This window comes from Alligator mississippiensis, chromosome 4 (genome assembly GCF_030867095.1).
Source record: "Alligator mississippiensis isolate rAllMis1 chromosome 4, rAllMis1, whole genome shotgun sequence".
Classification (NCBI taxonomy): domain Eukaryota; kingdom Metazoa; phylum Chordata; order Crocodylia; family Alligatoridae; genus Alligator; species Alligator mississippiensis.
Window position 1 is genome coordinate 163,916,432 of NC_081827.1, and position 71,871 is coordinate 163,988,302.

The window sequence follows — 71,871 nt, forward strand, 5'->3', positions numbered from 1 at the left end:
GAGTACACCCATTACTCCCTGGTATTGATGTGGTGTCCCAACCCCTGTCCCCCATCATTAAATGCTATATTATTAAGACCTAACGGACATTCTGGCTCTTCTTTATAGGGAGTATGAGGAGTGCTGCGCACCTCAGGCAGCTACATCTCCCACAGTGCTCTGGCACCTACTCTGATCCCTTCAATTGGAGAGGGGGTACACCTCTGGGTACCACCCAGGTTACACCTGCAATGACAGAAATAGCTACATTGCAAACTAAACTACATATGGATGTGATTTAGTTCGCAACATAGAAAACTCATTTCAATCATAAACCCCCGCCCCCAACCATGTGTACAGGATGATGCAATTAAACCACAAGCACCCAAAGACATCTGATATACACTTTGTGTATATCACAATTTGTGATACTGGGAACTTTGCCCCACTGTTATAGGTACACTGATACATCGTCCTATATTGGATCGGCACCAACATAAGGAAAATTGACAGTATCGGCAATCAGCTTTTTTTGCCTGATGTGGCTGATAATATTGCTGATAAATGCCCCATGCATGCGTGCAGCCACAGGCACCGCCCAGCCAGGGTGGAGTGGGGCATGGGACGGAGCCACGAGAGGCTTATCTTGGGGGTGGGAGGGGGGGGAGAAGGGCAGCTCCTGCTGCTACATTCAACCCAAGAGGGCATGGGGGGGCATGTGCCCCCAGATCTGTGCATGGGGCAAGGGCGGATTGCCACTGCAGGTTGGGACTGGGGATGTGCCGTGCTCTTCCCGGTGGGGGGTTGGGCCAGGCTGTGCTCAAGGCAGGCACCAGTGACATTGGAAGTGGCGGCTATGGTGAATTTTGGGGTGGTTGCAACTCCACCCCCATAGCTGCCCTCCCAGCACTGCCACCACCTGTCCTGAGCACAGCCTGAACCACTCCCACTGCCAGGAAGAGCTCAGTGCAGCCCCGACCCCAGCCCACAGCAGCAGCCCACCCTCGCTCCATGCACAGATCCAAGGGCACATCCCCCCCATGCCTTCCCAGGGTGCGCGTAGTGGCAGAAGCCACCTCCCCCATGCCCCCCAGAAAACCACTGGCAGCTCCATCCCGCACACCGCTACGCCCTGGCTGGGCAGCACCTGCCCCAGCCCCAGTCCCACTCTTTTCCTCACCATGGGGGCCTCAATCTCCCCTCCCCACCCCTTTCCCCCAACAGCCTTGCCAGCCTGATGCTGCTGGGCTGCATATCGGCAATTGAATCGGTATCGGCCAATATGACTTGTTAAAATTCAGCCATCAGTATTGGCTCAAAAAATCTCTGTTGGTGCACCCCTACCCACAATGGTTAGCCACAGCAGACTGCGTGCTCTTTTTTAATTGGCACACACCAAGCGCTGATTGACTGCTCAGGTATCACACTTTTTCTTCAGAAACATTACTTTTTTTTCCTTTTGAAGTTTTCTTCATGTTCCCTTTTGCTGACTATTTGTGCTTGTTTCTCTGAACAATTCTGTACACCCAGTGCAGAATTCTTTTTCATTTTATATGCCCAAATGGTAGTTTCCAGCCACATTAATGGCATTTCTGGTACTTGCACATGGCATGTAATTCTATTTACATGCGTGTCACAGGGCACTAAGGTATGCCTACTCCTTCAAGAGCAGAGGCAACTTAGCTAGGGAGCCCTGAGAGCTAAGCAGGGCTCCACAGCTTCAGGTAGCCTTGGCAGCAGGCTAATCAGCATGTTATCTGGACCCTCCACCTGGTCAGCTGACCAGAAGGAAACAGGGCCCTGGGCACATATAAGCCCCAGGGCTGGGGCTGACAGGGAATTAGTTCTCTGTCAGCAGCTAGGGGGAAGGAGCTCTTGCAGAAATGCTACTCAGAGATGCTTGGTTGCCTATTCTGCTGCTGGTAAGATTAATGGGCTCTAGGAGCTCCTAAAGCATCTGGGGCTAGGAGGCACACATTGTTGAGGGAGAAGCTTGCCTCCTTAAAGGGTCAGAAAGCAACCTCCAGTGTTATTGTTGTTGTTATATTATAGCCCAGGGGCTTGTATTTACATTGTTATTAGAGTCCAGTGGACTGGGATGAGGCCATTTGGGGAGGAGAGCGCAGAGACAGGGCTGCAGGGAGCCCAGTGGCAGAGGAGCAAAGGGTCCAATGACGACAGGAAGCTGAGCTGAATGGTGGCCTCATCAAAAGAGACAACATTTAAGTACAATCTGTGAGGCATGGGGCACGGTAAAAGGGTGGGTTTGGAGCCATGCATCTAGCCCATAAGGCTTAGGGTGTCATGAGAGGCACTGACTTTGAGTGAGACCCAGCAAAGGATCCAAGATCAGCAGGGTCTAGAGGGACTCAGCAGGACTGTGACCACACAAACTCGTGGGCAGGCTCCCAACTTATTATTTCAACCAACAAGATGTGGCAGATAAGATTAGAAGGTGCCCACAGGGCAGAGCAGGCACGGTCACAGAGCCCTAGGGTCATCACGGCCATCCCTGGAGACCCCATGCCATGACAACATGCAGTATGAATATCTAAGCATCCACACATCCACTGAGCATATACAGTAAGCAATGCACTGGTCAGCCAGGTACATGACTATGCCCATATGTATATTAGGGATACATAAATCACAAAATCCTACCCAGCCAAAACATATATGACTGACCAAGATTAGATGCTGGGCAGAGGAGGAGGATCCTCCCATAGTTTAGTCCCAATAGTAGAGTAGCTAAGCAGAAAACTTAGATCCCAGCCCACTCCACCTCCCCTTCATTCAGAGAGAATTGACACTGTCTCTCTCTGACTTCCCAATACAGTGCTCTAATTACCATGTTGTCCAATCTTCTACAGATGTATGTTGCAGATCATAATTCTCTCTCAGTTCATGCATGTAAATAAATAGTTTTACTTTCCTTTCAGATACAAAAAGTAGTTTCATACTATCCATACCTCAGTTAAATGACAGAGCCTTATTTGCTGAACCATTGTTGAATCATCATATCTTTCTTTTCAATTCTTAACAATGTAAAGGCAAACAATTAAAAGTATAAAACAACAAGTTTTGGTTACTGATCACCATTTATTGCACCACATCAAAACAGTCAAAGAAATAAGAGAATGTTTTCTAAAGCTCTACATAGCTAGAGAAGCATGTAAAAATATATTTTAAAAAAACAACTCTCCAGAGACAACAGAAACTGAACAACTATTACTGTATCACCCTGGCTGAAGAAATACGACAAACAAAAACCAGTCCAAAAGAAAGCTGTTTTCACACCCTCCAATCATATAGGTGTGTATATGAGAAATCAAAGAAAGAGTAGGAATGCCCCCATAAAAGTTCAAAGCGGGGGTGGGGCAGAGAGAGAAAATTACACAATCTTGTTGAAAAGATGAAGAATATAATGTGGTCTAGTATATTTTGGTCCACCCATTTTCCACATTGACATCATAAATGATTTGAGGGAAAGCAAGCAAACAGGAATATTTGGGTTAGCTATTAATAACTATTAGTTGCATAGGTATGATATACTGCCAAACAGAACAATAGGGTTAAGAAAAATACGTTCCAAAAGAACACTCCCTTATAAATCTAAATATAAAAGCTGGATCCTGTCTTTATACTGCAGTCTGTCCTTGAGCTACATTTCTGCCTTTGCAAACTTACCCTGTACTTTACTATAATGTCTTTCTTTGGTTGTGGGTCTAGGCAAATTTCCTCCTGCCATACTGGTGGTGCATCTATGAAAATACCCTGTTGGGGAGTGTATGGTTTAGGTGGAGGTTCTGGTCTGGGAATGTATGAGACTGGGGGAAACTGGTGTGGTGGCTTGGGCTGGGGTGGTATTGGAGGTGGTACAGCTGGATCTTTTCATAACTTTAGCTATGGTGCTGTTGGTAATAATAGTAGTGATGGCAGACTTCTTTTTGGTGGTGAAAAAGAAACCATGCAGAATCTTAATGACCGTTTGGCATCTTACTTGGGCAAAGTGCAAGCTCTGGAGGAAGCAAATGCAGAGCTTGAGCACAAAATCAAGGACTGGTATGAGACATTAGGGTCATATACTGAGGGAGGATCCCGTGACTACAGTAAATACTATACCACCATTGAGGACCTTAGGAATCAGGTAAGAATACATCATTTTGAAACCATTTATTTTTGTTGGATAACTTATATGCTTAATTAGTATCCATTCTAAAAAGTAGCTATTCAAAGCATTTGCTTATTTTAACTGTAATGTTAATATAAAATATATCTACCTACATTATGCATATATTAACAAGTCAGTAGCTCTCACATCGGACTCCAGGAACCAATATGTACTTGATATGTTCATAATGAAGACAGTTAAAGCCACCTGACATTCACTTTTCACTTATCTTAATGTGACTTTTGTGAAGTATGTGAAGTAAGCCTACAAGGTGTTCATGAAGCAGTAAGAATGAAAAGACAGTATTAGAAAATGATATGGAAAAAGAAAAATAAGGGTCATACTGAATGGACAAAGGGAGAAACTGAACAAACTGAAGAAAAATATTCTTAAAAACAGAACCGCATGAGCAAATATTTTTTTCATTTTAGTTCCTCATATAAGTACAATATATCAGCTCTTAAACTGCTTAACATTAACTGTTCCACTGACTGTAACTACTTTCACCCAAAGAATGGGACCCAGGCGAAGTGAAAGAAAACTTTAAAAAATCCAATAAATACTTTTTTTCCTCAGTAATCTCCTTCCATTTTTTAGATTATTGCTGCAACTGTTGAAAATGCCAGTATCATTCTGCAGACTGACAGTGCCAGGCTGGCTGTTGATGACTTCAAAGTGAAGTAAGCGGAATTAATTATATGGCAAATGAGCTATTAAATAAATGCAACATTAAAACGCTATCAAATAATTTTATAAGAATCTTTCATTGCCTGCTTTAATCAACCTGAAAAGCAATATTTCTCTTAAATCTTCACAGATTTCTTCAATGATTAAACTTCGCAGTAAAATGTTATATTGCTAAAACATTTTATAATTACATTTTCCATAATGCAACCTATTCCTTATTTCTTCACGCATAACATGCTTGACCAAATCTTCGGACTTTCAAATTAAAAGACAAAAAATGAAACATCACAAAGAGAAATATTTATATGGATATGACCTCTATGGTGCATATAAAAGCTTCCTTTCCTTTTTTATTTGAATTTAAGATGCAGAAAATATTTATAAGAAATACACAATTTTAAAAGGTATGTCTTATATGTGAAAGAATATGATGACTCAGATTAGTGAAGTTTTATGAAACATGTAAAAGGGATAGAAAGGTAAGAACTATCTATTTGCTGTAGGCCAGATCTTGGCCTACAGTTGTGGTGGGAGAAACTTTTTTAAGGTTTGTTGTCTAGCTGTAATTTGATTGACAGACAACGCGGGTAAAGAAAGACAGCTGTTTATTTGCTCTAGCAAAGACCATAAAGCCAGCAAAAGGCAAAAAGGCCCCCCCTCAAGGGTGAGGCGATCTTTTATATTTTTTATAACAAAGCACGACTATATGGTTAACAAAAAGCAATACTTGGGGCGGTGCTTTATAAATCTTTGTAACAGCATATTTTTATTAAGCTGAACTAGCATTTATAAAAGCTAAAAGTTAAGTAACAGTAACATTAGCAAAACCTTACACAGTAGAAGATATTTTTTAAGGACGCAACTAGTATGATCAGAACAATGGTTTCTCTATCTTATCTTATTTTTTGTTGTAGCTGATTTTTTTTAGCACACAGACACAGATTTATTTTTTAACTCAGAAAATGCTTGGTATAGTTAAAATGATTACATGACACAAGCAAAGGCCTAGCTATCATTCTGCCTTGTGGTCAGCTGCATTGCTAGGCCACAGGTCATGTCTTGTATTTAGCTGTAAAGCTAATACTTTTTAATAATCCAAATTATTGTAAACTTAACAGTATACTATCAGAAAACTATTTTATTTCAGGGTAATAACAAACCTGCGCACTACACAGTCAATGCAAATTCTGACTGAGTCTGTTTTCCAGAATTTACAAATGAGTTAAAAGGGTAAAAACAGATACATTTTTATTCATATGCCAGACCCATTTTTATTCATAGAATTAAAAGCTAGAGTCTGTAATTCTCAGTCATGGTTAGTAGTGTATCATTCAGTAATTAAATTGTTTAATTTTTTTCTGGAATTTTATGGAGTATTATGCAGCAATAATAATGGGTATGGCAATCTGACCATAGTTTTCTAAACAATTCTTTTTAGATACGAGAATGAGCTATACCTTTGGCAGAATGTTGAAGCTGACATCCGTGATCTGCGAAAAGTCCTAGATGAGCAAACCCTTGCCAAAAGTAACCTGGAGATTCAGATTGAAAGCCTGGCTGATGAGGTGGCTTACCTCAAGAAGAATCATGAAGCGGTATTGTAGGATCTATGCAGAGGTGTAACTGGGTGGAAGTGGCTCATGAGGCACTAAAAATTGGAGAATCGTAGAAAATTAGGGTTGGAAGGGACCTTAGGAGGTCATCTAGTTCAGTGGTACTCAACCTTTTTTGTACCAGGACCCATTTGTAAACATCAGTGATCAGTCCCAACCCACTGCCCCACACCCCCAACACTGCCTCCCATCCCCAGGCCCCAGTCCCCCAGGGTGTGGGGTAGGGGGGACCCTGAGCAGCCCCTCACGGGCTAGAACTCTGCCAGCCTGCAAGGAAAAAGCCACCATTTCCCACATTTTTCTCCTTTAAAGTTTGTTGATCCATTTTTAAAGTTTGTTCATGACCCTTTCACATATTCTTGTGACCTTGGGTCGTGACCCACAGGTTGAGAAATGCTGATCTAGTCCAACCTCCTGCTCAAAGCAGGACCATCTCCAACTAGATCATCCCAGCCAAGGCTTTGTTTAGCCAGGGCTTAAAAACCTCCAAGGATGGAGAGTCCACAACTTCTCTAGGTAACCTGTTATAATGCTTTACTACCCTCCTAGGAGAAAGCTTTTCCTAATATCTAACCTCAATTTCCCATGCTGCAACTTGAGACCGTTGTTCTTTGTTTTGTCATTTGCCATCACTGATAACAGTGTAGCTCCATCATGTCTAGAACTGCCCTTCAGGTAGTTGAAGGCTACTATTGAATTCCCTCTCAGTCTTCTCTTTTCCAGACTAAATAAGCCCACCTCCCTCAGCCTCTCTTCATAAGTCACGTGCCCTACACCCCTAACCATTTTTGTTGCCCTCCGATGGACTCTCTCCAATCTGTCCACATCCTATCTGTAGTGGGAGGCACAAAACTGGATACAATACTCCAGATGTGGTCTCACCAGTGCTGAACAGAGAGGAATAATCACTTGCCTCGATCTGCTGGCAACACTCCTAATGCAGCCCAGTATGCCATTAGCTTTCCAGGGAACAAGGGCACATTGTTGGCTCACATTCAGCTTATTGTCCACTGTAAGCCACAGGTCCCAGGTTGCCACAACTGGGCTACCAGCAGCAGCCTAACAGTTAGGAGAGTGAGAGTGGCAGTGGCAGTGGCAGCTGCTTTTTTTTTTTTTTTGGATCTTCTAACTCAGCACTCAGGGCTGGTACCCTGGTCACCTCTCCCCTCAGTTGCACTGCTGATCGATCTATGCACAGCTAAAGTCAAAGAGACAGTTCGGGGGCAATTGGTGTATCTATTGCAATCAGTGAAGGTTGCTGATTTAAACCAGTTAAGGATCCAGCCTGGAATGTTTATTAATAACACCGAAAATCTTTGTAAATTCTTCTTCTGAAGGATTAGCTATTTTAGCCTTTGGGGTTTACATTATAAGGGAGTCTGTTTTTCAAAAAAATATAGAGAGGAAATTAATGAAATCTGGCTAAGAATGTCACTGTTTATTTGATCATATCAAGTGAGATAGACACTCATCTTGCACTTCTGCAGAAGAAAAAGGTGGTGTCTTGGTTCTATTTTTTTAGTCCCTCTGTGAGCTATATAGACTTCAGGGATTAACACTGAAGGAAATCATACCTGCAGTGTCACTGCTCCTCACTCAAAGAAAATAGCAGCAGGGGAAGTAAATGTAGGTTTGGCTTCCTAACACTGCCACTCATGCACTAGTCAACACAGCTGTAATAGCATGAAGTAAGTAATCAATACCAGGTACAAATCTTGTGCACATATAATTCCATCCAAAACAAATAGGGAAGCAAGCACCATGTGTGTGTCATAGTAAGGTCTCTGGCCTGCTCATAGGAGAGCACAACTATGCACTGACCCTTAATCAAAGCTTGTGGAATGTTTAATTGAATTGCTGCAATTACACCAGTTGGATATTTGTTAGGATTTCTAATTGGCAATGAGGGGGACATTTACTGCAATTTTACAAGTATTTATATTTGAAAGCAATAAACTTTGATAATTCATATTTCTTGGCAAATGAAGAGAAGTGCCTTAGGATGTCTCAAGGTTTAAAAACTTGGAAAACGATGGACATCTGTGCCATTGTAAGGATGTGCAATCAGAAAATGCGAGAGCAAATTTCTTTCCATGATTAAGAGACAAGTGGCAACTTTTACTGACAGCTAGTAATCTTTATTTAAAGTGTTTTTAATTTTTTCCCTGCCCTACTCTGTGAGTGTGAAGACTCTTGTCCAAAATAGCACAGAACCATTTAACAGGCTCTGATTTATCTTTCCAAACAGATCTATTAGCTACTAGCTATCTTCAGAACAAAATTTTGGGCTTATGTCCAGAAAAAAACACATTTTGGTACATGTTTTAAAATACCAAGGTATTTATAATAAAATTTTAAAAGCATAATGCTGTGTCTCTTTTTAAATTAAGCATTTAATTGTTCAGGTGCAAAATTAATAGTAAAATTACAGCTGTTTTTATAAAATACTATGTAGGCCATTTTTTAGAAGTAGAGTTTACTCTTCACTATTGTTCATTGTTATTCATACTCTTTTGTAAGGTAAACCTTGTCCCCATTAATTTCCACAAATGTACAAGACACAAGAAGGAACAGAATTACACAAGTCACTTAAGCTACTCTGTAACCTAAACACATATCTAGAGTACATAGGATCATATATTTAAAGGTATTTTAGGTGCCTAACTCCCATTGATATCAGTGGGAATTAGACACCTAAATATCTTTAAAAATCTGTTCCTTGGTTCCTTGTTAGATCAAGCCCAAAGTCTTCATTTGTCCTCTTCATTTAGGAAATGAACGATCTGAGAAGCTCAGCCTCTCCTGATGTTACTGTAGAAATTAACACTGCTCCAGGAATTGATCTTACTACACGTCTGAATAAAATGAGAACAGAATATGAGGCCCTTGCAGAGCAGAATCGCAAGGATGTTGAAACCTGGTTTAATGAAAAGGTAAGAATGTTTCAGGTAACAAGTTTCTGAAAGTTGATTCCGTGTTCTGAAGCATTCTGAACAAAGGCTTCATAACTTCAGTCTTTTTTTCACTAAACTACATTTTTTGTTATTGCAATACAGAGCAAAGAACTGAATGTTCAGATCAACTTCAGTGCTGAGGAGACCAATACCAATAAGAGTCAGATTACTGAACTAAAACACACTTTTCAAGGTCTGGAGATAGAGATGAAATCCCAACTTGCTCTGGTATGGGAATGTTTACCTTTTTGATTACCTTCTAAAGATCATGGGTAACATTTTCAGAAGGCTAAGTCCCATTTGAAAATGAGTCTTAGGCTCTTAACTCAGGTATGTATCTTTGAAAATGTAAACTCTCAAATATTTTTGGTTAAAATTCTGTCTTCAGTAAAATCACTGGTGATTTTGTCTTTGGCTTCAATGATACAGGGTACCATCCTGTATGTTACATATTTTATTTAACTAATAATTGTGTGTCTGTCTGATAACTTTTCCTTGTATTTTATCTTGTCAACAGCTTCTGTACTAAAAGATAAAATGCTCAATAGCTAGTGGTAACATTACAGAAGATATGAAGGGCCAGATTCTAATTAAATTTGTAGGTGCCTAAACAGGATTAGGGCAGAATTTAGGTGGTACATTACAAAAAGGGATCGTAATCAACCCTGCTCAATAGTTTCTTTGGTGCCTCCATTTTGGCCTAAAAAGATCCATAGTTATTTCAATTTAAGGCACTGCACATGCCCAGAAGTGAGTGAGATTGACCACTTAGGTCTCTATCTCCTCCCTCAGTCTCTTACAGTACAAATCAGTGCTGGGAAGCAGCCAAGCTGACCATCAGCCCCCAGTTCCTTTGGTTAGGACAGAGCATGCTGAGCATCTATTTGATGCTGAGAGTATCCGTAGAGCTCAATAGGAAGAGGAAGACAGTGTAAACTCCTACAAGCAGATCAGTGATTCCAAAAGGTTGTGCCATGGCACAATAGTGTGCCACAGGAGTGGCAAAAGTGTGCCACATAAAACAATACTTTATTAGCATTAGATCTGGCCTGCAGAGCTCCCCATGGGTCCAGAAATTTGGTGGTGAGGGAACGATGGCAATTAACACTGCTATCTCGCTCCTGCCAATGAATATCCAAGCTCTGTGCAGTGGAATCAGGCCCCAGCCTTGCCAGCCTCGCTTTGGGGGGGGGATCGGGCCCACAAATCAAATCTGGCCTGTGTATTGACACAAGACTGTTCATCTGGTCCCTGGGGCCAAAATGTTGAGGACCACTGTGTGAGTCTTGCACGCATGCACACAAACTCACACGCACACATGCACCTTTTTAGGTGTAAGAGTTCAGTGTACCACCAAGATAAAACGCGTGCCCCAGATATCAAATGTTTGGGAAACACTAACGTAGCCTGACTGTGGCATTCTCCTGGGGGGGGAGTGGGGGGAAATAAATACAGCCACCCTCCCCCACTGCTAAATTCCCAAGCCCCATACAACAGATTGGGGCCAGATCATACCCTCTGCCCCCACCCCTGCGGCTGGATGAGTTCAGGCCACACACCCTTTCCCCTGTGGAGCCAGGCCGGGTCCAGCTCAAGCCCCCTCCCCACCCCCATGGGGTCAGATCAAGCATCCTTCCCTTGTTGGGCTGGGGAAGAGGCTGGGCCACACCCCCTTTCCACTGCCAGCCTGGGCTATGCCTCCTCCCTTCCCCGCCACAGGGCCAAGCTGGAGCCAGGATGCCTCCTGTCCCTCTCCAGGTTGCTGAATGGGGCCCTGTCATGAACGCCCTATGCTGAATCAGGACCACCAGCTGGATTTGACCTGCAGATGCCCTGGGCACTGCCCATCTGGCCTGCTGGCCAAAACAGTTGAGCACCACTGCATTATGCTATTACAAACACCACTAATTGAACTTAAAATAATATATAAACAATGAAACTAATCTTCTGAGACAAATGCAGACAGCGGAAACCATCAACAATTAAGTGTCAAGTCAGGTGTTATATCGAGTGTTAAAAGGTGCTATTTTAACCTTAATATCACACATGGTTAAAACACAAACTTCTACTTTGACTCTCACAAATTAGAATCAAGCACCTCTCTTTTCTGTCAGAAACAATCTCTTGAAGCTACTTTGGCAGAGACAGAAGCTCGCTATTGTGCTCAACTTTCACAAATACAAGTGGTGATAAGCAGCGCGGAGACCCAAATACAGCAGATCAGGGATGACATGGAGTGGCAGAATGCAGAGTATGAACAACTCCTAGATATCAAGATTCATCTGGAAAACGAGATTGAAACATACCGCCACCTCATAGATCGAGAGGAAAGGTAAGAAAATGAAGTGTACCGATGAAAAAATGTCTTACCCACTCTCCAGGTTCTACATAAATCATTGGTGGGTTCTTTGGGTAAAATTAGGCTAAGTGACTGAAGCCTAAATCCCATTTTTAAAGCATCTGAATCACCCCTGAGCCTGTCCCATTTATTTTGAATGAGATTTGAGCTCCCAAATGACTTAGGCACTTTTGAAAATGAGACTTCTCCTACTAAGTGGGAGTGTCTACACAAGACTGTAACTGCGCAGTAGCCTAAAAACACTGCGCAGTAGTGCATCACAGTATGGACTGATGGACTGCGCAGTATTAGGCTATCACGACCGCGCAGTATTATCACTAAAAAGGCATCACAAAAGTTCTTAATTATACAAGTACTAAATTAAATGTGCAGTAACCACTGTGCATTAATGAATGTGTAGATGTACCCAGTGACTTGGATTTTTTTTTACCCTTTCAGTACTGTTTTCATTTACCAGGTTGATTTGCCCAAAGAACTCTGGCTGGAGGTGATATCTGATGTTTTGTATAATCTACACTGCACAAAGGACATAAACCATCTCTTTCCACTAACACTTTTGTCTAACTCAGGGGTTTTCAACCTTTTTGGGTCAGTGTACCCCCAGTGGCTAGTCGAGAAGGCAGGAGTCCCCCGGTGGCCAGATGAGCCAGAGGGAAAGAGGGAGTCCCCCGTGGCCGATTGGCGAGTGTGCCAGCAGCACAGCAGCAGAAGTGCTGGCGGTGCAGCAGTGCCCACTGCCAAGTACTCCCTGAGGCCATCCTGGTTGAAAACCCCTGGTCTAACTTATCTTAAGACAATGGTTATAACAAAAGCTATGGATCCAGATCCAAAACACCACTTCAGCCACTAAAGTGAAAGTTAAGACGAATTTAAGCATCCAAATCCAAGTGAGCAATCAACAAAAACCTTGTCTAACTACTGTAGGCACCTGACACTCTGGTCCACCTACATTTTCCCAAGTAAAGTTGCTTAGATGTCTAACACCCTGCTCTTGACCATGCTGAGAGGAGCCATCATCCTGGCTGAGATGAGTATCTTGGTACCATTTGGGATTCTCAACAAGGAACCCCTGTACTTTAGTTCCCATAGGCCCTATAGCATATGAAACTGATCTGATAGGCAGGCTCATAACACATACATACAGCAATGAGTTCAGCACAAAATACCATGCCACAGCTACTTTCATTCAGAAATATGATCAGATGAGCATTGGTGGTGGTACTCCTGCCCACTTCTTCTGCAACAGCCTAGCAGTTATTCAGAAAATAGGAGACCGACATGCAAGGTTGTCCTCAGCCTAAAGGGGGTCAAAACCAACAACTCTTACCTCTGAGGAAAGCAACTTAACCTGTAGGACAAAGTCAAGGTTGGAATAATGGCTTCTGTGAACCTCTTCATGTGAAGCTGTACCACTGATCAAAAAGTTATGAAAGATTCACTGCATCAAGAAAATAGGCAAGAGGGAGCATGACTAAGCAGCCTAGTAATAAGGGAATTTGTTGGGGTAGTCCTTGATACTCTCCCTGCTCCCAACAGGGAACATACCTCATCTAAAGCAAAATGCATAAGCAGTTTCCAAAAATACAATATTAATATATTACAGTGATTCTGGATATGACACTGCTGGAACAGGCTCAGGATTAAGAGAAACAGGATCTGCTACAACTTCAGGATCTCAAGGCTCTGTCTCTGCTGCAGATTTGGGGTCTAGAGGTTCTGGATCTGCAAGGTCGGAATCAAGATCAAGCAGTAGCAGCAAAAGTAATGAGCTTTATTTGCTTTTTCTGTTCATACTATTATGAGCTATTCAGCTGTAGTGATCTTGGAATATGCAACTTTAGAAAAAAAATTGCTTCCTTTTGCTATTATTTTTTACTGCAACCTTTGCTCTTAATATGCTTTAATTGTTATTAATGTAATTAACTTTTATTAAATCTAATTAATATTTTAGTCAAATTCATGAGTCAAAATAGCAGAGTGGAATTTCTTATGCAACCTGAGTGAAGACAAAAGGATTTATCTTAAGTTAATATGCACTATAATCTATCTAAAACAGTCTCTAAAGTTATCTTTTGCAAGAAAAGGTGTCAGTGAACGAAGAACTATGGTTTTATATATTTTAATGGTGACATTTACAGAATCAAGTACTAACACACTATCTTTTTTACATTCAGAACCAACAAAAACCAGAGTGATTAAAACAATAATTGAGGAGCTTGATCAGCATGGGAGAGTCACATCCTCTAAGGTCCAATCAGTTGAAAAGAAGCCAATAATATAAACAACATCAATATTTGGAACAGAGGGTCCTTTTACAAATGCCATTAAAAAGCAGCAAAAATGAGAAAGCTTCTTTTGGTGTGGCCAAAATAAACATTTTCTTCTAGGGGTGCACCGATAGAGATTTTTTGGGCAGATACTGATGGCCGATTTTTAGCAAGCCATATCACCAGATACTGATCCGATTCTGATATGAAGCTGGGCAGCTTGGAGAGTGGCATCTAGCTAGTAAGTCTGTTGTGGGGGAAGGGGCAAGGGGAGAAGGAAGGGGCATGGGGGGCGCAGATTGAGGTCCTTGAAGTGAGGGAAGTAGTGAGGCTGGGGCAGGAGCAGGGGCAGGCGCTGCCCAGACAGGGCAAGGTACAGGACACAGTCAAGAATAGCTCATCTAGACGACACGGGGGAGCAGCTCCCATTCCTGCATGCACCCCGGGAGGGCATGGGGGGCATGTGCCCCCAGATATGTGCGCAGGGCAAGGGCGGACTGCCACTGTGTGTTGGGGTGGAGGGTGGCACTGGGCTTTTGCCGGCAGTGGGGCTGGGCCAGGCTGGACTCAGGGCAGATGGTGGTGACGCTGGGAAGAGGGTTATAAGGGGGGGCTGCAGCCACCCCAAAATTCGCCATAGCCCCCCTTCTCCCAGCATCGCCACCATCCACCCTGAGCGCAGGCCGGCCCAGCCCCTGCAACAGGAAGAGCCCGGCACCGCCCCCAGCCCCAGCCCTAGCCCACAGCAGCAGCATACCATCACCCCACATGCAGATCTGGGAGCACATGCCCCCCATGCCCTCCTGGGGTGTGTGTAATGGTAGAAACCACCACCACCCCTCCCCAGGCAAGCTGCTTGTGGCTCCATCCCATGCTCCACTCTGGCTGTGCTGCACCTGCCCCTGCCCCAGGCCCTGCCCCACTCCCTCTGTCACTGCTGCGGCCTCGATCTGCCCCCCCTGCCCCATGCTCCTTCCCTCACAACAAACTTGCCAGCCAGACCTGGCTGCTCTCCACACTGCCGAGCTGTGCTCCTGGAAGCCTGTGTGCTGCACTGTGGAACAGGGCATTTATCAGCAACATTATCGGCCACATCAGCCAAAAAAAGCCAATTAACAATACTGTCAATTTTCCTTATATCAGTGCCAATCCGGTATGGGACTGATGTATCAGTGCACCTCTATTTTCTTCTCTTAAAAGAAAAAAGGAAGCCTAAAATGTCTCTTTTTTCCACTTTAATGAATTGTATAGTGGTATGAAAATTAAAAATCTCTTACTATGTTCTTGTGTATTTCAATAAACATTCTTACTGTTGCAAATTACATAAATTATTCCTAATTCTTCAAATAAAAAATATCTTGATAGAATGATGCCAGTGATGAGCAAACCTCAAATATTTTGGTAGTTGGTTTGGTTTAATGAGGCCATAGACAGAAAGAGAATGTAAGTATACAGTGTAGCTTGAATGTATTGATGAGGAAGAAGAAATGCTGTCATATGCCTTCTGCTGCCATTATTTGAACCAGCGCTACCTGGAAACCTAGTTCCTAACCTTTCTTTCATTTTTGTTAAAGGCAAAATCTAAAGTTTGTACTCCACACATATACTCCACACATCCAACCACAAACCCAATAAGGGATGGAGTTTTTGCTGCTGTTTTTATACAAGTACAGATGACAGGAATTCTGCCACCATTTTTTCTTAAGAACTGACTATAAAAAGCACCTGCTAGAAATGACCTGCTCTTTTGAAAAAGAGGACTCTTGAGCATCTGTTCCATAATGCATTTGGAAAATTTCTTACAAACTGAGTCTCCACTTTACTGCCTACATTTCAATTTCAGAATGACCATATAATTTTTATCTGAGGAAAACATTTCGTTTTCTTAGGAAAAAAAATTCTGTGAAAGTGCACCAGGCATTCTTCAGCTCTTTAAAAACTGTCAAAAAGCCAAAAGAGATGGGATTTTTTTACATGCAGAATTTTTGCTACAATACTAGGAATTTCTCTTATGGCAAGTTCAAAATCTGTGAGCAATCTGCTACACAAAAGCATTACATACGAGTTCAAAAGTAATAGAAAGAAATCCACTGTTATCATCAGGACATAATAATGTACATGATTTATTCCACCTACCAGAAGCAGATTGCATTTTTACAGTTAGTATTTGCTTAAGAATTCCAGTAAGCACTGGTTATAAAACTAATTTACCAAGAAATCTCTCAACCTCATATAAATCACTAACAAAAACATCTGTTTTTTTGTTCATTGTCCCCTGCTTTCTACCAGAACTGGACCAACAGATATTCTTTTCTGTGGGAAAAATGCAGAACTCAGGTTTTACACCATGCGTTTTAAGAGATAACTTAATAAGCAATCAATAAATCAGATAAATTGTGCCCTGGGTTCAAACGATAACAGTGGAACTGAGGTCTCTTTCTCAAAAGAAAGAAAAAATCCATAGAACTGCTAGTTCTGATAAAAGTGCTATTCATACATGTCACTCCAAGGACATGTTGATCTGTTTCCTACTGAAATTCTGAGGGTCATGGCTGAGGTCTGCAATGCTGCAGAGAGTGTAATTGAGGTAAACTTAAAAGGAGATAAAGCGATCACTCATTAAAATTTAAAAGATTAAAAGTATAATAATGTAAAGTCTGTCTCTACTTCACCCACTTCAATAGCAATTCTTGGCACAACAAATATCCTAGGGATGCATATTTCTATCAAAACAGATTAAACAAATTAAATAGGAATATATCCAATTATAGATGATACGCATTATCTTGGCAAACTATATTTGCTATCAAGCAATGGAATTCAAGAATGAATCCCCCTGTTAATTCTGCACAGAAAGGCTAAAAATCTGCCTGTTACATATTCTGCTATCATGTGTTAAGTCATACTTCTGTTTGAACACCATGACCTAGATCCTATTTCACTCTGCATCCCCAAATGGCATTTGCTCAGTGTCATGTAACTATACTTTTTGGCACTTATACAAAGTTTGAGATCCTATTCCATGTCAAGTGTGGATAAATCAGGATCTACACATCCACTGAGCATGCTCGGTAGGGCTGTACTCTTGCTGGGCAAAGACATAGTATTTGTATGCTTGCCCAGGGACACATAGATAAACTCCAAAATTGTAGACTGGCAAAAAGTCATGACTAGAGTATGTGAAACTTTGAAGGGGAGTTTAGGTGCTTTAGAGCTCCAATTTACATTGCAACAGAGGTTAGGCAGAAATAAAGTACCTAAATGATTGTTTGGGATTTGTAGTCCAGTCCCAGCACACACTAAGTAAGCCAGCAGAGCAGGGCAGCTCTGTACTCAGGGGAAGCTGAGTTTAACCCCACTCCCTGGTCCCAGATCCCAGCTGGGGTTTGTCTGGAGGGGCCAGTGAGCCAGCCCACACTGCTCCAGCTAGGGAGCAGAGGGGTGGGGCCAGCCCTGCTCTCTACAGCAGACAGCACAGCCCAGCCCAGCCCAGCCCAGCCCAGTGTGTGAGGGAGTGAAAGAGGAGCCCGAACTAGCAAGAGAAGCAGCAGGCTGAGAGTCTCCCTTACCTGCAAGTGTCAATCCACCACGACTGGAAGCTGTCACAAAGCAATGTTTTTCTAATCAGTGCTTCCTCCAGATTGGAGGAGGCAGTCCAGTGCCGACATTTAAATCTCTTATCACAGAAGCTTGGGGAGAGAAGAGAACCTGGAAGCTAGAAGCTGTTCTAGCAGAGGAGGTAGACTGGGCAGACAGAGCAGATTCAGCCATCTGGCAGGAAACGGCTGGTCGGGATTAGATGTGGGGCCAAGAAGACAGATTGGGACTGGTCCCCTGCAAGTCAATCTAGCCCTATAGCTAAGGGCTGCATTAGGAGCCTGGACTTTCCAGCTCCATAACCAGGGAGAATCTTCAGAGAGAGAAAGGATGGCAGAGACACAAGTTGCTTATCTGCTTTGAGTGAGTGAAGTTCTTTCATTTGAAATTTCTTTCTCCAGTTGTTGTTTTTTCTGGAGCTCAGTTGGCCTCACTCTGAGCTGAAGGGCCCAGCCATGGGGCATAGTAAAAGGGTAAAAAGGACTGTGCTTTGAAAGACCACAGACTCCAAAAACCCTCAATGTCAGCAGTCTTGGCTGTCTTCTACTGGGTGTATATAAACCTTGTGATAATTGGGACTAGTCTTTTAAGCTGCTTGGGGAAAGTGAGCTATACAGAACCTGGCCTGGATTCAGGATGGACTGTGTGGAATTTTGTTTCTTTTGTTCTGCTGGAACACATTTAGATAGTTGCCTAGAATGGCTTGGCACCAGCCCAGGAGAATATGGGACTGGGACTACAACCAGTGATACTTGAACGAGGCAGCTTATGCAAGGGGGAGGCAAAGTTATTATAATTTGAGAGCTTTAGTCTTCGACCAAGACAACAAACTGACTATGGTGTGAAATGGGTAAGGGGTATAGGGAAAGGCAGACCCCTTTCCCCTCCCCTTCCACCCTCCCCCACCCCAAAGATCAAATCGAGATCCTCAGGATTGTACCTATCTGCATACTCTTCCTCCCAGTTCAATTAGGTGTACCACCAAGTCGTGGCAGGAAAGAGCGCAGGAGTTTATTCTAACAGCAAATACAAACTTCCCAAGGACTCATGCTGATGATCTGGCCAACAGATTCCATTAGAAGCACAGATCCCAAACATACCTGCTGAAGCCCTGACACAGGGCTAAAAAGTATGCTGGGATGATGGGAAACTCAGATTTAACTTGAACCAGGAAGGGGTCTGGAACAGAAGTACCATATACCAGTTTGACCTAAATCAGTTAAGTCTGATACTACATTCAACCAACGTCATCTTTAACCAGTTTCAGCCATTTTGAAACTGGTTTATGTGCATTGAACTTCTGCTCTGTTACAGGTTTAAACCAGTTTCTGACCACTTAAACCAGTTTATGTGTAACTTCTGTCTCTAGCTCTAAGGATCTTTTCAGGTCTAAACAAACAATAGATATAATGAAACTAGATACCTAAGTTGCATTGCAGCTGCTGAACAAGCTTGATTTTGATTTCTTTTTGTGATAGGTGCTTAAACTCCACCTAAGTCCTGTTTTGGCACCTCAGATGACATAGACTTTATATTTTCTCAAATTCCCATTAGGTTTAATGGGAGTTAGCCTGAGCAGTTTGTCTAAGAAAGGACAAAAGAGATATCATGGGGCATGCCCAACAAGGAGGGTGCTTGCCCAAGACCACTGCAGCCTTATCTGGTCTCTGAGAGTCTTCCCTGATGCTAACGGAGGCATGGTTTCTAGGCTAGGGACAGAAGTTACACATAAACCAGTTTAAGTCTTTAGAAACTGGTTTAAATCTATAATGGAACAGAAGTTCAGTGCACATAAACCAGTTTCAAAATTGCTGAAACTGATTTAAGATAAACCTGGTTGAATGTAGTATTAAACGTAACTGATTTAAGTCAAACCAGTTTATGAAACTTCTGTCCCAGACCCCTTCCTCGTTCAAGTTAAATCACAGTCCCCCAGTATCTCAGGATGCTTTGCAGCCCAGGGGCTAAGCTGTGCTATCTGGTCCAGAGAGCACGGTTGGCCCTGCCCCTCTACTCCCTAACTAGAGAAGTGATGGTTGGCTGACAAGGGGAGGCGGGGAACCTGGCGGGGGATCACAGCCAGGTCGGCAGGGAGGAGTGGAGGAAGAGAGGGACTTCCCCCACCCAGACAAATCCCAGCTGGGTTAAAACCCCCTTCCCCCAGCTCAATGTGTTCACCACATCCCCTGCTCTCGGCTCCAGCATCCTGCTAGGTACAGCTGTCAACTACAAATCCCAGAAGCATCTGGAAGCAGGAAGAGGAAGTGATGACAAACCCTGCAGAGTCCTGCTTCTCTGATTCTGGACGGCAAATACCAGAGACCTCAGGGGCAGCAGGAAGAGGAAGCAAACACACTGTGTGCTTGAGGTTACAAACAACCCTAGATTCAATACACACTCACTTCAGAGAAAGGACTTTTCTTGTTCAAGCTTTTATGAATTGAATCACTACCTTTTCCCCCACCCACCCCCTCCTTTTGGCAGTGGCTGGCAGGCAGGGAGGCATGCCCTAGTGCGCCCCAGCTTCTGGCCTGGGCCACTGCAGGCATATGGCTGCATTTCCTGAGTCAAAAGTGAATGTCTGTTCACTTGCTTCTCAGTTTAATCACTGCAGCTTAGACTAATCAACAAAGATTGAATTGATTCAGCCTTGAGCTTTCTGACTGTCTGTACTTAGCCCTAGAGTAAAGGGGGAGCCTGGGCCCCTTCCCACTCTGAGACCCTAGCCTTTCAGTCCCTCATACTCTGTAGTTCTTCATGGCTGATTCAAGGAGATAGCATCCTGAAACAGGGATTTTACCTCTCATCAGGGAGATCTAGACCAACCCAAAGCTTCAAGCAGCAAGTAAAAGCACTTGTTGGGGCAAAGGCTACCCAGCCAGAGGTTCTGTGCCAAACTTCAAAGGGTTAAGTAGTTCCTCTGTCCCCAGTCCAGTCCACACAGCCCAAAGTACTTCCAAAGCAATCTCTACTGATGTTTTTAGTCTCTCCAGGCTCTTGAGTCCAAAAAACTCCCCTCTCAGTCTCTCCTCCAAGGTGTTAACACCCTTTTGTTCACACTCCCCTCACCATTATTATGTTTCTCTCCTTCAGCTTTCCTTCAGCCTCCTGGGTGTTGTGCATTCATAGAATCATAGAAAGTTAGGGTTGGAAGGGACCTCAAGAGGTCATCTAGGTCAATCCCCTGTTCAAAGCAAAACCATCCACAACTAGAGCATTGCTTCAGGTAGTTAAAGGCTCCTATCAAATCCCCCCTCAGTCTTCTCTGCTCCAAACTAAATAAGCCCAGGTCCCTCAGCGTCTCCTCATGTGCCCATGTCATGTGCCCCAGCCCTGGAGCCATTTTTGTAGCTCTCCTCTGGACTCTGTCCAACTTGGCCACATCCTTTCTATAGTGGGAGTCCCAAAACTGAACACAGTACTCCAGATGTGGCCTCACTAGTGCTGAATAGAGGGGAATAATCACTTCCCTTAATCTGCTGGCAATGCTCCTACTAATGCAGCCCAAGATGCTGTTAGCCTTCTTGGCAACAAGGGCACACTGCTGACTCATATCCATCTTACTGTCCACTGTAATTTCAAGGTCCTTTTCTGCAGAGCTGCTGCTTAGCCAGTTTGTCCCCATGCTGTAGAAGTGCATGGGATTCTTCTGTTCATAGTGCAGGACTTTGCACTTGTCCTTATTGAACTTAATGACATTTCTTTTGACCCAAGCATGCAATTTGTCTAGGTCACTCTGAATCCTAGCCCTCCAGTGTATCTACTAGACTCTCCAACTTGGTGTCATCCAAGACATATCAACTTTCTTGATGTGTCAGCAAAGCTATTCAAGTCTCTGTGGATGCTATAGGTCTATCTTGGCTTTCCCACACGTAGGCAGATCTCTTGCATTATTGTGTCTGTAACCCATTCTTTTCCTCAAATACATTAGCCGGGGGAAAATGAGGTACACAACATTATCGCAACATAAACAGTTTACACAGAAATATTACAACAAAGCCTATAATCTGTCCTAGTAGAAAACTCAAAAACAGAAAGACCTATCTAAGATGAATGTGATGGCCAGAACCAAAGGGGTTAATGAGAAAATTATAGCAAAAAAGATCTGCTTCTTGAGAGCATCTATCAATGGCATAATGGTTAATATTAGCTAAGGCAAAGCTTGCAAGATTGTTCCCCGCAAACGTACCCTGTCTGTCACAAGTGTAACGGCGATGTTAAAATGAACTTTCTGTACCAATCCTAAAACTAACATGGGCCCCAAGAAGCAGAACCAGAAAACAGAACTGCAAACTTTAGCTGACCTAACAGTTTTTGCTTAAAGGTCAGTCAAAATGACAAACCTGACCACAAGGTATAATTAACACACTCCAAAAAAATTCCAAAAGGAAGTAACCAAGTAGGTTGAACTTAGGCGGAGAAAATGCTAATCTCAGACCCCAAAGTGATGTGGTGTGATTTGCTTATTGGGCAAACCCAAGTTCAGGCAGTAACCTATTATGATAATTTCTAACACCTTTTAACCCCATAGGATAACAGCTGTAGAGTAAGATTGTGAGTGGCTCTGAAGTCAACAGATTAGCATAGGACAAGATATAAAGGAACACGCACGTCAGGTGACCAGTAGGAAGGATGGAACAGAATGGTCACTGCTGTTCCAAGCCTGGACTCCAGACTCCCAGTGTGAGCAAGAACCAGATCCTGACTAAGGGAACTTCCCCGGTGCTCCCTCCAACAGCGTTGATCGGGGATGCCTGACTTCGCTGGATCAACTTGGCATGTACCTGGCACTGAGGGACTATTGATAAGTTGCCAACCAAGTGGGAACTCTTTATCAATTTGTCTGTCTGTTGTTATTATCACTGCCAACTCTTAACTCTTATTGTTGTATTATCTGTTTATTAGATTAACCTTTCTGTTAATTGTTATACATGTAAACCATATTTTGCTGCTAAACATATTTTTGCCGCTAAACATATTTTTGCTGCTATTTTGCTGCTATAAGTAAAATTTATCTTTACTGTTATAAGTGAAACTTGTCTTTGCTTCACTCCTAACTCCGCCTCCTTGATCCCAAACCAAACAGCCTGATACAGTTGCAGCACCCAGTTGGCCTGCAACCAAATTGATACACTCACAGTGCCCAGTTGGCCTGTGACAGATGAACTTTGACTTTCATTGGTTCAAATGATTATGGCTATTTCAGTCACAAAAGAAATATTCCACCTTGCCACTTCCTGTTAAAACATTTCTCCTGCTTTTACCGATCCATACAATGTGCTTCTCTATCAATTCTGACCCTGTTACCAATTCCCTTCTTTTTTGTGAAGATCTGTAGCAAAGCTAAAGATCAAGTCTTTGCCAGTGGAGTTGCTTCCACTGCTGATTGTCTCCTTTCTGTCCTTTCCTACCCATCTATTTGGAGGCTAAATCTGTTTTCCTACCTACCCAATGGCTATAGTGCTGCTTTGTAATTTGCCTGGATTATGGGGTAATTCATGTCTGTACCATGCTACAACCATAAAAGAGAATGAATTGTGACTCAGAGGAAGGACACACATAACATACAATGCTTTAAATGAAGTTTCAACCTAAAACAGGCAAAAAGCCTGTTAAACTGGTTTAAAGTCACCTGGAATGGTTAAAAAGTATACCCAAAAAAACAAGTACTATTTTGAATCAGTTGAGTGTTAGGTGGGGACACCAAACATTGTGATACAGATTGGATCTGTCCTTCAGGCATCCCACACCGCATCTCTCCTCACCACTACCCCCCACCCTGCTGCAACTGACTGCTCTAGCATGCAGTCAGAATTCTGCTGCCCCATTTTTGCCCCCATTGATTGGCACTTTTTATCACTTGCATAATTTGTTCAACAAAAGCTATCTTTCTAACAACCAGCTGTGTCCTCATTCCCTGCTCAATCACAGCCCCTCATCATGCCCTCTCTAGCCCCAGGGAATGAAAAAACACAGGTCCAAACACTCCACTGACACCCTGTCTGCTGAATAAGGCAAGCACACTGCAAACTTCAACCAAATGCAGGCTACTGAACTTCACCAAACTTCTCCATATTTAGGAGAAAGGAAAGCAGAAAAATGAAAATGCCCCCAGCCACAAGTCACTCACCCTCTGGACAATGGGAAGTTAATTGCAAATACTTCCCCCACACTTGCCCACCATGAGGCATGCTGAGCTGGGTGTTTGCTCCCAACCCTTGGTGTCAGAGCTACATCACTTCGCACAATTGTGCTCCAAATCCCCAAAAGTGACATTTGCGAATGGTTTGATTGTTGTGCATGGAAGTGTACAGGCATTCATTCCCATGTGAAAAATTCATGCAGGTAGAATCTTCCTCATTGAAAGAAGATCTTTCCCCTGGATCCAGCATGTTTCCTATGGGAGAAATTTCATAAATGCCTGCACTTCCCTGGTTTTTAGCAGAAGAAAGACATTTCTCCTGCTAGAAATGGAACATCTGTCCATACCGTGCCTCTACACCCAGTCCTGCAACAGTTGGGAAGTAGCATCCAATCGGTGATATGTTGGAACAGTTTAGTTTAGTTTAGTTGTTATGTATGTCTGCACCTAAAGAGTTACACTCTGTTCCTTCATTCCTTTAGAGGGCAAGTAAATTGCTTTGATTTTCATAAAGCAGTTGACTTTGTATCCAGCCAGTTACCCTGACTGGCAGGCTGGGTGGGGAGGAGCAGAACTAAGACTCCTCACATCTTCCATCTCTGTTTCTTTGTGAATTTGTTCACATTAGGGATGTTCTATGAAGTTACCCCATTCTCTTCACCAAAGTCAAATTACTGACAATGGGCCACGTAAGAAAATAGGAGAGAGCCTTATTCCCCCTTCCTTTGTTGTGGCTAATTAAAGCCTATGACAATTAATTTGAAAAACTACATAATCCACTCTGCAAACCACTTGGCTCCAAAAGACCCAGCCTGCAAGTTCACTAGTGAATATCAGTCTTACTTTGTTCTTCATAATACAGTAAACGAATCCTCTGCCTTCTGCATAACTGTTCTCTGCCCTCTAAACATGGTTGAGTGTTTCTCATACTGTCTATCTGAAGTATTATCAATGCCCTTTGGTGGCTGAAAAAAAGAAAGATTGCTAATGGGAAAGTAATGGGCAGATCTAGGATTTTGAAAAGTGGGGTGCAGATGGTGAGGTGCATCATCACATATAACACAACACCTATTTTTCTACGGTTAAAAATAAACTAGAAGCTGTACTAATATGCTAGGGGCCTAGGCCTGTATTATTCAGATTACGGTTGAAGCAAAAATAAATGTAACTTTGCTGAAATTAGTTAAAAACAATCTGTAAGACTAGGAAATAGGACCTGCATGACAAGGAGCAGCTAACAGACAGCAGAATGGCAGAACAAAGGATAGCCTGGCTGGTGGAACATCAAGACCATTAAAAAGAAGAGAGGATCAGTAACAGCACTGGAATTAAGTTTTTAGAAGGGATCAGATAAATTATAATGAGGCATGAAGTTAAATGACTCCCTCAGCACTGTTTGACTAGAAAAGCTGCTGCCATTGTCAGCAGTTGGTTTTAAACTTTGGGTGGAACAGGAATCAAAGTGGGGTGCAAGTGTACCAGTGCACCCCTCACCCCCACCCTAGGTAAACACCTTTAGGGCAACTTTAACACAGGATGACATGCCTAGTTGAGGACTTTTCTTCTTGCACACCTGAGATGCAAGTGTTAGTCTAAATTATTTTCAGTCCCTCAGAACTATCATTTTAGAAGGTAGTAAAGAAAGATGATCTAAGCCATAATGTAAAATAGTAGTGAGAAAAGGCAAAATATTTAAACTACAGATTTGATAAAAAATGTTCTTCATTAATGAAAAAAATGTAGGAAAACTTACATCAGTTCAAATTTCCACAATCGAGATTGCTCCCTTCCAGACAGCGTTCCAGAAGAAGAGGGAAAGAGATGGAAACATGCCCAGCACAGCAAGCTAAAAACAAACCATTTTGCTCAACCAACCAGAATAAACTAAAGATTCACTAGGTGCCATTGACACACCACAATCCTGTCTTGTGCTGTATATGTAAGATCCTTAAGAAAAAGAATAGTTAGAAGGAGTATTAGATACCCAAGTAATAGGTGCCTCAGACAGAAACCCTCTTCCCTTACATGCAGCAGAAAGGTCATTTTGAAGAGTCTATAAAAGTTTCACTCTTTTGTTAAATGTATTAAATATGTCAATCTTGCTCCCTAGTGAATTTGTGAAGATGCTGTTACTATAATTTGTTTCCTCCTTGGCTTTAGGCTCGCTGATGAAACAACCTGTTCTCAGGATTCAGTGCTGGTGACTTTCCAAGTATTTGGCCTCCTCTATCAAAAGTACAGCTACTCTTTACTTAACATTGTAGTTATGTTCTTGAAAAATATGACTTTAAGCAAAACAATGTTAAGCAAATCCAATTTCCCCATAAGAATTAATGTAAATAAGGTGGGGGGGGGGGGGGAGGGACAAGCCAGCAGGTATTCACTGTGTCACGTGGGCAGGGAAGGGGAGCGGGGGAAACAGCCCCTTTGAAGGGTCCCCATGTAAACTGTTCCAAGCCTTGGCAGTTTGGGAATGTTAGGAAATGTAGTCCTAAAAGCCAGAAAACTAACAGCTGTCAGATTTGGTACCACCCACCCCTCCACCCCCATCCCCACACACCATACTATTAGTACACCATTAATTTTCTTTAATAGTATTCATGGCAGACATCTGCTTTGGCAACACAACACGAAACATCCACATACCAGTCCGCCTCACCACCACCATCAGTTCCAATCGCCAAGCACCCAGGGCAGCACCCGCTACTCTCACCCCCATATATTTCTGATAAGATATATACAGTTAAAAAAAATCATATATACATTTTCATTACTTTATAACATGAGGGGAAGGGAAAGAGAAGGGAGGGGATGATTCATGGCTTGTCATCGGGATCACCACGGGATCACCTACTGGGAGACCGGACCAAGCCTAGGTAAGTGCAAGTGCTGGGGTTTTGAGGTTACCACGGCCTGGAATGGGGGGTGGGAGGGAGCCTAGTGTGAGATTCCTGGCAGGGGACATGGAGGAGGGAACTGGGGGGGGGGGGGGAACTGTACAGCGAACATGAGCCTCCCACTGTAATTCATTAGGAAAGACGTTACTGAGGGTAGATTGGTATTTGGCTTCCCCTGCTGGAATCTGCAATGGATTACACACAGGACTTAATTCGTTCGAAAGACCGTGGCATGAAAACACAAACGCGACACACCAAAATAACCCAGGTTAAAAATTTTTAAACTCGTTAAATTAACAAGGAGTAAATGCTGTGGCATGTACAACCACTAATTTTGTTTAGCAAAATGTTAAGATAGAATAAAAACTTCCCTCATGGTAATTAAGTATAAAGTAGAAAATGTCACTTCTGTGTTACAGAGGATTGAAGTTAGAGCAGTGATCCTTAACCAGGGTGCCAGGGCATCCTCTGGTACTGCCAGATCCTTTGAAGGTTGCCACAAGGTTTCATAGTTTCATAGTTGTTAGGGGCTGGAAGGGACCTTACAGATCATCAGGACAAGCCCCCGCTGCACTTCGACAGGAAAGACTGCTGGGGTCAGATGACCCCAGCAAGATCAGCATCATGACACTTTTTGAAGATCACCACCTCTGGGCAGATTAAGGTGCATTGTGGCCCTGGGCAAGCACAAAATTGGAGGCCCCCTCCCCCCATGGGAGCTGGGCTGCAGGGGGTGAGAGAGGCCTCTTCCCCGACTAGTAGTGGTGGGGGAGTGTGGTAGCCAGAACCAGAGGGGTTACTATCATAAGCAATAAATATATGCTCTTGGAGACACCCAGGCAATTGTTTATCAGTTAAGATTAGCTAATGCAAAGCTTGCAAGTTTGCAACCTGCAAGTGAAATTTGTCTGTCACAATTTAACCAAAGTGTTGAATCTGTTTGCACTGATCATGAGACTGACTAGGCCCCAAAAATAAGCCAAACTACAAGATTAGCTGATCTAACAGGTTTTTTAAAGGTCAGCCATAACAAGATCTGACCACCTAATATAATTAGCAGATTCCTAGGAATCCAAGGAATAAAAAAACCACGGGGTTGAGATTGGGCAGGTAATGCTAATTTCAAACCTCAAATTAATGTGGTCTAATTTGCTTATTGGGTGAACCCAAGTTCAGACAGTAACCTTTCATGATAATTTCTAACACCTTTTGATCCCATAGGGTAACAGCTATAGGGCAAGACTGTGAGTGGTTCTAAAGACAACAGATTAGCATAAAATAAAGCATAAAGGAACGTGCATGTCAAGTGACCAGTTAGAAGGACAGGACAGAAGGACCATCGCTGTACCAAGCCTGGACCCCAGACTCCCAGTGTGAGTGAGGACTGGATCCTCACCAAGGCATCTTCCCAGTGACCCCTCAGACAGAGTTGATCAGGGACGCCTGACTTTGCTGGAACAACTTGGCATGCACCTGACATAGAGGGACTGCCGTTAAGTTGCCAACCCCATGTAGGAACTCTTTGTCATTCTGTTTATCTGAGGTTACTATTCACTATTAGCTCTTCATTACTGTACTATCTGTTTGTCACATTAACCTTTCTGTTAACTGTTGTATGCTAAGCTATAAATTAGCCTTTACTTCACTCCTGACTCATCTCCTCAATCCCAAACACAGCAGCCTAACGGCTGATACACTCACAGCGCCTAGCTGGCCTGTGACAGGGGAGGCTGGGTGGACCCAGCCGGGCTGAGGGGCACATGCCCACCTCTTCTCCCTGCTTCCGGCCCCCACTACGGCCCAATGTGCATACGCACAGGCGTGCACAGACACAGGTGCATGAGCTCTATTCTCACTCTCTGCACATGGACACAGACCCACATACGTAGACCCATGCACACACAGGCGCACACACAGATAGACAAACACAGACCAACACACAGGCGCACACAGACCAACACGCAAACAGACACAGACCGACACATTCCCCTCAGAGGACCTCCTCCCTCCCCCACTCTCAATCACATGGAGGTAGCCCTCCGCCCCCCATCCCCTCCCCTGCCGTGAACCACCTACAGCTCAGACTCACTCCCTATCTGGCCCCTGTTACACTGACCTGCAGGGAGATGCTGCACAGCTGTCCCATGCAGCCAGGCAGATACAGAGGGCCCACTGGGCAAGGCCAGGGTGGCAGCATCATGCCGTGTCTCTGCGGGTGGGTGGTGGCACTGGAAGGGGTGGCTGTGGCAGGGCTAAAATGAATTTGGGGGGGCTATAGCCCCCAAGGCCCTCCCAGCACTGCTGCCCGCAAAGGCGCAGCACAGCACAGCACTCCTGGCCCAGCCAGCCCCAACCAGAAGCCAGGTAGGGCGTGGCTCTCCCAGCCCGGCTCAGCCCCCTTCCCCCCCCCCACCTCAGATGTGGCACCACCTGGCCTGTCCCACTCCCCCAGACACGGCATGGCTCTTACAGCCTGACCCCAGCCCTGTGGGCCCCTTCCCACAGCCCCATTGGTGGAGGGGTCCCGCTTCCATATCCCAGGGAAGGAAATGTGAAAGCTGCAGTTTTAAACTTGGCACCAAAGATGGGCACTGAGTTTCAAACTGTGGCTTTCACTTCCCTGCTGATGAGGATCCCAGGGCTGGGGCCCTGAATTGCTAGGTGCCTCATGGCTTGTGCCCAGCTGGCCCATGCATTAATCTGCCTATACCTCTGGAAGGAGCCTGTTCCAAACCCTCAGTACTTGGCTTGTAAAGAAGTTATTACTTATGTCTAGTCTGAAATGATATTCTATCAGCTTGCACCCATTATTTCTAGTCCCCCTTTGGGGGGGCTCTAGTGAATAGATGATCCCCCAGGCCCTGATGTACTTATAGGCTGCCACCAAGTCCCATCTGAGTCTTTTCTCCAGGCTGAACAGTCCCAAGTCTTTCAGCCTCTCCTCATATGACCTGGTCTCTAGACGCGATACTGTAGTTGCGGTCTCACCAAGGCCAAGTAGAGCGGGAGGATGACATCTTTAGCCTTGCTTGAGATGCCTCAGTAGATGCACACCAGTGTTTGATTAGCCTGTAACAAAGCCATGTTGGCTATCCTTCAGAATACTACCATCTGTTAGCCTGTTAGTGATGGACTCTGATAATTTTTTCCAGGATTTTACCCAGGTTTGAGGTCAAACTGATTGGCCTGCAATTCCCAGAGTCCTCCTTTTTCCCTTTCTTAAAGATAGGCACCACACTGGCCTTCTCCCAGTCTTCTGGGACCTCTCCCAAGTGCCACGAAACTTCAAATAACTTGGCCACAGGTTGCACGATGACATTGACCAGTTCTTTTATCACTTTTGGGTGTAGTTCATCTGGTCCTGCTGACTTGAAAATATTTAGTCTTTGTAGGTGGTCCCCCATAAGATCTATGCCACCTATGGGAGGGTAGTCACCTCCACCATGATCATCCAGTATTCTGTCAAGAAGGCTAACACCCTTGGATTGGTGGAAAACCAACGTGAAGTATTAATTCAGGAGTTTGGTTTTATCCTGAGTGTTGGTTATCAGCCACCGCATTTCAGTCATCAGGGGCCCTATGCTTCTCTTATTTTTTCTCCTACTCCCTACGTATCTAAAGAAAGACTTTTTGTTGTCCTTGATTCCAGTTGTCAATTTGTATTTGATTTGTGCTTTCTCTGTCCTGATCAGCTCTCTACAGGTGTGGGCTATTGCTCTGTACTCCTCTTTGGTAGCTATTTCTGACTTCCATCCCTTGTAGGCTTCTCGTGTTGATTTTAGGAGGCCCATGACTTCTCTATTGAGCCAAAGGGGCTCTCAGCCCTTTTGCTGCTTTTCTTATGAAAGGGAATGGACTTTCTTTGAGCTTTTAGGATCGCTTCATTTTGGAATGACCACTCTCCTTATACTCTCTTCCTCATTGGACCAGGGTCCCACAGGGCCTCGCCAACCAATCTCCTGAGCTTGTGGAAGTCAGCTTTCCTAAAATCAAGGATTTCTACCGTACTGGCCAATTACCCTGACTTATGGTGGATGGAGAAAGTGATCACCTCATGGTTACTGTTGCCCAGTTTCCCTTGAATCCTCTGATTGCTCACTAGGTTGTCCCCTTTGGCCAGAACCAAGTCTAGGAATGCCTTGCCCCTGGTTGGCCCATAGATTTCTTGAGCTAGATAGAGCTCCACAATGCAAGTGAGGAAGTTTTATGAGTGACCAGATCAAGCTGAGTGCTCATCCCACGAGATCTCTGGATAGCTGAAATCACCCATGACAACCATGCTCCAAGAGCGTGCAGCCTCTGCCAGTTCTCAAGAGAATTTCCAGGCGAGCTCTTCCTCTTGGTTTGCAGGTCTGTAGTAAACTCCTATGGTTAAATTCCCTTTCCCATGCTCTCCCCGTATCTTGACCCAGAAAGTTTCAAGTCACCCTTCCTTGTTTCCAATCTTCACTTCTAGGGAGGGGTAATGTTCCTTCACATAGAAAGCAACTCTTCCACCCTTCTTTCCAATATGATCCTTCCTATACAGGGTGTATCCCCCTATGCCTGTGGTCCAGTCATAGGTGGAGTCCCATCAGGTCTCTGTAAGAGGTCATATTGGTTGTTGGTTAGCAGGGCCAGTTCCTCCTGCTTGTTTCCTATGTTTCTGGAATTAGTGTACAGGCAATTAAACCTGCCATTGGAGGCCTTGGGCTTCCTGAGTTGTGGAATAACCTGTCCATTGGCCAGTGTCAGAGTATGTTTTCTAGTGTACTGTGGGGTGGTGGTTTCAAAGTTGCCATCCCTCGAGCTTGTACTAGTAGTTGATAGCCCATCCCCCAGTGATCTGTTTAAAGCCCTATCCAGTAGGTCTGCCATTCTAGCCCAGAAGAGCTTTTTCTCAGTGTGAGGAGATTAGTGAGGTTTGAGGAGATAGCAAATAAGGTAAGTAGATAAGCCAGGGTCAGGTTTGTCCCTGCCTGGATGATCCCCCACCCCTACTGCCCAGCCCTTGTGTAAGGAGGTAAGCACTGTAATATATATATTTTTTTTAATTGGTGCCACTCAATTCACAAAATTTATGGAGGGGTGCTTGAAGTCCAATGAGGAGTGCCTGGAGTCCAGTAAGGGGTGATTTGCATAAGCTGAATAATAAAAAAATAGCCAAAAAATATTAGTTGGAATTCTTGAAAGGTAGCTTACATTTGAGGAGGTCTGTTCCTTTTTTTGTAAATAAGATAGTTGACCTGATGGGATGTTAGTTCTACCTCTCTATATATATCAGCTATCTCAGTAAAAATCAGTGGTTCTGGTTGTCTGCTATACCCCTAGAGATGAGCAACATAAAGGGAACTTTTACACAGGCTCCAGGGCTGGGCAGGGAGGCAGTGTTTTAATTAAAAGGGCTCCAAGAGTGTCTATATCAGTGTCCCTGCACTTAAAAATGGTGGCGGGGGCCCTTGAACTAAAGCTCATTTAGTAAGCTTTAGTTCAAGTGCCCCCAGTGCCCTTTTTAAGCATGGGGACTCTGATACACAAGATGCAGGAGGCTACTGGGGCGCAGCAATTGCCACGCTCCAGCAGACTCAATTAATCGAGTCTGCTCCAACACGCTGGAATTCTAGTATGTTGGAACAGCCTCCATGCTCAAGCATAGCTGCCCAAAGAAGCCATAACATTGCTCTATAGTCTTGCATTGCTGTCCCCTTGGAGTCACAGGCTGCTAGAAATGAATTGCAGTGCTTCTGATGATGCTCTAAATTGAGCAGCGACCAAAGTGGCCCAGAGAGATGCAGTATTAGGAAATGTAAAAGTGACCCAATATCTTTAACTCATCTTCAAAAAGTACACCCCTTATGAGGAAGGACTGAGGGTTATGAGGAAAGGCTGAGGGACCTGGTCCTTTTTAGCCTAAAGAAGAGAAGGTTGAGAGGGGACTTGATAGCGGCTTACCGCTATATCAGAAGAGTGCATCAGGAGCTCGGTGAACAACTGTTCACTAGGGCACCCCGGGGTAGACCAGAAGCAATGGATATAAACTCCAGGAAGGCCGCTTCAGACTTAATACCAGGAAAAACTCCTTCACAGTCAGGGTTACCAGACTGTGGAATAAACTCCCTCCAGAGGTGGTGCAGTCCCCTACCCTTGAGGTTTTCAAGAGAAGACTGGACAGTAACCTTGCTGGGGTCACTTGACCCCAGTTGTCTTCCTGCCTAGAGCAGGGGGGCCAGACCTGATGATCTGCAAGGTCTCTTCCAGCCCCTAACAATCTATGAATCTATAACCTGAGGTAGAGACGAATTACACAAGGAACACCACACATTGGGTATCTAGCCTTATTCTCTCCCAGCAAGTTCTGCCAATTCTGCCCTACCCATTCCCCACTTTGGAAATGTATTCCATGGAGAAAGTAATCCCCATCTGCTCTGAGAACAAGGATTGAAACTTCTTCCAGATCTTGCACAAACTTAATAAAAATAAGGTAGGACCATTCTGTTCTTTCTTCTTCAGCTACACACACCACAGTGATGGATGTTTTGTCTTCATGATAGCATGGAGTAAACTAAGCATAAAACAGGATCTAATCAGAATCTTGAAGCTGCCTCTGCCTTGTACCCAAGAAATGAATGCTTATTTTTAAGGAGAAATGTGGGAAGGAGCTTAAGTATGGCTTAAATATCACACAGCTGTAAGCTATTTTTCATCTTCTCTCTCAGGTATCCAACTGGCTGATATCTGCATCTAATGGAAAAGTCTTTACCCTCCTGCAGTTCAAAGAACTGGATATTGTTAGGACTTCCCTAAATTTAGACTGAGATCTTTCATATAAAATTTAGTGGTATTATTCTAAAAAAGAGGCATGAGATGACTGGTGTTTGTTTTATATGGTAAAAAAGACAAATTATTATATTTTGTTGGTTTCAAAGAGGCTTGTTTTATAATTTTATAATATTTTAATTATAATTTTCATAATAATTCACATATTGACAGAGGAAAAAGTGGTGAAAATCTTCTTCCCAGTTAAAGAATGAATGAACATGCATTATATTATTATCTTCTTATCGTGGGGTATTAAATTAACTCTGGATAGCAAAATTTCCCCTATGCATCCTACTGCCATCATTAGAATATGAATTACAAATGTGTAGAGATACCTAAAACTATTCTCCTAAGTGTTCTCCAGATTTCAATAATTCATTTTCTGCAGTTTTTCGATATAAAGACCTAATTTTCAAATAACATATACATTTCTCTCAGCACTAACCCCTACAAAACCTTCAACTATGGGTGCATCTTTATGAAATACTTACTGGGGGGTTACCTAATTAGCTTTGCAGTAAAGCTTCTCTGTCTACATAAACCGTGCTGTTAGGCTGGAGTAAACTAATTAATTCTGCCATACTGCTCAACACAAATATTATTCTGCAGCAAAGTAACTCCACTGTAGAATAGTACCTGTGTTGGGCAGTACTATCCTATGGTAGATTTATTTAGTCCACTGAAGCACATGGGCTAAGTACAAACACATAAAAGCCCAAGGCTGAATCAATTCAGTCTTTGCAGGTTAGTCTAAACTGAGAAGCAGATAGTAAACTGAGAAGTAGGTAAACAAACATTCACTTTTGATTCAGGAAATGTAGCCACATGCCTGCAGTGGCTCAGGCCAGAAGCCAGGGGAGGAGGGGTGCTGGAGCATATCTCCCAGCCTGCCAGCCACTGCCAAAGGGAAAGGACTGAAGTCTGAGGCTTTTCCAAACTCCTTGCTCGAGTGGAGGGGGCATAGCCAGGCGACTGTCAGTGGAGAGGGCCAGGTGGATGCCTCTGTTCTGGTGCATTAGGAGGGGCTAGAGCTGGTGGAGCAAGTTCCCAAAGGTGGCTACCTGTGGCTTTTCTTATACTTAAAACAAAGCTGCTATTCATTGTTCAGTTCCCACTCGTTGACACCTGCCTGCCACTCTTCCTGGCTAGCCTCTGGTGTGTTTCTTACTCAACCTGGGTGCTTCTCCTGGTCTCTAGTCGCAGATGCAGCCCTTAGGCTCTTGTCAGTTTTGTCCCCCTGCTCCCAGGGACTCTTCAGAAGCCTGCTTCCTGGCTGTCCTTGCCTGCCTTCAGTGTTCTCCTCCACACCATTCTTTTCCCCTCCAGGGCATGCCTCCTCACACCCTCCTTTCCCCAGCTCCGGTGTGTTGGGTTTTTTTTTCCACTTCGCCCCGCCCCCTAGGCATTCGCCATGTCTCTGAGTTTCCCAACGTCTCTCTCTGGCTCAGGGCTTCTTCATGCTGAGCTCCATCAGCTCATCTGGAACTGGCACTCACTCCAGAACAGCCTCTTCCTCCCTGCCACCTCCCAGCTTCCTGATGCAAGTCCGGGAAGAACTGGTTTCCTTGCAGGACAAACAGTCTCCAACCTTTGCTCTCCTTCACATGAATGTATACATTAATGCTTTTTAAGAATATTGATACAGCTAAAGATGTTGCAAGAAGGCATTCTAAAATTAAAATCACTAATTACATGGTGAGGATGTTATGTTTATTAATAAAGGCACACTTGAAAAACTATATATGGCCTTTAATTGGCCCCTAAATTGACTTAAAGTTGTGAGGCAATCTGTATTTAGAATGGTTATGAAGCAACAAATATAATCATATCTGAACAACAATCAAGAAGGGAAATTGTGCATGCAAATGAAGCAATAATATAAGCACAAAAACTTTTTTATTACTGTATTTGAGACAAAGTTTAGTTTTGTAAGGAGAACAATATACATCACCTTAAAATTTGCTCAATCTTCTTTGATTTCATGAGAGTTAAGCCTGAGGTCTGGAAGAAGAAAAAGACTTACTCATTTAAGATTAAAATGTAGTAATGTAACTTTAACTTTGTTCCACCCTGCTCTATTCTTGGCATAACAAACATCCTCAGGCACCAACCTCTCTACACAAATGGACATGGCTAAGTTCGATGCTAATTAGGAAAAATTATCCAATTATGGCTACGATTATGCTGAGCTGGTAAAAACATTTTGCCACAGGTAGGAGGAACTTAGAAGGAAACACCCTAATAATTTTATATAAAAAGGCAAAGGAAACTGCTTGGCTTTGGAGCATTCTCAGTACTGGGTTTCCAGTGCTAAATTTTGGTGACTTGCAGCATTGTCTGTGGCTGGTACTATGTCTGTTTGGCTTTCTAGTGGATCCAGGTGGATTTCCTCTCCTGCTGGTGGTGGAGGATCAGTTAAAATGACTGGCATAGGAGGAAGCTTTCATATTGGTAGTGTATGTGGTTTTGGTGGGGGCTCTCATCCAGGATTCATCACTGGCTTAACCAGGGGAGCAGGTGGTGGCTTCAGTGGTGGCTATGGTGGTGGTTTCGGTAGCATCTCAGCTGGAGGAAGCTATGGAGGTACATTGTGTAGTAGTTCATTTGGGGGCTTGGGTACTGGCTTTGGTGGACCTGATAGCAACCTTCTTTCTGGTGGTGAAAAAGAAACCATGCAGAATCTTAATGATCGCTTAGCTAACTACCTTGATAAGGTGCATGCTCTGGAAGAGGCAAATGCTGATCTTGAATACAAAATCCATCAGTGGTATGAGAAACATGGTCCTGCTGCTGCTGAATTAACCCGTGATTACAGTAAATATTACCAAATAATTGAAGATCTTAGGAACCAGGTAATCATAATTTCTATCATTTTCAATGTTATGAACTTTACACACTTATACTACATCATGTTAAGTTGTAACTCATAACAAACAGAGTATATGTTGTTATTATTAAGTGAAGAATTTTACTCAACGTATGTGAATGTTTGCTATTTTCTTTAAAGAATACTTAAAACATTTCACTTTTACATGTATTAATCTACCAACTGATTTATACACATGCATATGCCCTGTTTATGAGGTATAATCATGTTATGCAATTTAAATTAAGATAATCATAATAGTTTCTGCTCTACAGTTGGGCATGTTCTGATTCTTAATGTCTGCATATGAAAAATCATTTGTTAAACTAGCAATGAAATATTTCATTTAAAGAAGAAATCATATCTTCCTTTATGCTCATGCAATATACAAACAATAATTTTAGACCCTGAATTTGCCCAGTTTTGTCTCAAAATTAACTAAAAAGGATATTTTGCATAGTTTTCATGCACGTATTGTCTCATTCTCTACAAACCTTTCTATCTAGATCATATCTGCAACTATTGGCAATGCCAGCATAGTCTTACAGATTGATAATTCCCAGCTTGCTGCTGAAGACTTCAGACTGAAGTAAGTTAAATAGCAAACATTTTTGGTAATGATGGCTTAGTAACAACTTCAGGCCATATTGTTGCCTCTGTGCTTAAGAATTCCACAGTGATTTCTGCTAAAGGCACCATATGGTGTTCAAAGCACTTTCTCTATAATTTTTTTGGCTTGACAAAAAAAATCTGAAGAACTGTCCCCAGAATCAAGAGTACAACATTAAAGCCACATATACAACTATAATTTTCACTATAGTTATATTCTCATTTAAAAAACGTTGGTAACTTTTGCCAACCACAAAAAATTATTTTAATATTATAAAAGCCTTAGTCTGTCTGTCCCAAACAACCAATCAGCGTGCTCCGAGAGTATTCTGGACAGGAGACAGCAGCAGCACGGCAGAGTGGGGGAAGGAGGGGGGCCAGCAACACTGGCCTTGCCCCCTGCCCCCAGCCCTGCTCCCTGCAGGTTGCAGCAATGGAGTGGGGGGGGTGAGGCCAGCACTGCTGGCTTCAGCTTCCCCCCAACCTGGACCTGTTCCCTGCAAGTGGCAGCAGCACGGGGTGCTTGCCAAGGGAGACAGAGGGGATGGCGGGGCAAGCTCCCCCCCCCCTCCCCCCCAGGAGATGGTGGTGGCACTCCATACCCCCACCACTATTCCTGATGGACAGTTGGATAGTAGAAAGATAAAATCATATTCTGTACAATAAATAACAAATGGATTATTTTCATACCTTCTCTACTGAAACATATACACTAGCGTTGAAATAATTAAAACACTTTCACATTATGTTTTTCTTGCCTGGAAAATGCCTTTTCTTCCTTTTTCTCCCCTTCTTTGTTTTCTCATATTCTTAATATTTTTAAGGTATGAAAATGAGCTGTTCCTGCATCGAAGTGTTGAAGCTGATAGCAATGGTTTGCGGAGAGTCCTAGATGACCTGACTATTGCTAAATCCAACCTGGAAGCACAGCTTGAAAGCCTGACTGAGGAGCTGGTGTATCTTAAGAAGAGCCATGAGGAGGTAAAAGCTTTGCTTTCCTTATGCAAATACCAATTGCAGTCCAACTCTCACTTATGTTGATATGGAGTCTTTCTATTGACTTTGATGGGATTTGGATCAGGTCATTACAGTAATGTAACCTCTAGATAGGGATGCTTGCATTGTTATGTAATAGCGCTTGACATAGTTATAGTAGCAATCAGTAAATTAAGGTTTAAGACCTTCCAGCATCTTTTGTCTAAAAGAAGCAAATTATTTAAAATTTGACTAGTTTTATGAACCATTGTCAAAACAATAAATAATGTAAAGTGGTTTAATTTCTCCCTGTTTCTTCTTTAATTGTAGTCAATTTAAAAATCAGAATTAATTAATCAATTAATTAATTATACTTGACTATTCTTTAACCAGGAAATGAAATCCCTGAAAAGTACTTCCACAGGTGATGTGAATGTAGAAATTAATGCTGCTCCAGGAATTGATCTGACTAAACTTCTGAATGACATGAGAGCACAGTACGAATCCCTGGCTGAACAAAATCGTAGAGAGGCTGAAGACCAGTTTAATAAAATGGTAAAAATGTGAAAGATGTCAAATCTTCTTATTGCATATTCAAACCCAAGGATTTGTTGTATCACACTGTATTCACTATATTGTTTATGAATTTTCCAGAGTCAACCACTGCAGAAACAGATCTATGATGATGCTGGGGCAGTAAGCTCAGCCACGAATGAGTTAACCGAAATGAAACGCACTATCCAAGGATTGGAGATTGAGCTACAAACAGTTATGGCCCAGGTTTGTAACAGGTGTCATTTCAGGAAGCAGGTGCATGACATTTTTATTTTTATAAAAAACTGTTATAATGCACAAAACGGCTTTGCTGATTAGTGCTTTATTAAATAAAGACGTCTTGCATTTAAAATATAATAACTTCTGTTTTCATAATTCAACTGTATTTAACACCCCCCCCCAGGCAAACTTAACTCCTAAATGAAGTACTAATGCCTGTAAAAATGGGAAATAATGGCTCTGAGTGTATGGAAATTAAAATAAACTAATTTATTTCAAACACTGTCCAAAATAATTCATAAAATTGATATCAACCAACTCAAAGGAGACATTATGTTACAAGATGCCACCCTCATTCCTTGCCACCCTCATTCCTTGCCTGCAACTTTAATTTATGTCAGTAAAATTTTTCTGGCACAGTGCATATCAATCAAATGGGAAAAGCATATAGGGAATAAAGTGAGATAAGAAAGAAGAGAAAACTATGAAGAAACATTTGTAAACTAATAGTCAAGATAATGTATTTTGGAATCTGATTAAGTGTCATAACTAGATGAAAACATTTATTCTACATCTTGGGCTTAACTAACTTTAACCTTCATTTGATACTCAGTGGAGCATTTAACCTTCATCAATAACATGTCATTTTTATTCACTAATAGAAATGCTCCCTTGAAGGCACCCTGGCAAGAACTGAAGAAAATTACAGTGCTCAGCTTTCACAAAGACAGCTGCATATTAGCAATCTGGAGGAACAGTTACAGCAGATCAGGTCTGAAATGGAGTGTCAGAATGCTGAATATGAACAGCTCCTGGGCATCAAAATACGTTTAGAGATGGAGATTGAAACCTACAGGCGCCTGCTAGATGGAGAAGGAGGGTAAGCAAACAAAATTATATGAATGCATCTTGAAAAGTGGAGCACCATAAATAATAAATATTACCATACCTTTTATTACAAGTTTTGTTCCTATAAAGAGAAATCTTGTAACGTGCTAACCAGTCCATTAGGGTGCATCTACATGTGCTATTAATGCTATAGAGCAGGGGCAGGCAATTACTTTGGTTGGAGGGCCCCTTAACGAGTTTTGGTGTGCTGTCGAGGGCCGTAAGAGTGGCCCTGGCCCTGGCCCTGGCCCTGGATCTTGACAAGCACCCTGCTCCCTGGTGACCATCTTGGGACCAGAAATCCTACCCCCTAACCTCTGACCTTTGCCATCAGAAGTCCCTCCTCTTGCCCCTGGAATAACTCCTTTTGGGAAGGGGGTTTGCCATATTGAAACCGGAAAAAATCAAAAACCTAAAAATCAAACCTCCACAATAACATATTTAAATTTTATTTTTTAGAAATAGTTTTGCCCTGATTTTGTGTGTGTTTGCATTGTGTATATAGAGGTGATTGCATACTAGCTCAAAATGAAGTCTTACTCTTGTATATTGTAGGAGGTGTGAAGGGGTAGGGGGTATGGGGTTTGTGGGGGGCTGTGGTTGTGTGTATGTGTGGATGTGCGTGTATGTTGCATGTGGGAGTATGTGTGGATGTGGGTAGGTGTGTGGGTATGGGAGGTTTGTGTGGGTAGGTATGGAGTGTTTGTGTGGGGGGGGTATTGTGGGGTGTGTGTGTGGCAGTGAGTGGGGCTCCCCCCAGAGGCACACAGGTGTGTGTGAGGGGTGTGGAATTTGTGGGGGGTGTGAGTGGGTGCATTGTTTGTGGGGTGTGTGATTTGTGTGTTGGGAAGGGTGTGGTTTGTGGGGGAGGTTTTGAGTGTATGGTGGGGTGTGCATGGGAGCCCCCCACACATGCCCCTGTGAGCCAGTCAACATTCATCCCCACCCCCACCCCACAACAGCTTGGAACCTGCCAACAGCATACAGCCCCATCCCACCGGTACCGATGGTACCAGTGGGGACCCATGTGCATAGCTCTGACCTGGTGTGCTTCACACCTGCTCTGGACTCGCCTGTCCAGGCTCAGCAGCAGCAGCGGCAGTGGGCAGAAACTATTGCTCGGCACAGAGGAAAAATGGCCCCTCCCCCTCACCACTGCCGGGCAGTTCTTGGTGCAGCTGCCCAAAGCCCACACTGTGCTGGGCTGCCCTGCTGTCACCACCGCCTCTAGGCTATCCAGTGCAGCAGCAGTGACAGTGCACAGCAGCTACAAGGCAACCTGGGCAGTGGTGACGCAGGGCAGCCTGGCATGGTGCAGGATCCAGGCAGCTGTACCAAGACCTGCCTCGCAGCGGCAAGGGGAAGAGGCTGCATTTCCCTCGTGCCAAACAACAGTTTCTGCCAGGCAGCTACCACTGCTGAGCCTGGGCAGGTGAGTCCAGAGCAGGCGCAGGGCATGCTGTGTCAGGGCTGTGTGTGTGGGTCCCCGCTGGTACCATGGGGCTGGGGCCGGCAGCGGTGGCAGCCGAAAGGAGCCACCACTGCCTAGGCTGCCTAGAAAGGCAGTCCAGCTGCAGAGCCACCCCAGCCCTGCTGCTCCCCAGGGGGCAGCAGGACATGCCACACCTGGGTGGCGCCTGGGCCAGGTGGGACCAAGGGACCAGCCGTGAGCCGGACAAAGCCTCTCCATGGGCCAAATCTGTCCCACAGGCCGATTTTGCCCACCCCTGCTATACAGCAAGGGCAGGCAACATATGGCTTGTGGGCCAGATTTGGCCCATCTAGCCATTCTATCTGGCCCATGGAGCCCCTCCAAAAGACAATTATTACTGGCCCACAGCTGCCCCTCTGAAAGCCAGTGGGAGGTGCAGGCTTTCAGAGGTGCCAACTGCAGGACGTGCGGGCTGCAGCAGCAGCTCTGGCTCTGGCTGCTAAGCAACTAACCCCCGTCCGAGCCTGGCCTAACCTGCCCTGCCCCAGCCCCAAGGTAGGGAATGCCGGAGACAAAGCTTCTGCCAAGCAGAGGCTTCTACCTGGTGACCCTGTGGTTGTTTCCCAGCCCTCCTTCCCTGTGAGAGTCAAACTTAAGGTAAAGGCCCCAGAGACTCCTGTTTGGAGAAAGCTGGGGGAAAGTGGGGGAGCAGTGGGTGATCGCCCCTCTCTGTGCCACACATGCAGCTCGTGGGACTCTACCCAGGGACTGCAGGAACAGCATGCCATTGGTCCAGGGCATCTCTGTGTCTCCACCTGTGGCTCCCAGCTAGAGTGCCGGGAAACCTACGTGGCGGCACAGAGCTGGCCCTGCCCAATTGCGTGATGCTCCCCACAACTCCTGGCACTGCAGGAGCTGCAGGACCCACACATGATCAGGTCAGGCCAGTTCCATGCTACTACATGCAGATCCCAGCACTACATCTAGGAGCCACACACCATTGGGCATTGGCAGGCTAGCTCTGTGCCACCACATGGGGATCCCAGCACTATATCCAGAAGCCACACGCCATTGGGCTAAGCCATTTCTGTGCCTCCATGTGCGGCTCCCCACTGGAATGCTGGGAGCCCCATGTGGAGGCATGGAACCAGTCCAGGCCAAAAGTATGCTGCTCCTGGCACTCCAGTGGGGAGCCTTGTGTAATCAAGCCAGGCCAGGCTGGCTCTGTGCCACCAGATGGTGCACAGCTCCCACCTGCAGGGCTGGGAGCCCCATCAAGCCAGGCTGGGTAAGTCCAGCTCCATCCCACCATGTGCAGCTCCCAGCACTGCAGCCAGGAGCCACATGCATTTAGGCCAGGCAAGGCAGGCTCTGTGCCTCCACATGTGGTTCCCAGCTGGAGTGCCAGGAGTCCGACATGAAGGTATTGAGCAAGTCTAGCCTGATGGTTCATGGCTCCCCACAGCTCTTGGCACTACAGCTGAGAGGCTCTGCCTGCCACAGACCTTGAGCAGCCCCAAGGGCCTGCCATCTGCTGCTACTGCTGATGCCAGCAGTGAGGGTGATGTGTGCGTGTGGGGGGAATGAGGGGATGTGGGTATGGTGAAGTGTGTGTGTGGGTCCCCCCGCACACCCCCCATGGCATACAGCCCCCGCCACTGGCAGCAGCAGCAGCAGGTGGTGGGCTCTTGGGGCATTCATGGCCAGCGCAGACAGAGTCCCCTGGCTGAAGTGCCAGGAACCACAGGTAACTGTGCAATCAGGCAAGGCTGACTTTGTGCCTTCACTTGGGACTCCCAGCACTGTAGCCGGGAGCTGCAAGTAGAGTCACAGAGCTCACCTGGCCTGGTCTGGTACAATCACATGCAACTCCCACGGCTCCTGGCTGCACTGCTGGGAGCCCCATCTGGTGGCATGGATCCAGTCCAGCCTGATGGTGCATGGCTCTCCACCAGAAGCAGGACAGCTCCCAGCCAGCCCCTGGATGTGCAGAGAAGCACACAGCTCCCTAGTCCCAATGCTGCTTGGCTCAAGCCAGAAGCTAAGCAGCACTGAAATAGGTGGGGGGCAGAGAGCTATCCCATCCTGGCGCTGCTCGGCTCCCAGCTCCTGTGAGGAGCCAAGAGCTGAGTAGCACCAGGACCAGAGGAGTTCCCTGTCTTCTGTGGCCCCTAGTATTGGGGATGACGGGGAATACATTTGTTCCCAGTCAGCATCTACACATGTGCTACTGCACAGTATCTACTGTGCAGTTAGTTTACTACCTGTATTTACAAGTAATAGCTCACTGCACAGTAGACTAATTTACTGCACAGTAAATGGTGTGCATGTGTAGACGGTGACGCTTTACTGTGTAGATTAGTCTACTGAACAGTAAAGCATCTCGTGTAGACACGTTCTTACAGTGCTAAAAAACTATAATTCCCAACAACATCCATGGAAGTGGGAGGCTTTCAATAACTTGCAACACTGAGGAGCACTTTGAAGACCTGAGCCCACTGTTAAAATACGACCCTTTTAGTTTCTAAAAGGAGAGGGGGTTTTTACCCTACCAGCACCAGAAACCCGATCTTCCAAGAATATGAATAATAATTCCCTCAATTCCCACTGATTTCAATTTGAACTAAGGTCAATGAACATTTAAAAATTCTGGGCCTTGCGTGTCAAAATAATATCTACTAAAAGATTATTTCTTTCCCGTTGCACATTTTTTTTTTTTTTTTCCTTAAATGATCTTAAGAAATAAAAATATTTGCAATGCTCTGTTGTGTGATCTAAGGCACTAATGCAACAAATATAGAACTCAGCCTTTTCATACATTTCTAAACAGTGTAAGTGAATTTAAAATACTGGATCAATTCCTTGTTCTGTCTCAGCATCTGCAAATGTTATAGAACTTTATTTAATGTGCAGCTTCAAATATTTGAAAATGGCCACACTAAAAAGGAATTTATCATAAAAGTATTAATTTTTACCAGTTAACAATAAGAAGCCAGCTAAAAATTTGATATGCATAACACAATAAAACACACCATCATAATATAAACAATTGCTTGTTTGTTCTCATTAAACACATTTTGGTGAAATCCATTATTTACTTTTTTACATAGCACAAAAAAACTATCCAACAGCTCTCAAAGTGTACTAGTAGTTCTAATGATTACAAAATAGACATTGTCACCTGCCATGCTGTTTCCAGAAAGAGACAACAAATTTAGTTTTGAAACCAGGATTTTGATCTCCTAGAATTCTAGCAGTACTGTAACTAATGAGTATTGATTATTTTTAACAGTGGTTTTGGATCTGGAGGTTATGGACCCCAAGAATCAAGAGTTCAAATCAAAGGTAATTATATACATTCCTTCTTTTTCTTCTAGTGTAAGCTGGTATTACATAGATGTAATAATGCACATTGTAAAATCAATCAATTTCCCCATGCTGTAAACAAATTTTGAGCTCATGGTAACAAAAGATTTTTTTTTATAACCATACAAACTGGTTAAGGACCAAAAATTCTTATTAACCTCAAGGGACACTGAATCAGGACTTTGTTCCTTATACTGTGTTAGCATTCAACCACAACAAAATTCTGAAAGATCCTGGTGAGATACAAGCACCTTCAAATCCCATTTAGGTCCAAAGGAGACATTCAGAATTCCAAAGGACTGAGTTAAGATACTGGAAAAGAATTCATAATTCAGAATAAATAAAATGGCAGATTTTCATCAATACTGCTATTGGGGTTAGTGTTTTGACACCTTTTTCATGTTGGTAAGTAACTTTGCAAACACCCATAGAGCAGCCAAAAATACAGCTGAAGTTCTTAAACATATAAAGCATTTCCCAGGAAAGTTTACAGTGTCATAAGACTTAACACATCCTATATTTATTTTATAGGATCAGAATTTTTACTCTATGTGACTTTTTCTTTTAATATCTTGATGGAGATTACTGTCAATATTTTATTTTTAGAACCATATAAAACTCAAGTGATTAAGACAATTGTTGAAGAGTTGGTGGATGGCAAAATAGTCTCATCTGAAGTCAAATCAGTTGAAGAAAAGCCAGTTAAATAAACAACAAACTGGAACAGAGGACCTTTTATAGATGCCAAAAGACAGAGCGAAGAACAAGGAAGACTTCTGGACAAATGCTGAATTTTAAGTGGTTTAATAGTTTCATGCCTTAAAACTGAGGGGTGTAGTTAAAGTTTATTTTCTTTTTGTTCTTGCTTTGCTGAGGTGTACACTTCATAGATACTGAAAGTGCATTCTATTTGATGTTCATTTTTCAATAAATTTGTTAAAAATGGTTATTTGATTTTCAAAATTTAAAGATAATCAGGACTAATGCAAATAATTATCATTACATTTTCTGATTATCTTTAAATTTTTAAAATCTTTTCCTGATTGTCAAACATCTGTGAAATCTAAGCAAATTTTGATTTTTGAACTCTGAAACTTATACTAATGATACTCAAAAGCTCTAAGCAACTGATTGAGCAGAAAGCAAAGTAGAAATGCACCTTATAGACTAATTCAGGTGTGTTAAACATATGGCCTATGGGGTTGGTCTGGCAAGCAGAACCATTTCATCTGGCTTGCTAGTAGTCCTGTGAACTACTAGAAAGTTGGGGGGCATTGTTTGCTGCAGAAAGGGATCTCAGGACCCCAATGGACATGGCCACCAGTGGCAGCTCCCAAGCTCTGGGCTGTCACCCACTTGCAGGCTGCCACTGCCACAAGCCTCCGGATCTCCGCACCCATGCTGATGCCCGAATGCAGCCCCACACCACAACCTGCCCCCAGACCCACACTGCTGCCTGGCCCAAAGCCCCGGCCCCACACTGCAACCTGAACAGGATCCCATTGCAGTGCCCAGGGATCTAGCCCAGGAGGAGCCCCTGCAATTCAGATCTAGCCCATGGCCTGGGATGAGTTTGATACCCATGAACTAACTGAATCAGAGATGCACAAGCTTTCATGAACAAGGATTTGCTTCATCATATGCGTAAGTGAGCTCTCCCTTATCACACAGCTTGTGTGTTGCTCATTCAGTTAGTCTATAAGGTGCATCTCTATCCTGCCTTCTGCCTGACTTTAGACTAACACAGCTAACCTCCTGTATCTGATTTATTATTGTACAAAATATAACATATTAATATGAGAAAATTAAACTCTCGTGATTTTTTACAAAGATAAACAAGAGCAGTTACTTTTTTCGGCGACTAGGCTGTATTTTATATCATTGGGACTTATATATCTATGCACTTTTAAAAATACTACTAGATGCCTGTTTGCATCTTCAAGGAAGGCCTTCAATATGGTATCCCACACCATACTGGTGAACAAGTTAAGAGGCTGTGACTTGGATGACTGCACGGTCCAGTGGGTGGCGAATTGGCTAGAGGGTCGTACCCAGAGAGTCGTAGTGGATGGGTCGGTATCGACCTGGAAAGGTGTGGGCAGTGGGGTCCTGCAGGGCTCGGTCCTTGGACCGATAGTCTTCAATGTCTTCATCAGCGACTTGGACGAGGGAGTGAAGTGTACTCTGTCCAAGTTTGCGGATGACACAACTATGGGGAGAAGTGGACACACCGGAGGGCAGGGAACAACTACAAGCAGACCTGGACAGGTTGGACATATGGGCAGGAAACAACAGACTGCAATTCAACAAAGAGAAATGCAAAGTGCTGCACCTAGGGAGGAAAAATGTCCAGCATACCTACTGCCTAGGAAATGACCTGCTTGGTGGAACGGAAGTGGAAAGGGATCTTGGAGTCCTAGTGGACTCCAAGATGAACATGAGTCGTCAATGTGACGAAGCCATCAGAAAAGCTAATGGCGCTTTATCATGTATCAGCAGATGCATGACGAACAGAACCAAGGAGGTGATAATTCCCCTCTATCGGGCGCTGATCAGACCACAGTTGGAATACTGCGTGCAATTTTGGGCGCTGCACTTCAAGAGGGATGTGGATAACCTGGAGACGGTCCAGAGAAGGGCCACTCGTATGGTTAAGGGCTTGCAGGCCAAGCCCTATGAGGAGAGACTGGGGCACCTGGACCTCTACAGCCTCCGCAAGAGAAGGTTGAGAGGCGACCTTGTGGCTGGCTATGGGTTCATCATGGGGGGCACAGAAGGGAATTGGTGAGGCTTTACTCACCAAGGCGCCCCTGGGGGTTACAAGAAATAATGGCCATAAGCTAGCAGAGAACGGATTTAGACTAGACATTAGGAAGACCTTCTTCACAGTTCGAGTGGCCAAAGTCTGGAATGGGCTCCCAAGGGAGGTGGTGCTCTCCCCTACCCTGGGGGTCTTCAAGAGGAGGTTAGATAGGCATCTAGCTGGGGTCATCTAAACCCAGCACTCTTTCCTGCCTATGCAGGGGGTCGGACTCGAAGATCTATTGAGGTCCCTTCCAACCCTAACATCTATGAATCTATATGCCTAAATTCCTTTGAAAATCTAGTCCCTGGAGACATCAATCCTACTGACTTTCAACAGACTTAGGTTTATTATTTTTATTTTTTTTAATTCAACTTAGATACTAAAACCATTTAAATGTTTTTGAAAATTTTACTCAATCTAACAATTTGATGTTGTGAATCTTGCAAATTCATTTCCTCAACAAGACTGAATAGAGGTTTCCACTGAATCTGATCGATGTAAGCAGATTCTGTTATGCCGGTGTTAATTTTCAAGGCATACAATAGGAGATAAAACTTAGAATGCAGGACCCTTTAAGGATGATTCATATGCTGGCATCACAACAGCCACTGAATTTTAAGACAATCTGACCCAACAATCTCAACATGGTCTTTGTTGACACCTGGCAACTTTGTTCTGCCTTCACCATCTGGACAAAATTCACGTAGCTCTGATGAAGGGAAGAAACTCTTGAGCTCTCTGTACATAACAAATTTCAGTCAGTAACCCAAAGGCCAGTTTCTCTACAGATTTTACCACCCATGAGCATAAAAATAAGCATATCAACTGAATTAAAGAAAAGCAAAGAAAAACAAAATAGGAAAATCAAATTGAAAATAAAAATAAATGAGTTTTGTGTAAATGCTGAGTAAAAATGCAATAAAACAGATAATGGTTTAAATAATTTAGTATTATCAATCCCATAGAAAATACAGGCAGAAGGGAGGACAGAGTGGCACTTTAGAAACTAATTAAAAAAGATGTAAGCTTTTGTAGGTATCATAGCTATTCATAACATCTGATAAAGGGTGTCATGACACCCTTTCATTGTTAAGCATGCAAACACCTACACATGATTCACAAGATAAGCCAATGTCAAAAACATCTGACCTGTTACCATCTCTCTGCATACTTTGCAACTGAAAAAATGCTCTATTATTTTTCCATAGTCTAAAAACAAATGAAAACTAAGAGCTGGCATTTTCCAAGATGTTGAGTCTAAGAAAGTTGAGAATCACTGGCTTATGCCTTTCTGAACAAGTTAATCTCTAAAGCAGGGGCGGGCAAAATCCAGCCTGCCAGGCCATTCTATCCGACGCACAGGGCCCCTAAAAAATTTAGAAAATTAATATTTATCTGCCCCAGCAGCCTGTCAAAGCTGACAAGAGGCAGAGGCAGTAGGACCCAGAGGGAGCCTCAGCAGGACTGAACAGTCCAGCCCCACCCACCCCCAGCCATTTCACTCCCTTCCTGCCCCCGCCCCCCGCTCCTGCTCTACCTCCAACTCCAGCTCCAGCACCACATGGCTGCTGGCTGCATCATGGGACCAGGGAGCACAGGGCCATGCCAGTACGGTGGGGCAGGGGGGGCGGGGGGCGCACGTGCGCACACATAGGCTGAGTCCTACACACACACCCCATCATACACGTGCTCCCCAACCCCCCTTGCACTGCCATACACACAGACCCCCCACATCCCCTCACACACCCCAGGCACCATCCCCCCCACAAATCCCATACCCACCCACACCCCATATATCCACACACACCCCCACATGCTCTCTCACCCCCACATACCCACACACCCACAATCACCCACAAACCTATACCCACCCCCCACAATATCAAGAGTAAGACTTCATTTTAAGCTATTGTGCAATCACCTCTATGTACACTACACAAACACATGTAAATCAGGACAAAAATATTTTTTAAACCAAATTAATGTAGTAGATGTTTGCTTTTTAGAATATAATTTGGTATTTTTCTGGTTAGCAAAACCCCTTGTTGAAAGGAGTACTTCCAGGGGCAAGGGGAGGGACTTTGAGTGGCAAAGGTCAGGGGTTAGGGGGAAGGGACTTCCAGTCACAAGATGACAACGGGGGTGGGGCATCTGTCAAAGGGCAGGGCTACCAATGCGGTCCTCAACAGCTTGCCAAAATTTGGTAAACAGCCTTGCCTTCAAAATAATTGCCCACCCCTGCTCTAAAGGCTAAGAAGTATAGGTACTCAAGAAGACCATGGCGGAAGAACTCTAATTTTCAAGCTTTACTCTAAGTGCCCAAGGTTAGGTTGGGAGGAAGCAGAACACACATAAGTCCCTGTGGGGCAGGGGAGCTCAGAGCCTGCCTGCATGGCCCAGGCACAGTAGGTAGGGGGTCTCTTGTATGCTTCCCAGCATGGCCCATGGGCCCTCCAGGCTGCTGAAGACTCCTGAGTGGAGTTGAATGACCGAGCCAGCTGACTGGCACTAGCCACCCAATTGGAGACATTACAGCCGCCCATCTGGACACCACCCCCCCTCCACATACACACACACACAAAACCCAGGCCTCCTGCCCAGGCACTGTTTCCCTTCCTTTCTCCCTCCCCAACCTTCCAGGGGTGTACACCAGGGTGTGGGGGAATGTAACATGAGGAAGAGATGTACCTCACTTTAATCAAATATTGAACCTGCCAAACTGTTAGTTTGTGTAATAAACAAAAAATGTGCAACACTACCTGGTCCAGAACTTGGAATCTTCTCCTCAGTTAATATTAAGAAAGTGGGGAAAGACCTAGCGAGTTTGCTCTGAAAGGCAGGTGGAGTAAATTCCAACCCTAGCATTGGGTCTTGGGTTACCTGGTCCCCCTCTCCTTCTGCACTGCTGCTTCCCAGAGTGGGTCCTGCCAAATGTCTTCCTGGCTCCTCAGACCACAGGTCAACAGCTCCCACATGCCATATCTCCTGTTCCAGCCCCCCCCTCCCACCCTCCCTCCCCATCCCCAGCATCCCTCAATCAATGCACAGCGTGAAGCCTTCCCCTACTGCCTCCATCCAGGGCACCCCCCATGGGACACTCAGACATGTCACCCTAGGGAACAATCTCTGGAGTGGGGGTCTCCATGGTGGAGGGGGGGGGCAGCAGCCTACCCCACCACTCTGGCCTGGAAGGAAAATAGTCTCCACATGGGAGGCAGTGCTGACGCCATTCAGGGATGCAATAGCTGGACCCCAAGCAGTTTCTGACCCTATGCATAAACTCCTTATCCTGGTGCTACGACTCCCAGCTCTATAGTGGTACATGTGACCTCCCTCAGAGTGGCTGCCCATCCATAGACCTTGTTCTTGGACCTTCACAGAACATTCCTGGTCCTGGACAGCTCGTTCCAGTGCCATGGCACTGCAGGTGCAAGCAGTCACCAACTTGTCCATTCCTACCCCCCACATCTATCATCCCCTTGGGTCCTTATGTTGCCAGTGTCATTTACACACATCTCTAGTGCTCTGCAGGTGCCCAGCTAACCATCCTGGATCCAGTATCTCAGGCTCCATAACTGGGCCTTCCATGCCCAAATACAGAGCCTGAAGACAAGGGAGACATCAAGGGACCTATGGTGAGTCCCATGTCTGGACTCTTTCCCCCATCCAGGGCCAGAAGCTACACAGCTGCTCATAACCCAGCACTGAACATGCTGTGAAACACCTGCATTCTGCCTCCCAACTGGGTAAGCACAGATGACTGGGTTCCATCTCCCTGCTGTGGGAACTGGGAGGGCTGGAAAACCCAAGTTTCAGGGCATGGAGGCATCAACCTTCTCCAGTTCTTTGAGGGGGAGGGAGTAGGGAAGAATTCCTGTTTCCTGCTCCTCCTTACCTACAGTGGCGCTCATTCGTAGCTGCTCTGCCAAACGGCACATGGAGGATCACCAGTGAAAACCTGAAGATTTACCTATCAGTTACATCTCAAGTGTGGGGCTAAAAAAAAGGTTTCAGTATATATCGGGGTCTGTTTGGGTTAGGGTTTGAGTCAGATGGATCCGGATAAACACACTGGCCTCTCCCAGGAAAGCAATGTGACTTGGGGTGGTCTGATGACAATTCTCCAGATTTATGGCCCCACTGAATGTAACACAGAATAATAATCCCCCAACAACAGTAGGGGGACTGAGCCTGATGTCTCTGCTTTATTCCAGACCAGTGATGTGGGGGTTGAAGGGTAAAGTTGTTTAAGAGGTATGAGGTCAGTGAGGAGCGTTAATAAATCAGTATCATCAGTCTTCCACATGAACAATCATTGAGCCAAGACTGTGGCAGAAGGCCACCTCTGTTTCTTCCCAAAAACTCTGCTCTGTGACAATTTGGTTAGTATGGGCCCTGCAGAGGATACACACCCTACCCTATCTCTTTTTGTAACCTGAGTTGGATACATTCCTGAGGAAGAGGGGAAACCTGCTCACTCTGCCTACGTGACTGGCATCACGTACCTGGGTGAGGGGCTTGAGCTCCCTAGTGGACTAGAGACTGCCAGTCTGCCCAGCAACCAGTGATGCATTTCAAATTGATTGGCTAGCAGCCAACAGGTGCTGACCTCCATTGGACCACGTAAATGAGGTCATAAGGGCTATATAAGTTAAGGACTGCCCAGGAGGAGGAGGAGTAGCCATGATGAAAACTCAGAGAGAAGAGCTGGACTATCTGAAACATGCTCTCTCTGGAAACTCATGATCAATGAACCGCTTGCCTCCAGAGGGAATCTCCACCTGCCCCTGGGTGATACTTGTGAGTAAGCTACCTGAGATCTAACTAGACGTATAGCTTTCAGTAACTCAGATGTGTGATCAAAGGCTATCTCAGCCACACTGTTTGCTCTATGGGATTTCTCTGATACTACACAACTCTGTACCCTATTCCAACCCTACTCCTTGTAACCAATAAAGTTCTCCTTTGTACCTAGCATGGGAAACTTATTGGGAGTGGGTCTAGATTATGCCTTAGGGTCTCCTTGGTTCAGCTCACTAAGGAAGACCACTACTTGTGCTTCCGACTGAGGGAAGCATCCCAAGTTCTTGAAGTGAGTCAAGTACCCTTGAGGGCTACTAGGCCTGTGTTTCCCAGGGGGCAATGTGCCAGGATTAAGCCTGTCCCTGGGTGGTGGCAGTAATACCCCCAGGCTAGTGAGTATGCTCCAGAAAGGGGGGTCAGTTAGACATGAGGCACCCCCAAGGAGGCACTCGGAGCCTGGAAGGTGGTTGGGCGTAGTAAGGTGGGTGGCTCAGTGCAGAAGCACCCCCTACTGGCCCGCCACAAAGACCATGCTGAATATCAGAGCAGGCAACCACATCCTTCCCTATGAGTACATCCCCGCTTACCAAGGAATCACATTAGACCATTCCCTCACCTATACATATCATGTTCAGAAAGTCAGCCGTAAAGTCTCTGCACAGGCAGCTGCCTTAAGATGTTTAGCCAGCACAACACAGAGTGACAACTTCAAAGGCTAGGGAAAGACATTACACATACAGTAGAACCCTGACTTACACGTATGTTGTGTTCCTGAGAAACCTCGAGTATCGCGAATTCATGCAACTTGAGGTGAATTTTCCCATAGGAAATAATAGAAAAGTGAGGGGTTGCGTTCCTTGGACCTCACATTTATGACACCAAAGGCACCAAATACAACCTTTATCAACCAATACTTTATTTATTATGTTACAAAAATGTACTGTAAACATATTTATTAATTTACATTATAAGTAAAATAATAAAAGAATACAAAATGGACATGCAACAATCTTCAATCCATCTATCACTGGGAAGCCGAGTTTTCATCCAGGTTGAACACACATCAAAAGATGGTGGTGATCTCTCTCCCTCAGAAGTGGAGGACTGAGAGTCAGTTGATTGAGTCAAGATAGTGCTGTCCCACTTCCTGAAGAACTTGTCCAAGGAAGACTGCACCGAGCAGTGTCATTTCTCTCTGTAAAGCTCCGTGAAGCAGGCATTGGCTTCCTTCATCAGCCTGGCAACCTTAGCACTTCTTTCACGATTGGAGTCATTTTCATCAAAGAAGGCTAGGTAACCATCCAAAAGTTTGAACACATCAGCCATGCCTTTCATCATGAGAACTCGGGGGGAGGGCCTTTCATTTTCTTCCATGGGCTCTTCCTCTTCATGGCGCTCCCTATCCAGCTCAAGATGATCCTCATTTGAGAGTTCCTCCCTATGGGAATCGAGCAGCTCAGCCATGTTTTCCTTGTCGACCTGCCCAAAGCCCCCACTCTTAGCCATCTCAGCGATCTCATGCCTTGCATCACTGATAAATTCATCAGCAGCAAAGCCTCGGAAATCATTCACAACAGCAGGCCAGATGTTTTTCCAGACACGATTAAGGCATTGCTGCGTAACATCATTCCAGGTGTCTCTGATGATGTCTATGGCTATCTTGATGTTAAATGCCTTCCAAAATTCTTTGATATTTGCCTTTTCTTTTGATTGTCTCATTGATAAGCTTCTTGAAGGTCCACCATAGGTAATAGCTCTTGAAATCTCAAATAATGCCCTGATCCATGCACTGGATGAGTGATGTTGTGTTCGGTGGCGAGAACAACACCCTAATGTTCTCACTGAGGTCGCCAAGGCTTAGGGGGTGTCCTGTAGCTTTATCAAGAAGCAGTAGAATTTTGAAAGGCAGATTTTGCCTGTCATGATAAGCCCTCAATTCCAAATGCAGCAGACTGGAAAAATAATCTTCAAACAATGATCCAGTAACCCATCCTTTCCGGTTGGCTCTCCAATAAAGAGGCAGATGCCCTTTTGCATACCCCTTAAATGCTCAAGAGTTTTCAGCGTGGTAAACCAGCAAGGGTTTGAGCTTGAAGTCACCAGCTGCGTTCACTCTGAGCAGCAGTATGCAGCAATCCTTCACAACCTTGAACCCTGGGGCAGTTCTTTCCTCGACTAAGATAAACGTGCGACTCAGGATCCATTTCTAGAAGAGTCCAGTTTCATCCAAGTCGAAAACTTGCCTCGGCTCATAGCTTCCTTCCTCAATGGCAGCCTGTAGGATTAAAGGAAATTTATCTGCAACGCTTTTATCAGCAGCTGTTGCTTCACCCGTCAGTTTGAGATATGAAATCCATGGCATGCTTTAAATCTATCAAACCATCTGGCACTTGCATTAAATGGCTTGGCTTCAGGATCATCATGCTTTAACACTTCATAAACACTACGTGCCTTTGCTTGAATTACCTGGGTCAAAAGCAGCATGTGTTCTTGATTCTGGTGCTCAATCCATGTTGTCGACATGCGTTCCATTTTCTCAACGATGGCCGACCTTGTTAATGAAACATGGGCAGTAGATAAACGTGTAGCAATCTTACAGGACTCCTTAATTTTCTCCACATTGTCCCTAATTGTATGGAGATCACTGAGCCCTGTAGCAAACCTAATTTCCTTTGTCTTCTCACCATTTCATATCTCTTCACAACTTCAAGTTTTTCTTCTAAAGTTATAGCTTTTCTTTTCCTTGTAGAGGTGGAAGCACTTGTGGAATCAGTATAAGAAGCACTCATCTTGAGCACAATGGCAACTCTAAGGCTGAATCCAGAATCCTGCTTGGGAACCCAAGCTGCATGTAACTCCATTTGACTCAGTCTGTGCTCTCGCATATATATGCAAATGATGTGCATCTCAGGGTGTATTTTTCTGCTTGGGTGCTAATATTCATTTGCGTAAATGTGAGACTCGGGTAAGTTGAATACACATAAAATGGGGTTCTACTGTAAACTGGTTTAAGTGTTCAGAAACTTGTTTAAACCTGTAACAGAACAGACATTCAGTGCACATAAACCAGTTTCAAAATGGCTAAAACCAGTTTGAGATAAACCTGGCTGAATGTAGTATCAGACTTAACTGACTGAGCTCAACCAGTTTATGCAATGTCTGTCCCAGACCCCTTCTTGGTTTAAGTTAAACCAGAGTCCTCTAGCATCCCAGCATGCTTTCTGGGCTGGGCTGGGCTGTGCTCTCTGCTCCAGAGAAGGGCTGGCCCCACCCCTCTGCTCTGTAGCCCGAGCAGAGACAGGACATGGCGAGATACCAGCTGGTAGGGCTGTGCGAGGCTTCGGGCAGAGCTTCGGATCCAGAGAAGCTTCGGACACTTTGGGGCCTGAAGCAGCACGTCTGGGTCGAAGCACTGGCCTCGTTAGGCTTCCCGAAGTGGTTCAGAGCTTCTGAAGAGCTTTGGAGCCGCCTCAGAGATCCGGCCATAGGGTGTAACGGGGAAACAATAAAATATCTATAACTTTATTGTTTTTTGTCCGAGTTGGATGAAATTTTCAGGGGTGGTAGACTCTGCAGATTGGATGAAGCCTACCAAGTTTCAAGAAGATCGGTGCAGGGATTTGGGGATAACAGCACCCCAAATTCTTGAAAGCAAAACTCACATCACATCTAGGCGTTACAACATAGTGGGGTGAAAACTGCAGAGGTGATAGCTCTTACTGAGGCACAAAGCCTGCCAAGTTTCAAGAAGATCGGTGCAGGGGTTTTGGGGCTACTGTACCCTAAATTCTTGAAAGCAAAACTCAAGTCATGTCTATGTTTTACAACACGGGAGGGCAAAACTGTAGGAATGGTAGCTCTTACTGAGGCCACACAGCCTGCCAAGTTTCAAAAAGATTGATGCAGGGATTTGGGGGGAACTGCCCCTTAAACTGCGGACAAGCAAAACTTGTGGCCGAGGTCTGCCTGTTTGCCAGGAAGCAGAGGGGAGGGGGCTGCAGAGGTGGCCCCTGGAGTTGGCAGACCCCAGCTGCAGGGCAGAAGGGATGGAGGGAGGAATTAACCTTTCTCCCTGACCCCTTCACCTTAAACAGAGCCATGCTGGGGTTCTGTTCCATGCTCTTCCCCTTCCTCCACCTCCCTCCAGGGTGGGGTGGGAGGGGCTCCATGCAGCACTGGAGGGGGACTCCTCCTCCTCCCCTTCCCCCCACCGCTGCCATGGGGGTTGGGGGTGGGGGGGGGCTCCATGTGAAGCTGCCCAGACCTAGAGGGGGACTCTTCCCCCCACTCCTCCCCTTTGGATTCCTTTTGGAAGTACTAAATGACAGCTCAGTAACAGCCCATACTGTGCCATGCCAGCAGTGCATGGCTATTTTTAGCTGCTATGTCACTGTAGCAACCCTTTATACTAAGGAAGCGTGTTGCTATGGCGACATAGCTGCAGCATCACGGTTTGTGACTGCTGAAACTACATCACCGTATTGCATTGCCACGGCAATGTAGCATCGTGTAGATGCACCCACAGTTTGTATAAACTATGTCTATACCCTTCTTGTTCCCAACCTGCCTCAAGAAGGACTTCCTGGGCAGATTCTGCCCACTCACTCTGATTAACATGGTTAAGTTGCTCCAGGGCATCTGTAGAGGCTGCCTGCAAGTAAGCTGAACGCCAAAATCCTGACAGCGGCTGCAGGGGGATGTCCCAAGGCAGCTTCACCACTGTATTTCTAGATTTGTCATGGACAGTCAACAGGTGGGTAAGGCATGTTCAGAAGCATCCTTCCTAGGACACAATGAGGAGTCAGTGTGGAGAGACCCATAATGTACCCCAGAACTTGCCAAATGTCTACAAATCAGAACATAACTATAATACAAACCAGATAATATCCATATAAAGAAATATACTCTAAGATATTCTCTCTCTGCCAAATTCATTTATGACACAGAAACATAAAAACATAGGGACAGTTCTTGCCATCTGTAACAAAACTTATACCACAAAGCATGTTGGTCACACTTTCTGAATCTCTTTATTTATTTAAAACAAGGTGCTACCCTTGTTCATATTATTCATGCAAATGTTCTTGTTAGTTAACAAAACTATTCATATAAATGAAGTGAACAGGCTATACCCCTTAAAATAATATTTTAAGATTAATTAATGTCAGAAGCTTCTATTGAAATCAATTTTGGAAGAATGGAAAATAAACAATCTCAATAAAGGTATTCCAAGAGAAAACTATGCAAAAAATGATTACAAAATTAGATCAAAGTTGAACTGCATGCTAAGCTAATAAGTCAATTAAATTAAAATGGAAGAAAATTACCTTCTTAAAGCTAGAACATCAAGAAATATATTGTACATTAATGCATGTTGCAACCATTTGGATAATGTTTACAACATATTTCTGTTTGCATTTCTTTCTCTCCAGTATAACTTAAGGGAAAGAAACATTAATTATGCCACTTAGATGTGGGAGAGGCAAGATAATAAAATGTCATGACTTTATGATCCTTCAATGTAAATAAGTAATGATTTTACCTTAAACAATTAAAATTAACAATTATTATCTGTAATACAAAAAAGGTCAAGAAAGGGACTTGACTACTTACAGATGTTAAAAAAAGCACTCCCACACCAAGCCCAGCACATTAGGGCTGTGAAAAATTTCACCAGCTGTTTCATTTTGATGCTGTTTCAACTTGTTTCAAGCTCAAAACAACAAAATCGAAACAAAACAAAGGGCGTCGAAACAGCATTGAAACAAAACGAGGGCAGTCAAAATGTTTTGAAAGTTTTGAATCATTTCGAGTTTCAAAGCTGAAGCTGGGCTTGCCTGCAGGGAAACAGAAAGTAAGGAGAGGGGGGGAAAGATGGGGGAAGGACTCCTCTGATATTGACTGTGGCTGTTTGGCTGCCTGAGATGCTGCTGGTGCTACTGTGCTGCTTACTAAGTTATTACCTGTTGTCATTTAAAGTGGTGGACCAAGCTGAGGCTGTAAGGAAGGAGGAGACCTCATTGGGGCAGACTACCATGTTGTGTAGAGACCCCAGCACCAGTGAGGCTGCGCCTTTACACAGACACACACAGACACACACACAGAGAGTCACGCATGTCACAGCAGCTTGAGGTGCAGTTTCCCAGAAACCCCTGCACCTATCTCCTTGAAACTGGGCCACTGCACAGCCAAGCATGCACAGACAGGGAGCCAAAGGAAGAGCAAGTAAGAGGGTGCCTGCCTCTGTAGCCTAGAAGATACACCACTCCTTGGGAGTAGAGAGCTCTGGATTCCAACCTCTGTTGCCAAGGAGTTTACTGTTTTCTAGCCAATGATTTTCTAAAGTGCACATGTCCCGTGACAGACAGACAGACCCCAAAAATGGAAAGGAAAATTTCAGGGTTCAGGAATGGGTAAGGGAAGCTCAGAGAAGACAGACTGCATTGAAGCTATGCTATTAAGAAACTACAAGCCAGAGAGTTGAGAGCCATTTATAGAAATATAAGTCTGTCACATAGATGGCCTGTGCCACTGACAGCTCCCAGTGGAAACAATGAGCCGCACACGCAGCCACTTTCAAGGACAATGAAACCAAGGAGCAGACAGGCATAGTAAGGATCCCCAGAAATTAGATGGGCATATTCAGTGGCAGCATTTAGTAGATGTTACTGCAGATGTTGATTCTGATCTACTACCTCTGGCCCACAGCTGCAGAGTGAGAGAGTCTATGGCCATAACCCCTTACTACTGAAACATGCTCTCTGCATGGCCCAAGAAGCCCATTGGCTATTGGGAATATTGTCTTATGCCCCATCCCCCGCTTTATACTACAAGAATTCTGCCAGAGTTGTCACCATAGTGTATATCAGGGGTTGGCAACCCCTAGCACACATGCCGAGCATGGCACATGAGGCCATTTTACTCAGCACAGCATGGCCAGCCCCAGCTCTGGGTAGCTGCTGCCAGCAACGGAGCCTGGGCTGCTCCCAGCAGGGCTTATAGTGTCCCAGCTGCCTGCTGGAAGCAGCCCGGGCTCCCAGCTGGCAGCAGCTACCCAGAGCTGGGGCCAGCTGCAGGCAGGAGGCTGCAAACAGCTGTGTTGGGCTCTGGAGCCCTGGCATCAGCTCTGTAATGGCATGTGCATGCGCGCCTCGGAGCAGGCAGTGGGTGAGGGGCCTGAGGCAGAACAACTCTGGTCTCTCCCCTACTCCTGGCACACAGCTGGTGACTGGGCTCCAGAGCCCAGCACAGCTGTTTGTAGCCAGCCTGGGCTCTGGGCAGCTGCAGCAAGCAGCAGGCAGGCTGCAAACAGTAGTGCCGGGCTCCACAGCTCTGGCATCAGCTCCATGCTGGCGGCGACTGCACATGCACCTCAGAGCAGACAGTGGATCAGCACAGCCCGCCCCAAGGTGTACACGCAGTCGCCGCCAGCATGGAGCTGATGCATGGAGCCCAGCACAGCTGTTTGCAGCCTGCCCACTACTTTCTGCAACTGCCCAGAGCCCAGCCTGGCTCCAAACAGCTGCGCCAGGCTCCAGAGCCCAGTCACCAGCTCTGTGCTGGAAGCGGGGGAGAGACTGGGGTTGTGCTGCCTCAGGCCCCTCCCCCACTACTAGGCGCATGTGGACGCGCCAGTACAGAGCTGACGGTGGGGCTCTGGAGCCTGCCACAGCAGTTTGCAGCCTTCCGGCTGCAGCCGACCCAGGCTCTGGGTAGCTGCTGTCAGCCAGGAGCCTGGGCTGTTCTCAGCAGGCAGCTGGGACACTGCAAGCCCTGCTGGGAGCAGCCTGGGCTCCAGCAGCTACCTAGAGCCAGGGTAGCTGCTGACAGCCACAGAGCCTGGGCTGGGGGGCAGAGGCAGCAGTGCTGGGGGGCAGGGTCTTTGGGTGGGGGGCAGGGGCTTTGAGTGGGGGGGCAAGGGGCACAAGCAAGGCATCCTGCCATGTACCCCATGCCCTCATTTTGTTTTTCTATCATGCCGGTACTGCAGCACCTTCCAAGGTAAGCATTGTGGGGGTTTTTGGCACTCTGGCCAAAAAACGTGATAGCGATCATCGCTGCTGGAATTCATCATCCAGTGCAGGGTGTCAAGAACCTGCAGCAAGGCGGTAGCCCTAGACTTCAACAGCGCCAACTTCAACGAGTTGAGATTAGTAGGAGAGGCGCTGGGGTTCTCGAGGGCAGGGGAACTCAGTGCCCAAGATGAGCTGTCGTTCCTTAAGGAGATGATACTCAGGGCACAAGGGGTGACGATCCCAACAAGAAGCAAGGGGAGCAAGAGTGCCCAAAAGCCCCCCTGGCTCACCAAGGACATCTGGGAATGCCTGGTTGCCAAAAAGGCAGTGTACACCCGGTGGAAGGGGGGGGCTATCTCCAAAGAGGAGTATACCTCCACTGCTCGGGCCTGTAGGGGGGCTGTTAGGAAAGCTAAGGCGGACATAGAGCTAGGACTAGCGTCCAAGATCAAAGATAATAAAAAGTCCTTTTTCAAATATATAGGGAGGATGAAGAAGGCACTGGGAAATGTGGGGCCCCTGCAAGATACGCTGGGCAATCTGGTGGATGCGCTAGAGGAGAAGGCAGACCTCTTTAACAAATTCTTCACCTCCATTTTCTTGTGCAGGGACTGGGACTCCCCCACCATGATTCAAGGCAGACTCGAGGGGAACGCCTCCAGACCTAAGGTTGAGAAGGACCAGGTTAGAGTGCTTCTGGAGGGGCTGGACATGTTCAAATCAGCAGGTCCAGATGCTCTCCACCCCAGGGTGTTGAGGGAGCTAGCAGGGGTTATTGCAGGGCCCTTGGCATGGCTTTATGAGCGCTTGTGGTGCTCAGGCCAGGTGCCAGATGATTGGAAGATAGCCAATGTGGTCCCCATCTTTAAAAAAGGGAGGAGGGAGGACCTGGGCAACTATAGGCCCCATCAGTCTTACCCCAATCCTGGGGAAACTCTTTAAGAAGATCATCAAGGAGCACGTCTGTGATGGGCCGGCATCGGGGATGATGCTCAAGGGCAACCAGCACGGTTTCATTAAGGGCAGGTCATGTCAGACCAACCTGATTGCCTTTTACGATCAGGTCACAAAAGCATTGGATGCAGGTGTCGCCGTGGATGTAGTCTTTCTGGACTTCAGCAAGGCCTTTGACACTGTCGACCACCCCATCCTCATTAAAAAACTAGGCGACTGTGGCACTGATGCCTACACAGTCAGATGGATTGCTAATTGGCTGAAGGGTCGTACTCAGAGGGTGGTGGTGGACGGGTCATATTCGACTTGGGGGGAAGTAGGCAGCAGAGTCCCCCAGGGCTCGGTCCTTGGGCCCGCGCTGTTCAATTTCTTTATCAGCGATTTGGACGACGGGGTGAAAAGCAACCTGTTTAAATTTGCTGATGATACCAAAATTTGGGGTGAGGTGGGCATGCTAGTAGGGAGGGAAAGACTGCAGAAAGACCTGGATAGGTTGCAAGGGTGGGCTAACAAAAACAGAATGCGTTTCAATACAGACAAGTGCAGGGTGCTGCACTTGGGCAGTAGGAACCAGCAGCAAACTTATAAGATGGGAAACTCCCTTCTTGAGAGCACGGAGGCTGAAAGGGATCTTGGAGTCATTATTGACTCCAAGATGAACATGGGCCGACAATGCGAGGTCACGGTCAGCAGGGCCAACCGGACCCTATAGTGCATCCACAGGTACATCTCAAATAGGGCCAAGGAGGTGTCCTCCCCCCTCTATGCGACACCAGTCAGGCCACAGCTGGAGTACTGTGTCCAGTTCTGGGCACCCCACTTCAAGAGGGATGTGGAAAACATCAAGAGGGTCCAGAGGAGGGCCACCCGCATGATCCGGGGAAAGCAGGGCAGACCCTACAATGAGAGGCTATGGGACCTGAACCTGTTCAGCCTTCGCAAGAGAAAGCTGAGGAGGGACCTGGTGACCGTCTATAAACTCACTAGGGGCAACCAGAAGGGTTTGGGGGAGACCTTGTTTCCCCTAGCGCCCCCCGGGATAACAAGGAATAATGGCCACAAGTTGTTGGAGAGTAGGTTTAGATTAACCATCCGTAAGAACTACTTCACAGTTAGGGCCGCTAGGATCTGGAACCAACTTCCAAGGGAAGTGGTGCAGGCTCCTACCCTGGGGGTCTTTAAGAAGCGGCTCGATGCCTACCTGGCTGGGGTCATTTGAGCCCAGTTTCCTCCTGCCCAGGCAGGGGGTCAGACTTGAAGATCTACAAGGTCCCTTCTGACCCTACTTCTATGATTATATGATTCTATGAACGTTGCCTACCCCTGGTGTATATAGTACTAAGAAGATGCTCCCTGAACTCTCTCTCTGGCTTGTGCACTCATACTGGGAAACTACAATTTTAATTTTATTATTTCTATTACAGTGCAGGGCTGTCCAACTGGCAGCCTGTGGGCTGTATGTGGCTGGGAAAGCCTTAAATTGCTGCCCACAGGCCCCCACCCAGATGCCATTCCCCCTACTGCTCTGACTGCAGAAGCACCAGGGGCTCCAGGCTTCCTCTCCCTCTGGCTTTCCCTTCCTACCCCCACCCCACACAGCAGGGGGGCATGCAGCCTGCAGCCCTGAGGACCTACAGTCCCCACTAGAGCAGCCTATGGGTAATGTGGCCTTGGCTAGCTAGAAATTGGACAGCCCCATTATAGTGTATCCTTCAACCCTTAAGGTATGTGCAGATGTTACATTTAGATTAACATACAGATTTAGGTTGATCTTAGTGCTGGTCTGTGCAGGTGTTCAGGGATGTTAAATTGATGAGGCAAAAAATGCCCGGCCTGATCTAAATTAGTTCATCTGAGGAGATGAATTTAGTTAGACTGGGAATGGGTTAGCCAGATCTACCAAATGTGCACATGCTCAAAGGAAGAGCACTGTTCCAGGGCTGCACTATCTCCCCCAACCCTGGCTGGGCTATTTTTAGCCCCCAACCTCCCCACCCCCCCAGATGGACAACCCTTCCCCACCCCACAGACCCACCAACCCCCCGACAGACCCGTTAGGTACCTCTGATCCCACCAACCCCCTCCCCAGAACTGCCAACCCCCACAAGGACCTGCTAACCTCCCCCACTTCTTATCTGCCCCTCCCCCCACCCTGAGTTACTTAGAAAGGGTTCCCAGCACCACTCCTGGCACCAGGAAATGTGTACACAAGCCACTCCTGATCAATGATCACACAGTCTAAAATAAGACACATGATTGTAGATTGGGTGCAGAAAATGTTTGCACATACCCTTAGATTTTTAGGCACTATTTTTACAGTGTAATAAATACTTGAAGGCACTGTACAATACATACTCATTTCATCATAGAATCTGCATCTTACTCTTTTATGAAGTGAAAGACATTTATATTTTATGCAAGGCTTTTTAAATTGGGTAAAAGCCAATGGCTTTTCAATGCTCCTACAAAAAAGGAGCTCTGCATCTTTAAAATTTTGCTGTATTTTCTCTCCCTCTTCCTGCTCTCACTGCAGGCAGTGTAGGCTCTGCAGCAGCTGGCTCATCCTATCAATAAGGTTGAGTTAGCCAAGGTGGAGGATGGGAGCGGAATGGAACTGTCCCAGCTCCTCAATGAGATCAGGGCAAACTATGAAACGCTCCTCACCAGAAATCAGATAGACATCGTCCTCTCAACAAGCACCCAGGTAATGATTTCATACAGACAGACACCTTCCAGAATAAGGAGACAGTCCATGTCTACCCAATTCCTGCCTCAGCCTCTATGAGGTACAGTATTTCCTTTTCAATGCAGCATATTATTGGGGAAGGGATATAGATTTTACTGCAGTATGGCTAGACTGAAAAGCTTAGAAATAATGTGATCCTTACGTTATAATATTCACACTAATAGAATGCTGTGTAATGCCTTTGGATGTTTGTCTGTAACTGCAAGCCAGTGATATTGTTGTTCTTAGAAAATAAAAACAAGATGACATATGCAATAACATGGTACCCTCTAGCCTCATTCAGAGTTATCCCTCAGGAGGCAACATCTTAAATATAATTTAGGGATGATATAAAGAAGTGGTATATAAACAGTCTTTACAATTTGTATCACCTATATTGTGGAAAGTTTTACCTTCTCAGGACATTTTATATATCATTCCCAGGAAAACCATGCCATATTTTTTTCTGCAGTGCTTATATCACTGGTTTTCTGTATCATCCTTTTAAATGTTATTTAAATTACATACACAGTAGCTCTACAACACCACAGTATGTTGAAATAATATGACAAAGCCAGTTACAATCCTCAAATGCCAAGGAATTCAGGCAGAAACTTGGTTCTTTTATCACATTGTTGTACTTTGATATTGCAAAAATTCTGAACAGTGAGAGATTTACCTGCCATGGTCCAGATTACCCAATATACTCTGGCTGCTTTGCACCACTTTGACACAAAGAAGCCATAAACCCAGTTTAACTAATCACTTAAACCAAGTTCATGTCTGCTTCACATTACTAAAGGAACACAATAAAGCCAAATTGTATTTATGCTGTAGTACACACAAGGGCAGGCAAACAGTGTTCAGTCTCTATTAGGAACTAGCTAAACCTGACTTTTTCACTTTAAGTGATAACATTACAATATATTAATATCATATGACATAACATATGACATAATACTTATAGTAAAACAGTAAAGTGTGCATTGGATATACACAGTAAAGTGTTGTGATGTCATCACTGATTACACGCAAAACACCAAATTGTGAAAAGAGCCATCATTTTCTATTATCATAATTAAGCACTATGTAAGCATTATTCATAATTTTAATGCACAGAAGCAACTGACTTGACAAAACAGTGTTAATGTCTGGCCTCTGCTTAATTCAAACAGTGCATCCCACACATACAGCTACTATCCAGATACTTCACAATCTAATTTATTTAACAAATTTAATAGTGATCCTCCTCTATTAAGACTGTTCTTTGGAACCAAATCTGCATTAAGAAACAAAGGGCCTAAATTAGACTTGACATAGCTACTGCAACGCCACTTCCTTTGGTGAAGCTAAAGCCGCTTACTCCTGGGCTGAACTGGGGCTAAACACAGTTGGTATCTCTGTAGTGGAACAACTTTACAACAAGAGTCTTATAAAGTCTGAGGTAAAAGTGTTCTATACATTTGGTATTGATGGTCTAATAGTTTAGCCTTTCCCACCCTAGCCTTTATCTTTCTGGCCCTGACATAAAACAAGTCCCAGAATTATTTATAAAATACTTGGATTATTTCTTTATTATTTTTCAAGTATATGGTAGCTCAGTCCCTGCCAATGTACCTTGGCCCAGTACTGTTAATCAACCTGATATTTCTTCAAATACATCCACATTTTGTCTGAGAGAATTTATGTTAAAAAGACTAGACTAGAGAGACATTTTAGTAAACTGCACAAAGCTAACTAAAGATTAAGCCAATTCATTCCTAGCAGAGTTTGCAATTAACAAGGTTTCTCAGAGATTACAATATTCGGTGATGTACACAGGATTTCATTGCAACTAGAACAAATGTATTCAACGCCCACAAATACCTAAGAAATTTATTTAATTACATATTTATTAACGTAAATAATAAAATTAAATGCCATTATCCTATTTATATCTACTCTAGCTAGAAGAAGCTACAAATGAAAGAATGGACAAAGATGAGGAAGATTTAAAGGCAGCCAGAGCAGAGCTCAGTGAAGCCAGGCGTCAGTGGCATCATATGCAAATTGAAATTGAATCTCTCCAAGCTGTGGTAAGCATGGCCAAGAAATGGTATTATCAAACTCCAGAAAATGTAATGTTTCTTCTTCCAGCATGCAATATCCCACGGTTCACAACAATCACATCCAATTTGCAATGAAAAGATAGCAAGTACAGAAATATACAGACTCTTCCCACTGATTGTTAATCACCTGGAAATTTCCCAGCCACTTATTCCTGCTAAAGACTATCAAATATTTTGATCCAGAATCTTTTATTTTATACACAAACTATATACATACATATAGATATAGGTATAGGTATAGGTATACACACACACACATTACTACTACTACTACTTTAGCTTTTTATTCCTGCCAAGCAATTATGCACAACAGATGAGTTCTACAACAGATTAGTCTCCAGAAGGTTTCCAGTATTACAATGGGGAAAAAGCATGAGAAGTTGACAGATCTTGTGTATGTCTCAACTGTCATGTGTGCAGCTAAACAATTATTGGCAGTAGTAGATTTTTTTCTCCAAATTCACTAGTGAAGACAAGACCTATGAATGACCCTGTTTTCAAAATGCCTTTCGGGGAGACCCACTACTTGACAAAAGATGTCTACAATTAATCAAGATCCCTGGTGTAGACAGGGGTTAAGAATATAAACAACAGTGATTTATAACATGACTATAGTGACTTCACAACTTGGTGAATTCCTTTTTTGGATAGCTGGACAGACTTGCTAATAAAAAATGAATTGATTTCATGGTATAATAGAAGGCCATCAAGGTTAATCTATTAGCTGCTATTTGAGATTATATAAATCTTATTGAAAAGTTAAAAAAACCCCACAAAACAAAACACCATTTTAGATTCTTATAGATGAGGTTACCTTAAAGCCTGGGTTTTTACTATTGTTGCTAAGGATTATTTTTTTAAAAAAACAGATTTAACAATGTGTTTTCTGTTTTGTGAATGAACACTATGTGAAACTGAACCTTTTAGGCGACTTTTTGGACCTTTAATATTGATTTGACTTAACAGGAAAAGGGTTTGGAAAATTCATTGCTTGCCACAGAGCATCATTACCATATGCAACTACAGAGTTTAGAAGCTGAAATTGAAGGCTTAGAGAAAGAGCTACAGGAAGTGAGAAAAGGTATTGAGAAACAGCTTCAAGAGCATGAAATTCTACTGAATACAAGGATGAGGCTGGAGCAGGAGATAGCAACATATCGCAGGCTGCTAGAAAGAGAGGAGAACAGGTACTGCCTAACTGGATAAACAGTATTTGCTTTTATTTTACACTTCAGAACTTTTTTGTAGTAATTTTCAGGGTTGTATGAATATAAACATCACACCACCAAAAATATTAGATATGGGTTAAACAGAAGCTCCTTAAAGAAGGATCTTTTTACCTTGTACAAACTTATGCATAGGTATAATTAATCTGTAAAAAACAAGATAATAAATGATTACATGCAGTTTTCCTACGATTAAAATAAACATTTCTGGAAAATCTGTGATACTTATCTTCCTGATTTTTAAAGTTTATGTTTAGGCTTTTTATGGGATTGGTTTGTTTTTTTAAAAGATCAAGTTTTAAAACACCTCTCCACAATCACAGCAACTGTGAAACATATTCAAGTCTACATGCATTTTTTGCTATACAATGCTCACTTTGGTACAATTTTAACTTAATTACACACAATGGTACTAATTCATCACACTCGGGTTTAATTTAATTGAATTGAACCAGCAATTTGTGGTAATGTATTCTAATCTAAACGATCACTTAAAACCTTCAGAAACTTTTTTTTTCTAATAATTTAATCCATGTTTAATTTTAAGCATTTTTAAAAAGAGGAACCCCCACCCCCTAAATATTATAATCACCTAACACTATTAGTTTTAATACTTAGAATCATAGAATCATAAAAAAATAGGGTTGGTAGGGTCGGTAGGGAACATGGGCCAACAATGCAAGCATACGGTCAGTAGGGCTAACCGTACCTTGCCGTGCATCCACAGATGCATCACAAGCAGTGCCAAGGAGGTGATCCTCCCCCTCTATGCGACACTGGTCAGGCCACAGCTGGAGTACTGCATCCAGTTCTGGGCGCCGCACTTCAGGAGGGATGTGGACAGCACTGAGAGGGTCCAAAGGAGGGCCCCTCGCATGATCCGGGGACAGCAGGGCAGACCCTACGAGGAGAGGCTATGGAACCTTAACCTGTTCAGTCTTTGCAAGAGAAGGCTGAGGGGGGCATGGTGGTCGTCTATAAACTTACTAGGGGGGACCAGCGGGGATTGGGAGAGACCTTGTTCCCCTGAGCGCCTCCCGGAGTAACAAGGAATAACGGCCATAAGTTGTTAGAGAGTAGGTTTAGACTAGACATTAGAAGACACTACTTCACAGTCAGGGTGGCTAGGATCTGGAACCAGTTTCCAAGGGAAGTGGTGCTGGCTTCTACCCTGGGGGTCTTTAAGAGGAGGCTTGATGTTTACCTAGCTGGGGTCATTTGAGCCCAGTTTTCTCTCCTGCCCAGGGCAGGGGGTCAGACTAGAAGGTCTACAAAGTCCCTTCCGACCCTACATCTATGAATCTATGACCTCAGGAGGTCATCTAGTCTGACCCCTTGATCAAAGCAGGACCAGCCCCAACTAGATCATCCCAGACAAACCTTTGTCTAGCTGGGTCTTGAAAACCTCCAAGGATGGAGATTCCACAGCCTTCCTCACATACACAGTATTGCTTCCATAATACGTCCTCACATACACTATCGCTAAGTATATGAGCATGGTCCCCTAAAGGTTACAATGAATAGATGAATTCAATGCAGATAAAGTAGATTAATTTTGATATGGCAAATCTCAAGTATTCTACATAACAAAAGGCAGGGTTTGGATTTAGCATATCTGAGTTGCTGCTCAGATACAGCTAACAAATATTGAAATAATTATGGAGTTCACACGTGGAAGCATTAGGCCCCATTCTTCCCTAAATGGGAATAACCTTAATTTGAGAAGGAAACACCACCATTTCTGCCATTCAACTTGCTTCTTGGGAATTCTTCCAGTAGAGTTTTGCATCTCTTGCTTCCTCATAGGAAATGTTGACCTAAAAGACTCCAAGTGAGGGAAAATAACTGAATTTTTTTCAGTATATTTCTATCTTTTAATTTTGTAAAAATTAAACAACATTCAGTATGAATAAAACAGAACAAAATAACATATACCTTCTTCTCCATCCCCACCCCACCCCCAATCCACCTTGCATACTGCCAATTCAATTAAATGTTTTCAGGGGAAAATGATCCAATAGGTGTGCAAGTATTCTCAGTAAAATTATTTAGTCCTATAATCAAAATAAGACATTCTAACAAGGGATTTCTGCAATAAATATATTGCTTTTTACTGTCATTATTTCTGCACATTTTCCCATCATAATTCAAGTTTCAGTTTAGAGTAACTTTAATATTATTATAGTGTGTAATATTTTCATTTTTGTAGGTTTCGTTGTCCTACGCACCATAGAAAAGATGACAGAAAACCTACCACCAGCAAGATAGCTTTTATCTTACCATCAAGTGAGTTTTTGAAAGATATAGAAGCATTTCTAAAATAAAATACACTTGTCTTCAGTTCTCAGTACTGCACAACTGAATTTCCCAAGTAGGAATTATAGTGAACTATTAATGATAAGATGATACCTTTCCATAAATTAAAGACCAAAAGGAATGTGAAAGCTTGTGCACCAAACTCCACAAATTAAAACTTGCTGAATTAAAGTAGATTAATGTATGCTTTTCATCGGCTATGTTCCTGTAAATTATTTATGAATACAGTCAATTCTGTATTTGCTTAATGTATAGCTAGGAAATAACATATTGACTTCTCTTATCTTAGATCAACTGCCACATATTCCAGCTTACTGTTCCTTAAAAACAGTTTAATGCCTGCTTTAATCACAATGAATGCTAAAATAAACAATTTAGTGTTAAATTCCCCTACGCCAGCACAGAGAAGATGAACACATACAGCCTTCCATATCATCTTCCATGGAATCCCATCTGCCACAGCTAAATTAGGATGAAAGGGATGGAGAGACATGCAGAGCAGAACGCATTGCTTTTCTTCTGAGAATAGGCTGTTTGTGCAAACAGCTAACACATACTGCTGATCAGTACATTTATGTTAGACAGCCCTATTACCAAATATCCCACTGAGCTGACAACCTGCAACTTTTAGAGGAGTTTGGTTTACTAGTCAGGATGCTCTCCTAATACTTTCTTGAACCCTTTAAAAAGATTTTATTCTGATCCTTTTTAAAAAGTAAAAGTTTGGAAGGTTATTTTCCCCACGCTTGACCCCCATGTTCCACATGGTCTGGATCTAACCCAAAATATGTTCTTGGCTATTCCACAGTTCCAAAAATTATCTGGATACCTGTGTGTTTTGTTTTACAGCTGGGGCCATAAAGAAGCATGAGACTGAAACAGTAGAACTAATGACAAAACAAGCAATCCTTAATGGAAACATGGTGAAGGAAAGGGCTGAAGCTCATGGCACGATACAGTAAGACAAACATTAACTAAGCAACATGAAAACTATATATAAAGTTATAGCTATTTTAATTAAATATCTGAAGGCCCCACTCTATGCTTACGTCTGCCCTGCCTCCTTATGGACTACACCCAAAAAGAAAAGAAGAACATCTCTCTTACTCTTATTCCACACATACCCAAACCCAACAGTCATGGAGGGTAGAAGGATCAGGGGAGCCTGGACATGTTCCTCAGTGCTGGTTTCAGGCCTCTTTTCTGAAAGGAACCAAAGAGCAGCCTTTAGAAATGCTGAAGATCCCTCTTAACTGTAATATATATAAACACACATATACACACCTTACTAAAAGGTACTAAACATCAGGTATTTTATTAGCTTTCTACTTTATTCATTCTTTTTAATTCTGTTCCTGTGTTACATATTTCTGACTGGCTTCTTTTTGCTTTTTTATTACTAACTATAGGAGCATGATACATTTGCAGGCCTGTCTGTTGGTTTCAATTATTACAAAACATCTGTTTTAACTTGCTTTACTAATGTAGGACTATATAATCTTTTTACCTCTTCCTCTGCTTGATTTTTTCATCTTTTTCACTTTTTTTCTAACATTTTACATGACTTGGGCCATATTGTGTCACTGATATTTATTAGAATTAGATGTTGAAATCATTCAGAAATTCTTAAAACGAGGGTCATAGTATGGGCTTGTTGATATACATGTTTCAAACTCAGGGCCTGATCCTGCAATTCTTACTCATGTGAGCAACTCCTACTGATAGCCTGATGGATTTAAATGAAACTACCTGCTTAAATTAGGTTTATTCAAATTAGTGAGGGCTCTAGAATCAGACCCTTAAATCCAGATCCTAAAAAAATATTTACACACCTAATTAAATTTAGGTGCCTAAACATCATTGATAGGGTTCTACTTAAATTGCGGAGAAATTAAACAATTTTCATGGGTTGGTGACAGTATAAATAGCAAATTATTTCCTGGATATGTTAATACATGATAAACAATAAAGTAAATTATGTAGAGCTATACAAAAATTTTAGAAATACTAATTTATGCTTCCCTTAATAAAAAGAATCCATTAAGGTAAGTGCCTATGCCCTGGAAGGGGTAGGAGGGACGAAGGGGGTGGCAGCCATCTTGTGCATTGCTGAAACCCTGCAGAGTGGCCCTTGGTGACGTGACTGGTACCCTTCATGCTGCCCCACCAGCTGGCACCTTCCCACCCTGGGTAGGCTGCAAGGCCAGGCCACAGTGGCAGCGATGACCATTGGCTCCCTGGAGAGCCAGCATTTTGTTTCCATTAAGTTTTTAATTTATTAAGTTGATTTTGTGGACACTCATATTTCGTGTTTTTTGCAAAATTGTCAGAATTGCAAATTGAGTAGACTCTAAATTGTTGAGGTTTTGAGAGTTAGTTACTCTGCATTTTACTTCTACTGGCTTTGAATGTAAAGTAATATCAAGCTTTGAAGTTTCGATGCGCATCTAGATTTTAATCCTCCATATTTTCAGAAGTTAGCTCTATCTATTACAACTGTTGAAGCTAACTGCAAAACTTAGATATGAGGGCTGAATTTTTAAA

The 71,871-nt window shown here is 44.1% G+C and overlaps 3 protein-coding genes across 4 annotated transcripts in view; all 3 read left to right on the forward strand.

The window, feature by feature from the left end:
* The first annotated feature begins 3,631 nt into the window (after positions 1–3,631).
* On the forward strand, positions 3,632–15,358 carry LOC102568897 (keratin, type I cytoskeletal 47 kDa). The gene is made up of 8 exons (XM_019500013.2): positions 3,632–4,126; positions 4,748–4,830; positions 6,276–6,432; positions 9,222–9,383; positions 9,507–9,632; positions 11,519–11,736; positions 13,367–13,524; positions 13,938–15,358. Exons 1-8 carry the CDS (start codon positions 3,683–3,685, stop codon positions 14,042–14,044), a joined length of 1,455 nt encoding a protein of 484 aa, XP_019355558.2. The 5' UTR covers positions 3,632–3,682; the 3' UTR covers positions 14,045–15,358.
* A 19,438-nt stretch (positions 15,359–34,796) lies between these two features.
* Positions 34,797–46,213, forward strand: KRT24 (keratin 24). The gene is made up of 8 exons (XM_019500021.2): positions 34,797–36,316; positions 36,837–36,919; positions 37,764–37,920; positions 38,308–38,469; positions 38,569–38,694; positions 39,351–39,568; positions 44,301–44,353; positions 44,981–46,213. Exons 1-8 carry the CDS (start codon positions 35,816–35,818, stop codon positions 45,082–45,084), a joined length of 1,404 nt encoding a protein of 467 aa, XP_019355566.1. The 5' UTR covers positions 34,797–35,815; the 3' UTR covers positions 45,085–46,213.
* Positions 46,214–63,502: 17,289 nt separating this feature from the next.
* Positions 63,503–71,871, forward strand: part of KRT222 (keratin 222) — a 12,581-nt gene continuing 4,212 nt past the window's right edge. Inside the window, exons 1-5 of one of the 2 annotated variants that reach the window (XM_006276666.3) lie at positions 63,503–63,656; positions 65,624–65,752; positions 66,752–66,972; positions 69,221–69,297; positions 70,177–70,285. In XM_006276666.3, the coding sequence (XP_006276728.1) occupies positions 63,561–63,656; positions 65,624–65,752; positions 66,752–66,972; positions 69,221–69,297; positions 70,177–70,285 (632 nt within the window). In that variant the 5' untranslated portion in view covers positions 63,503–63,560. Of the gene's footprint in view, positions 63,739–65,623; positions 65,753–66,751; positions 66,973–69,220; positions 69,298–70,176; positions 70,286–71,871 lie in introns of both variants that reach the window. The other variant, XM_019500035.2, reaches the window with a different exon arrangement.

Bases quoted from the DNA above. Each gene is read 5' to 3' on its own strand.
- LOC102568897 (XM_019500013.2), top strand. From the start codon at position 3,683: ATGTCTTTCTTTGGTTGTGGGTCTAGGCAAATTTCCTCCTGCCATACT. The intron at 9,633-11,518 runs GTATGGGAATGT...CTTTTCTGTCAG, and splicing joins TGAAATCCCAACTTGCTCTG to AAACAATCTCTTGAAGCTAC. The intron at 11,737-13,366 runs GTAAGAAAATGA...AATATATTACAG, and splicing joins CTCATAGATCGAGAGGAAAG to TGATTCTGGATATGACACTG.
- KRT24 (XM_019500021.2), top strand. From the start codon at position 35,816: ATGTCTGTTTGGCTTTCTAGTGGATCCAGGTGGATTTCCTCTCCTGCT. The intron at 38,695-39,350 runs GTTTGTAACAGG...ATTCACTAATAG, and splicing joins TACAAACAGTTATGGCCCAG to AAATGCTCCCTTGAAGGCAC. The intron at 44,354-44,980 runs GTAATTATATAC...TTTTATTTTTAG, and splicing joins ATCAAGAGTTCAAATCAAAG to AACCATATAAAACTCAAGTG.